Here is a 60,105-nt window from a genome sequence, read left to right on the forward strand (position 1 = left end):
CTAGGCGGTACCGTAGGAGGCGAGCTGCCGTTCGCCGCATGCTACAGTAGCGGGCTATCTAGGTGCGCACAGCATCCTCCGGTCCCCTCCTCCTCCCTCTCCCCCTTGTCAGGAACTCTACCTCACCAGTCTGAAGCAGCCACCCTGTCCGTAACAAGTCCGGACCTGTTACTAGGGGCTTCGTCCGGTTAAATTCCAGAACACATTATCCGGATGTTTGTATTCAGACACAGAGGTCTTACAGACAGAGTCCGGAACATTTCCGTTTTTCATGGCCTGTCTGAAGGGGGCTCTAGAGAGCTGGGGACGTAATACTCCCACGCTGATGACAGTCGTGGTCTTTGTACCAGCAGTCCTCATCAGTATGATTCATTTTCCCACAGCGACGGCCTTTATCACCTTTTTGTGCCAGCACCGCATTCACTTTAATGGAACCACTCAACTGCTGCACTTCACGTGTTGCTGTCTATGCTGACACAGCATAATCAACTGCTTTGCGAAAGGTGAGATCGTTTCCAGTCAAAAGACGCTTCTGCACAGTTTCACACTTTATCCACACACAAATCTGTCCCATAGAGCATCTTCCAGATACGCACCAAACTCGCAATGTTCTGACAATGACAACAAGGCTCTGACAGCACCACCACATACTGTGCAACCGTTTCTTCCTCCCCCTGATTCCTCTTGTTGAACCAGAACCTCTCAGCTATTACCAGCGGTTTGGGAGCAAAATGAGCTTGCATTACACCCACAATATCGTCATACTCCATTGCCCCAGGCTTGCTCGGAGCCACCAGATTACGCAGAAGACCTTATGTCTTGGGACCCAACACACTCAGCAGCACCGGGACTTGTTTCTCTGGCTGAATGTCATTAGCAAGGATGCAATGCTCAAAACGTTCAATATACGTCGCCCATTGCTCACCAGCATCATCAAAGGGGTCCATCTGCCCAATCATTCCAGCCATGATGTATCCTCTTTCCACAGCCCACACTGTCGCTTCTGACTCGTCAGAGAAAAAGCAGCTAGCCACTAGCTCCGATGCTAAGTCGCCACGCGATCGTCCGTTTTCCGTCCAAACTCGGCCACGCAGTCAGTACATGCTCAGTAGACGGCCAAGTCTCTCGGACGTCACAACTCGTCGCCAATTTATGTTATATTTCCACCGTAGTGTCAATACACTATTAGAATTTATACCGAGTCAGACTGCATACACGATAGCTTGGTTACCAGTTTTCTTCTCCTTATTATTGCAGAACACGGAAGTAACACACACACATAACTGGGCATAGTGCCCCCCCCCCCCCCCCCCCCCCCACACACACACACACACACACACACACACTGGCGATGACTTGCATAACACACAATAACTCTTGGTCCATACATAACAGTGGCCACCTCCCATTTTAGCTCAAAAACTTATTATTGGAGGCTTTGGAAACCCATTGTCCAATATTTATATGTCGTTGGGGTGGAACTGCAATTTATTTCACTTCCTTGTTGGCCTCAATTTCAGACCCGTGTGGGGGCTTGGTTTTGGTTTTTACATGTCCCGGCCTCTTGCTGCTGAAAACTTGTAGAAGAAGAAAATCATTTCTATAGCACCTCTCAAGATAAAAATCACGAGGCGCTTCACAAAAACAAGCTTGGGAAACATTTTCTAATAATATCATGATAATACTACCTCGTCAGACTATTAATGCGTTTGATCTGCAAAGATTAGGAATTTGGAATTATGCAGCTCACTGATGTGTGTTTTATAAAGTGCAGAACACTGAACTTATTGTGTTAAGTTATGATCAAATGGGCTCTGCCAGCAGTGTGATTATATCACTGAAACGGGAGTAGAGAATGATGGTCGTTACCCCCCCCCCCCCCCCTCCCCCCCACCACCACCATCCTGCAGATATTGCGTGTCTCGGTTGCTGCAGATTCTCATCAATTCACATCGATTCAAACTAAACCGGAAATGTTTAGAATTGTTGTATCCTTCAAAATAAAACAAAATATGTTCGTTTTCTGATTTGAATACATACGCAAATTTGAACACCCCCCCCCCCCCCCCCCCCCCCCCACAATGATCTGGATTACATTCATAATTTGTTCCATTTAACTTATGTGTTTTCGGTTACATAGCAACTTACAATTATCTCGATACAAAAATAAAAAGTTTTAGTCTGTCAATTCTTTATGATTATTTAGATAATTTACTTAAATGTGAAATATTTCACCTTTCACTTTCTGTACCGCTCGATGGGATCGTGGGATTTTGGTGCCGACTCGAGTTTCAGTTGTCGTTGGGTGAGAGATGGGGCGTGGCAGGGAAAACATTAACAGGTCGCCAGTGCATCAAAGGTGCAAAAATGATGGTCATAAATCCATAAATGATCCTAAACTTAAAACAATTTGCAACACAAATGAATGATTATTAAAATGAAAAAGGGTCAAAGTACTCAAATGATTTCAGTAAAAGCTGTTTTAAATAAAAGAGTCTTTGGCTGCCTTTTAAAGGAGACCAGACAGTCAGTGCTACAGAAAAATAAAGGAAGTTCATTCCAAAGTCGGGGTGCAACAGCTTAGAAAGGGTGATCACCTCGACTTTTATATCAGGTCTTTGGATCTTTGGAAGGTTCTGATTTGGTGGAGCTGAGGGCTCGATTTTGAGCACAAGGCTCTAACAGTTCAGTAATATAGGGAGCAGCTTGACCATGTAGAGCATTAAACGTTATAGTCAGGATTATAAAATGAACTCTAAAGTTAGGGGCTAACCAGTGAAGAGACATCAGAATAGGAGTGATGTGAGCTCTTCTGTTTGCTCCACTTACGTTCTGGGTCAATTGAATGCGGTCAACTGCTTTTCACATGTGAAAAGTGTGTTACAGTAATCTACATGGGAGGAGATAAAGGCTTGGCTGGATAACCATTTCAGGTTCATGTTTTGACACCAACATTTGCAGTTACGAGATATTTCTCAAATGATAAAAATTGTTTTGGACCAACATTTGTGAGTGGCCTTCAAGAGACAATAACAAATAAATTCCTCAAGATCTGATTTGACGGAAGATGGCCAATGTTTTGACTAATCAGAGGAGCCTTGCTCTCAGGGGCAATCAATGATCAGACATTCAGTCTTCTCAGAGTTTAACTGACGGAAGTTATATTCTGACTATCTAGTGTAGTGTTTCTCAACCCTGGTCCTCAGCACACCCCTGTCCTGCATGTTTTTTATGTCACCGTTTCCAACAGCATTGTTTCTCTGCTGCCACACACCTGACTTAAATGAATGCATGATTAACAGGCTTCTGCAGCACTTGATGTTATCCTAAGAACACAATGCAAATATGTGAACCAGGTGTGCTGTAGCAGAGACATGAACATGCAGGACAGGGGGGCACTGAGGACCAGGGTTGAGAAGCACTGATCTAGTGTTAGCTGACAGGAACTTTTGTAAACAACACACTTTGCAACTTTTATTTTGAAACTTCAAACGGAAGTCGCTTCTTCTTTGTACGCTAGCTTGGTCGTGCGGTGCTGCGGGGGTGCGTAGTCACAGAAAACGAGTAGAGAAGGACCCGCTAGCCCTCCGTCCGGTAACTGCAAATGTCACCGGACACCGACAGCGTACTCGGACGGGAAGAACCGGCAGCAGGGCAGCGACTCGGGAGGCTCCCCGGAAAGATGGCTGCTGTAAAAACAACGAGCTGCTTGGTCCTGTTGCGTCGTTAAACAACAAAGATACGACGCGACGTAACGGACGAACATCACTTAACCCAGGTCAGCAAAATACTGCAAAACACCTGAAGATAGATAGGTAGCGCACCAAGAGTGTGTATCTAATGTTAATTATATCTATGTTATTAAAAAAATAATTATATATATATTTATATATTTTTGCAACACACTTTGTATTTTGTTTTTTATATAGCACAATTAGTTTTCACCATTAAAATATATATATTGACAATAATTGAATCATTACATTTCCTGCTACTTGGATCTAGATAAACATTTTAACGTCCAAGTTTTTGTTAATCTTGTCTCATGTCATCACGCATAACTGCTAGGAGCCATCTGTTTGGTTCAACCTTTGCTCCCATCTCACCCAGTAACATTAATCAGTGTTTAAGGCACAAGAAAGCCTTGTAATTCTGCTGAGGCAGGGATAATTTTAGCTGTAAAAGTTATTAAAATATACATTTTACTCTGGCAGGGTTGGCACAGAACAGACTGGCTTATGCTGCAGTAGAATAAAGATTAAAATTTAAAATGCAATCCGACCTTGTGTTCAAATCGTCCGTGCAACATTTTAGGTCAAAAAGATCAATGGAGAACCACATGTTTTAACTAACTTTATTAGTGAAAATTGGGTATCACATAGAAACGAAGTAAAGCACAACAATACAAGCAAACAAACAAAGGGGCCAAAGAGATAAAACAGTGTTCAAAAGATAAGAATACAGAGCACAATCAGATATTACAAGGAATCGAGAGGGGGGAAATGTGTTATCAGTTGTACATGTCGTATTCTTCAAGTAGGTTCAAGTTCATATAGCTTTTAAATTTCCTGAGTTTTTAATAGAATCAGCATATTTTTAATTTCACAGATGAAGACAGGTAAAAAAGGATTGACATGGGTATATTTATATAATATTTAGCAAAAATAAAAATTTGGTTCAGTATGTAGATTCTATTACTCTCTTTGTCTTCAAAAAAATCCAAAAATAACATGTTTCAAACAGAAGGAGACATCAGGAAGAACCTTTAGCTGCAGAAGATCTAAGACATCAGACCAAAATTTTGAAGTATTTGTGCAGGTCCAGAATAGGCGAGTAATTGTTTCAGGATGATTGTTACAGAAAGAACAGCAGGTGTCAATGTCCTTTTTAAATCTTTGGGAAATAAAATGTTTAACAGGGTAACAGTTATGTAATATTTTAAAAGAAACTTCTCTAATTTTATTAGTTCAAATATATCTGTGGGGTAAAAGCCAAGTTTTATTCCATGGAATATTATTTATAGTCAGTGTTGGGAGTAATGGGGTACAAAAGTAATTAATTACTGTAATGCATTGCTTTTTGCTGTAATGTGGTAATGTAAGGCATTACAGGGAAAGAAAATGGTAATATTTACTCGGTACAATTGTCAGTAACGCGGTAATTACAACACATTTTTAAACCCAGAATCAAGATGTGTTCCTTAAAAATTCAAATTGCGGGAAACCCGAAGTAAGATCCAGTATCAGCATATATTACGTCATTTATGGACTCAGCTTTGCGGGCAGAGAGGACGCCGCGGTAACGGCTCAGCTCTGCACGCGGCCGCTGTAACAAATCGCTCCACTAAAACAAAATAATTCACTTGCGATCGTTCATATCAGCGCATATTCTCTGGTATTTTGTGCTTTTCTGACGTGCTTTGCCTCAGCTGAGTTCATAATCTGTGCCGCGGTGATTTGAACTCATTACTGCTGGAGCGCCGCGCATCTGAAGATCCCTTTGGCTGATGGTTAGAAAGTAGGAAGTCTAGGACACAGTTTTTTCTGGAAGACGGAGAAAACATGCAGCATGCAGGAAGGTTAGAGAGAGAAAGGGCAGGAAATTATTCAAATAAAATCAAGAAAAAAAGTAGGTAGATTTATCCCCAATACACATGTTTACCAGTGAAAAGCAATAATATATAAGCATTTAATATTTATACATGTGATAGAATCAGATCACCCCAGAAGTCAGTCCCACATCTAGGGCCGTATCAAGGCATTTGGGGACCAAGGCAAATATAGGCTTGGAGCCCCCACCACCTCACTCCCTGCTCAGTTAATCTAAGATGGCAGCGTGCTGAGAGTACAGTTTGTTGTTGCTTTTATGTAATAAACAATCATTTTAAAGCACTGTTATTATATCTGACTGTTTTTAACAGCAACCCTAGCTCAGACACCACATCACCTTCCACATATATGTCATGAGCTCACTGAGCGTCACATGACCAGATTCATATTGAAGTTGTTTTGGTGAAACTAACTTAAAGTAATGCAAAAGTAGTGTAATGCCTTACATTTTAAAATCAGTAATATTGTAATGTAATGACTTACTTTAAAATGAGGGTAACAAGTAATAAATAATGCATTACAGTTTTGAAGTCACTTGCCCATCACTGTTTATAGTAGAGTTCCAAAACAAAATAATATAGGGAGAGGAGATGGAAAGCTGTTGAAAAAGCCCTCTGATAGATTTATTGCATGATTTATTTGGAGAAAAGCAAATTTTACCATATTATATATAATTTTTTTTTGTTTTAATTTATTATTATTATTATTATTTTAATTGTAATTTTTTGTCCCTTAGATCCATTTAAAAATAATTCAAAATAAGAGACAGCAAAGTGTCCAACCTTCAAAACGATACTCACGTGTTATTAACAGATACTCTCTTGCCATCAATAATAGCAAAGGCTCCTCGGAAGCCTGCTCTTTTTCCATCTTTCCTCGCTCGCTCCACCGGGGGCCACAGTTTGTTCCTCGCTTCCTTCACGCTCTGAGATAGGTCTTCTAAAATCTGGATTTTCTTCTGCTTGAGCACAGCAGCATTTCAAGCATCCCTCCAGATTATGTCTCGGTGTGATCGAGAGATGAACTGTGCGATGACGCGACGAGAAGATTTATCTTTATCTGACCGTGGACCCAATCCGTGCACGATGTCAACAGACATAGGAAGCTTGTCTGCTATATCCGGGGAAACTTTACTGAAGAGGTCAATAATCAGCTGCTTCACATTCTCACCGCTGCGCTCCTCCACTCCAGCCACTCTGAGATTCCAGCTCCTTTTATATGTGTCAACTTCTTCAACCTTTTCATGGAGGATAGCATTCTCCTTTTCCGAAGCAGCAACTTTTAAGTCAATAATAGTTTCCACCTTTTCTGCTAGATTACTCAGATTTCCAGCCAAAGATTCCCTAGCATTAACCAGACTTTTAGCGGAAGCGCTGTTCTCTTTAACAGCTGACTCCACGTGCACCAATCTGCCAAGGCTTTCCTCTTGCATCTTTTCAATACGTAACATCACAGACATCATAGCTGGCGGAGCTTCGGGGGTTTTGAAATTTGGTTTTGACTTTTTAGCCGGACGGCTGTCTGGAGTTTCGGGGAGTGGAGTAAGAGCCGGTTCATTCTCCGAGAGAGACGGTTCCTAGCATTTTCTGGCATATGTGTGCCTCACATCCCAAATATCACCTCTGTCTTCCATTTTCAGCCACGAGGGAGCAAGCATGGGTCGACAGATTAGATTTTCACGTTGAAAAACAGAAAAAAAAGCACAAACGTAATATTTTATTTAACAAAATGAGTTGAATCCTTAAAGCTGTCAACTAAGTTGTTTTCTAGGACTCTTTGGAAAAACTTCAGTTAACCGTGTTCATCAAAAAGTAGTGGGTCAGCGGAGCTCCGAAATGAAGATGTTACACCGACGCCATTTTGGCCCGAGTTGAGAACCACATGTTCCGAGTAAAGATTGATATGCAAGCTTTTAAAAGCCCAGCATTAGAGCAGCAAAAGTTAATTTAAAGCTCTTCAAGCTGCATGAAGATATTTTTCTCTCTCTTTCAAAAAATAAAATAATAATAATAATAATAATCCAGTGAGTTGCTGAGTCTAATCTGATTTTCAGCTCTTTGCAGGACGGCAGATTTGTGAGTTCACTCATTCAGCAACACTGATGCATAAACGCTTAGTTTGGAGCCCTGTGGTTAAATGAAATTTAAAAACTCCATATTTCTTTACCTCTTAATAACTTCTTCCAGCTTTAAATTTTCTAAAAATAACATTTTTAAATTGAGATGCAGCAACCATGAGCACACCAAGCTGTAATCAGCATATGCATATCCAGTTAAACTGTCTTCTGTGTGATATCAACACGGCCATTTAACACTACCTTGTTCCAGCTCAACTAATTATTAGTAAAAAGTTTTTGCGTCATGTTCTTTTTGCACGTCTTTCGGGATTTTCACAGTCTTACAGAAAACTGACATTTTCAGTTGGATGAAACAGATCCTGCATCAACATCATTTTGTAAAATGCTCATCAGAAAGTACAACATCTACAGAAAATGTTTTACTTTTTTTTTCCTATTTCTCCATCTACAGAGGAGATGAGAGGAAACCTGAAACTATCAGCTTGTTTCTAATCAACAACAACACGTTACCGCATACACCATGGACTACAAGGTAACTTCTGCACTTGTTTGTAAAAAAAAAAGGTTATTTTTTGTGTTTGTTTTGTGTGTAAAATCTCAGGTAACTTCTGTTAAAAACGTGTAAAGAAGTGGGTGATTCTCACAGCCTGAATAACAGCTGCTGTAGGTAATGATTGTTTTATCGCTTTCTGTTGTGTGAATCACTCGGATTCAGCTGCGATCCACAGAAAGGAACGCCGCCAAACACCGGACATCTGTGTTACACAATCTCTGTGGTTGTGATGATAATGAATCCAGATAGTAGTGAAATAAAAGCACAAGTTTATGGGAGCAGCTTTGATGTTTGATGCCAACTCCGATTCGATTAACACGTATAAATGTTAGTTTAAAGAAAAAAGTACAAAGTAGATCCTCTACTTGTGTCAGAAAGATATGAGTTAAGCAACACAACATTTATTTTTCATATAGATTAGAAATGGTTTGGTGGATTGAGGGGGTCAGACCGGGGGTGTTTCTCAATGTCAAGGCGCCTGGCCTTGCGAGGCGATGTCTTGCGAGGCCAGGCGCCTTGCGTACGAGGTCGCTGTCCTTCCTTGGTCAAAGAAAACGGTTAAATGGAACAGACTTGCATCACCTGACTGTGGCTTCCACGGCGGTCACGTAACATCACGTGACACGGGAGATAACGTTATATTTTATACGCATTAGTTTCAACATAAATATATAACAAGCCTTTTACTTTTTAAATTGTGTATATGTTTATTAAATTAAATATATGAGAGTTACTACCCGCTAGCCACTGAAGCTGCAACTACTAAGCAACTAACCAACAATAGATAACTTCTTTGGATCTAAAAAAACCATTTTAAATTAGCTGACTTACTTTTAAACTTGAAAATTGTCCCCGAAGTAGCTGCCGGCTTCTGATCCACCGTCATTTTGAAATTATCGCAGTGTATTCTGGGGAATTGTTGACCAAGGCTAGGCTACAAGACACCTCCCGTGTATCCTTGCTCAGCTAGCTAAATAGCTAACAAACGGAGAACACACGCCTCGGTAGAAGATGAACATTGGAACACATCTTGGCGGCTCCCAATGACGTATCTCCTAGGCAACCGGAGCGGGGCCAAGACATCAAGGCAAGGTTCCTTGACATTGAGAAACGCCCTGGGTTGTCACCTAGCTCAGAATCAGGTCTTGCAGCCTTCTTCCTGTATTTGCCACTGGTAGCCCCGCCCCCAGACGATCTAACCAATCAGCAGACTGAACATTCTCACATGGTTTGTAGTGACAAGTTGTTTCTTTTGTAATTTCCTCTGAAAAACAAAACAAAATCTCACAAATAATTATATTATGCAGTTCATCTGAGCCAAGCTACAGGTGTGAAAATGCACTAAATACAGTCGTGTCGGAGTCGAATGACTTTCTACATTTATTAATGAATACTTTTTTACATTCTTATGCATAAAACTGACCTTGGTCAACACAAAACTGGACGTAACTCAGAAATTTAGCCGATAACTCTTGGATTCGACTCTGTTGGTTAGCCGAGTAGCTAGTGAACCATTCATCCATTATCTGAATTGCTTCAACCTCTCTAGGGTCGCAGGGATTTGGTGTCTCTCAGGCACCTGGAAAATGTCTCCAGTCCATCACAGGGACACACAGAGACAAATATCACACCTAGGGACAGCACAAAGCAGGGGTAGGCAACCATGGTCCTCTAGAGCTCCTGTCCAACATGTTTTAGTTGTTTCTCTGCTCCAACACACCTGTTCAGTAGCTTATGCAGAAGCCTGTTGTTGAGCTGTGTTGGAGCAGAGAAACAACTAAAACATGCTGGATATGAGCATCCACGACCAGGATTCTCCAAATAACAGAGTGAATTTTCTTTCTGTGGAGGGAAATGTCTGGAGAAAAGCCCCACATGCATGTGGAGAACATCCTAATGCCACGTACCAAGGCTGCTGCTGGGATTCGAACCAGCACCCTTCATGCTGTGAGGCAACAGTGCTACCAACTGAACCACTGAACAGACTTAAATGAAACTCCTAGAAAGAGATCACTGGCTGTTGCTCCACCTTGCTTTGCTTTTACTGTTTTGAAGACACATCCATAAATGTCTCTGGTGGCAGTCGCAGGGAAGAACGGTTCTGTTGTTAAACCCACATCGAGAGCTGGCCTCAGTCGGCTTTGCCTCTAATGTACCGTTTGATTGTCTCGTCTGTTCTTTGACTTCCTGTCTGTGTGTTTTCTCATGAGTTTTAAACCCTTCATTAGGCTCCATGCTGTAGTTCTTTTTTAAATCACAGAACAGTTTTGTTACCCGTTTTCCCTTTATTAGGCTCTCGTGCAGCATTCTAGATGCTTTGTGTCTGTGTTAATGAATGAGACTTTTCAACATGAATCCATATTAATGGAGTATTTGGGACATTTTTAGGTTGTAGGTGCACTTTTGTTAAATGAGACTAACTGTTTAATCTATTTTGAGTAAAAAAACTAATTTGTGTGATTTGACTTTTTTAAAACGTCTGTGCTGTCGGGCGTCACAAGAGCGGTCAAGCAGAGAAGCTGTTGGATATTTAAAGACGAGCTTTTCAGGTTACCCAATGGGCTGCTGGTTTCAGACCGATAGAGAGTCGTCTTTAAATTTCAGCGTTACGTTAAGGTAACTAAATCCGTCTCCAATCCGTGTCTCCGTGATGCTCCGGTGTCTTGCAGCTGTGTTAAGCCCGATTAGAGTTGTTGTTCGGTGATGAAGCGTGATTTCCTGTCAAACAGAAATGCTCTGGTGGGATTAGATTAAAATATGCTTCAGCTGAGCAGGTGTGCTGATTTGTTGCAGCGTTTCAGCAAACTCACTCAGATTAAAACACACACACACACTCACACTGCATCACAGTCCTGTCTTCCAGCCTCGCACTTCCTCTCTGCAGATTGTGTGTTCATGGGGAGAAGACAGACTGTTTTGGGACTTGTTTGGATCAGAAGTTGCTAATCTCATGCTTATATTATAAAACCGTCTGGTTTAAAGTCACCTTGAGACTTTTCACATTTTATCCAGACAAAAGCTGATATTAATGCTTTAATCATAACTCCAAGGCTCCAACTGGAGCTGATTATATGTCGGTGTCCTCTGAAGAGATAAAAACAGAAACGTGAGTGGTACCAGGGGACTCAGAGCCTCATCTTTATGCAGATATTGGCGTATTGGTAATGGAAACAGGGCTAATGATGGAGTGAGTGCCATCATTCCAGATCTGGACTAGAATCTGGTGATGAGCAGGTCAGGGTGAACAACAGTGGCCTAGAAGAGCCATCACTGCAAATATAGATGCTACATCAAATACAGGAGTCAACAAAAGCCTTTGAAACTTATGAAATGCTTTTAATTCGACCTCAGCAGAATTGCCACACGTTAACTGAGAACATCTAAACTCCAGGAAGACTCCAGCTGAGTTTCAAACCCACAACCATTTTGCTGCAAGGCGTTTGCATCAATCTGCATCACCACGGCGCCCAACAGCCAAGGCCAGATTATAATACGGACAAACTGGGCACAGGCCCAGAGGCCCACAGCCACAAGGGGGCCCACGTGAGCAGCATTCTTTTTTTTTTTTGTGCAGCAGTCTTAACACTGGAGAAAAATGTTGAAAAATAATTAAAATTGTGCCCACATTTTCTAAGTTAAACACATTTCTTTTAACAACGGTAGTTTCTGCATCTTTACTGTTCCCCTGATTAAGCCCCCCCCACCCCCGCACGCAACCGCCGCAAACTCACTGATGCGCCTGCAGCCTCTCAGAGTTCCTGCTGCTCTAAACATTGAAAGATTGACTTAATTTTCTGTTCCTCACTTCTGATTACCTTCAATGGTGTCTGTTTGTTGCAACCACCAGGTGCAAAAACTAACTTGTTTTTAATTTGACTATTTTTCTGTCCTGCCTGTTTATTATCTTCCTGCATCTCCTCTCAATCCTAAAGATAACTGTTACCTGTGTTCATATATATTCACCTTATGAGTTACCTTTGAACTGCAGTTCTAAAAGATCTACCGACCGCAAAAACAGCGGAGTGCGCGCCAGCCGCACCGGTGAGGTGATGCGCCCCGCTCCACAGCAGCGAAACACATCAGGCACAAATAAAAGACAGAAAACATGAAAGGAAATGAGCCGACATGAACAATCGCGTGTTAAATTAGTTTTTGAGGTGGCGACACCTAATTTGATCATGTTACCGTGGCCGTGCTCAGGACGCAGATGTCTGGAGCGCGTCAACAATCAGAGTTTTGCACTCTCAACTCAAGATAATCCCCAGAGAGTCCACATAGATAATGTAATATAAGTAGAACCAGGATTGTTTTCAGGCTAAAAATAGTCTGCAGTCCACCTTCCCTGATGTGTTTGTGGCCCTGTGGATTTTTCTAACTCTTCCAGTTGCAAATTGTGAAGGGGGACGATCATTTTCACAAATGGCAAGAATAAAAAATGAACTGAGAAGAACACAAACTCAACAGCGCCTCAGTGCTTTGATGACATTGCAAATGATTTTAATAATAGAAAGGCCAGAAAGCAGTTTTTCTGAAGGCAAGAGAGGAGACCAACAAGCCTAAGCACATTGTGGCCAGGGGCCCCTGCAATGATAATCCGGCCCTGCCAACAGCAACTCCGCAGATTGATAATTGTGGCGATGTAGAATCAGAAAATCATTGTGTGAGCTTCGACGGTGGTGTCCGATAGCGGTCGAAAGAACTACGAGTGAATACAAACAGCCTGCTCCTTCTGTTTAGGCAAAGTGGAAACAGCTGTTTCCTCCAGAGACTCGTTTCTCTTATCCTCTCGGCATTCAGTGCTCAGTTTTCAGTGTCTTTTCAGCAGGAAGTGCAGAAGGTCAAATCACAAAAAGACCTCGACTAAAAAGATGCATTTTACTTATTTGATCGGGAACAAAACCTTTTCTCTTTGGGATTTCAAAACTTGTTTGTCAAAGAGGTCCCTTACTCATATTTTTAATACATCTGCAGTGTCTAGTAGGAATGAATGCCTTGTAAGTCGTACTCTGGAGGAGAATGTGCGTGTTTCAGCATGGACGATTCGTCTGGAGGAGAAAGTACCATCAGATGACTGGATTGGATTAGGACAGACAGAAGGTCTTATTTCCTGATACACATCTCGCCTCGGGCTACAGCAACACGGCTCTACCACTGTCTCGGTTTGCTTGTTGATGTTTATCTCCACAAACACCACAAGCATGGAGGAGTTCTGCTATGTGGTGAAGATGCTAATTCTAACAGTTAGCTTCTACTAGCCGAGACGTTCTCTGCTGTTTTCTGGACGCTAAACCAACAACATCCTTCCCCGTCGTGAGTCAAGATGGGCGAGTCCATGAATGTTAGTAACAGTGTGACGTAGATCTGTCAGGATTTTCTAATCCTAGAGTTTCACCGTCTATTTTCTATCAGAAGCTAATGCAGGAGACTATAATTATGACAGATTATAATCATAAATAATTCAAACACGTTTTTCTGTGTTCCACAACCTTAAAGCAACAGTGTGTATTTTTCCTGGCAATAGGGGGCAGTAGATACATAAATCATTGCAAGCAAGCAGTATTTTTGTGTTGGAGTAAGACCTTACCAATGGATGCCCATTAGGGTCAAAAAGCCCTGGGGAGTGCAAACGTTAGCAAAATAACAAGCACATCAGACTCTCATCACTGACAAGTGAAGAGGTAAATGTGTAAAAAAAAACAACATTTAAGAATGATAAAGTTATGTAACTGTTTGTTACGAATCAGTAAATGCATTTTGTCCTTATGGGCTCCCGTAGAAGGAAACATGCCGTCTAATAGGGCGTAGATATAGACCCGCTCCCATGTATTTTAGACCAAATATTTATAGTTTTATGCTAAGAAGCTGCCAATATTTTCAACATCTGAGCATTTTCAACCACATTTTGATGGATGTTTCCAGAAATTAATGGTAAAAACTACACATTGTCTCTTTAAAAGAGCAATAAAATATCTGCTGGTATGAATGACTTTTTACAGGCTTGTTTCAACATTTTAAATGTTTTATTTATTTATATACGTATATATATATTTTTTTTATTATTTTTTATTTTTTTGTAGAATTTTTACTCTGCTAGTGGTGACGTCCATGATTTTATGTTATATTCTACTGAATTAGTCCTTTCAGTAGCCAATCGCTTTAAAAAAGTAAATGGTTTCTCTGTGAAAGATCTTTTTAAAATCTTTTGCTCTGATCATAAAGTTTTATTCATGATGTAGTTGTATACAATTTTTTAACAAAACATTAAAACATTTTTTTGGGGGGGGGGGGTGTAGCACACTAATGGGTCATTAGTTGCTTGAAAGTCTAAAGGCAGCCATAGTTCAAAGGTGTGGAACACTGAAAAACCTGGTTTTATTGATTATATCTGATTCTAACATGCCACTCTGAGTGTTTCATGCAGGCTGAACATGAAGATAGTCTCCTACACCTATCTCCTGCATTAGCCTCTGATAGAAAACAGATGGTGAAACTCTAGGATTAGAAAATCCTGACAGATCTATGTCACACTATCACTTAGCATTCATGGACTCACCCATCTTGACTCACGACGGGGAAGGCTGTTGTTGGTTTAGCGTCCAGGAAACAACGGAGAACATCTCTTTAAACAGAAGCTAACTGCTAGCATTAACAACTCAAACACTCAGCTGAAGCTCCTCCAGGTTTGTGATATTTGTGGAGATAAAACATCCATGTCTCTGAGCAAACAGGGTCAGTGGTAGTGTTGCTTTGCTTTTATCCAATCTCCAGCAAGATGTGAGGAAATAAGACTCCAAATCCTCCCGTTTGAAGCACATAAACATGTTGCAGACTGGTCCTGCTGGGCTACATGTTGTTGTTAATGTTTCTAATGCTATCACATTTTACACTCATTACTAGTTTTTCCATCAGTCCTTGGGTGTATTTTCATTGGTCGACTGCAGACTAAAGTCATATTTTCACTGACTTTTGGATGCTGAATTTGGTTGCTAAAGAGCTCCGTAATTTGTCGCTGGGCGGGTCATACTAGATGGCCAACGACCTGCACGCCATGCTTATGTTCACCGTTTTCTTTTAATGAATGCACATTGTGGCCCGGGCCGCACCAACACTCCCACCATTCCCACCTTCATGGGCTTTACCAGACTTTACCAGGCTTTTCCATCTGCTTGTGTTCTCACTGAATTTTGCTCTGACAGGGAAGTGATCCATCCAGTTTAGTCAAAGACCAGCCTAGGAAAGGCTGGAAGATTCATTATGCTTTTGCCAAGAACCAAAGGGGTAACCAAGGAAACTCTTCTTGAAGCCAAGCCTGAGAGAGAAAGGAGTTCATCAGGCGAAAGGGGCGAGTCAATTCCTTCTCTTTTTTAAATGCTGTTCACACACCCCAGCACCACTAATCAGCCTCTAAACCATCGTGTGTGTTCTTAATTTCAAGGAAAAAGGCCAAATGGAGAAAAACCTCACGTGTTGAAACGTTTTCATCATTTAGCAACAGTCCTTTATTAGTTGGGTATTTAGCAACAAACTCTTTTCAACTTTCATAAATGTTGGAGGAAACACCAAGTCTGGCTCCTCTCTTGGGTTTTGTTCACAAAAGTCAGTTAAGTTTTGTTGACATAACAGTAATCTCTTTCAGTCTCCGTTAGCTCAGCTGACACATCATTTCCTCATTTTCATACAGTAGATAGTGTTTTGCTGATTTTACACATAGATGGGGCTTTAAATAAATATTTCCCGACACATTCGATACATAGGCTTAGCCTCAAACGAGTATTGCCTTTTGTGTTGTCCATTTTATGGTTTTGTCCTCCGTTGGGCATCTTGCACCAAACTAGTTTTAGTTTTTCATTAATGTATCTGCCCCCCAGTTTTGGGTCAAAGACCAGTTAAATTTTGTTAGCGTAACAATAACCTCTCATTCTCCATTCGTTTAGCCAACATGTCAAACCTCTTGTATTTACCATTTGATTTTCATTCTTGATGATGTTATATTTACACATAGCTAGCATACAGAGGCTTTAAACCCCATTTCCTGTGAGGTTAGGAGGTATGAGACCTTCCTGTGGAAACAAAAAACCCACTTAAACCCAAAATAGATCATGCACGCCCCATTTGAGAAACCACACAATCCTGCATTAGTGCCAGGATCTATCTATCTGCCAGTTGTTGGTGTAAAAAGGCAGCTAATCAACCTAAACATGCATTTATATGTATTAGCTGGCTATGTAGTGCATATTTTTATTGGGTTTTCTTTTTCAGCTTTATTTCGTACCTCTGGTCTCTTTATTTAATTTTTTCTGTCTTGACAATACTTTTATCAGTAAGTTGCAGAGCATGACTGTTGCCAAGATAGCAGTCGATGGAATAAACATCACATTTATAAATGTTTAGAGTCGTTAAAGATAAATACTCCTTTGAAGTCCTCGCCAACAAAAAGGCGTTGAAGACATTACACTTTTGCATTTTATGTTTTGGGGCTATTACGGCTTTGATTTAATGTAAATTAATAATATTCTAATTGTAATAATATTAAGGTAATATTGCAATGTAATAATGTTACACCTTTTCCTCAAACATCTCCATATTCCTTAGAATTTTTGTGTTGTACTATTTCTTTTCTTGCTAAGTTCATAAAATGCTTCATGAAATGTTGGGACTTTAGAAATGCTCTACGAACGGTTGTTAAAGGGGACATATTCTACCTTTAATTAAACAACTTATAATAGTTTTATGGTTGATATAAAACATATTTATGAAGTTCTTTGTACTAAATTCCGCTCACAAAAAGTATTTTCAGCAGTTTATTCTGTTTCAATACCTTCCTGAATGAGCCATTTCAGGTCTCTGTCACTTTAAGAAAACAAGCTATTGCTGACCACACCCACCTATCCTCTGATTGGCTACTATCTGGTGATGAGCTTGATTATGCTGCGGGAAACCAGGGTAGAGCTGCTCCGTCAGCATTGACTGGTGAGAAGGGGATTTATGCTAATGTCCCTTATTGTGACCTCACAATAGGAGACATTTTCTAACGGCTCATAGAAGCATATGATTCCTGAAACCAAAATCTTACAGAAAACTGATGGATGATTTTTATTTATGTTTGCAGCAATTAAAGAGGCAGTAGAGACCCACATGGTTGTGCAAAAGGTGAGTAATCTCTTATGGAAAAGAGTGGACACAAGTTACAAAAATACAACTTTATTCATTGCAAAAAGAGAATAAAACATTGTAAATCCACAGCAAACATGTCACTACAAGTCATCCCCTTCAGAGGCACAACACCCTTAAAACATATAAACCTGCCCCCAATCTCGGGCTCCAACACACATATCGGTCCCTCCCTCCACCGTTAAACTAACTTCAGTCAGAAAATATACACATGCATCAAAAATCTGGTATTTAGAAGACACGTCAACACCCCGAGTGTCTGAGGTTCAAACGCTGTCCAATGCCTCAGGGATTAACTTGCAAGGATATCTACTGGATCCAACGGCTGGATCCAACTACTCCCAGCCCTGACCATCTAATGAAGGCCGCTAGTCTCGCCTTCTAGCACTTGAATGTTAACCACCTACTCTGCTATTGTCACTGTTGTCAGTCCTACACGACTGCTAATGACCCCACCTTCCCAAAACTGGGTGCAGTAATGACCGGTCCATCACTTACTCTCGGGTAGCTTTGCTGTCCTTTTATGATCATCAGCATCATCATGCCAAACAAGCATCAGCTGATGTCTCCACGCCCCCCAATCTGTCAAGCCCTGCCTCCCACTTTAGGGTGTTTATGTCCTTTTGTCATACAACCTTAACTCTGGGTGTGTCCCAATCCGGGGGCAGGATGCTTGTAAGGACGCAATTTGAGGTCGATGACATCACAGCGCAGCGACGAGTACTGTCCAAAATCCAAGAATACTCATTCTTGCATCCTCAAACGCGTCCTCGCTCCGCCCAAATTTCGAGGATGGGTCTGTTGTATCCTCACAGAACAAGGCTATCCAGCATGCTTTGCGTGCCGGCTGTGGATTTTCAACAGGAAGAGAAAATGGGGAGAGCAACAACGTTTTAAACGTAAGTTTGTTAAAAACTAGCGGTAGAAACCTAAAAAGCTTAAAGCGGTTCAGTTTATAGACATTTTTCTTTTGTATATTTGTTTTTAAATTACATTTTAGGCAGAAATCAGCCAGAACGAGTTTGTATCGCGGGTCCTGTAGTTATTCCCGTTTGTGTGTGTGTGTGTGTGTGTGTGTGTGTGTGTGTGTGTGTGTGCGTGCGTGCGTGTGTGTGTGTGTGTGTGTGTGTGTGTGTTTCTTTAGCAAATTAAGCTTCTTATCATTTGTTTTAGGGATGACAGAGCAAAGAAGCGTTTTTATTAAGCTTAGAGGTGAAGAGTGAAACTGTTTACACACAACCACAGAAGTTCTGCTGTGAAAAGTAGTTTTACATTCAGGGATTTACAAAGCTGACACGTTTTAATTAAGTAAAAAGTGTTTGTGTGAAGAATATAATTTTTATCTTCTCGTGGATAAATGTAAAATGTGTTTATTGCCTTTTTGTCACCTGTGGTCTGATTTTCTCTGTAGGACTGCAGGTGTCCTGGGTCAGGAGAGGCTTTACCTGGTGGTCCTCCTGGGAGAGAGGCCTTCTACTGTCATCATGTTAATGTTATTTAGCTGTTTGATATTTGAACACATTTATTAAAACAAATACTAACTGTTAACTCTTTCATTTTATCACCAGTTTTATTATTACAGATGCTTTTGAACATGTCACATTAACAGAAAATGAAAAGTTGGTAAGGAGACAAGATTATTTATAATACGTTACACTTATTTACAGATCAAAACCAGTATGGACCAGTTATGTAATACTCTGGTAGGGGGTGACTTGCTCTTTAAATAAAAACTACAGAGAATTTACATCTTTAAGACAGATCTAAGCATTATTAGGCTTAAGTTGAATAAACAAATGCACATTGAAATCACTTCATTTTATTAAAAGGCCTGTTTTTAAAACGTTTTACCCTTATTTGATGCAAAATAAGAAGTCCTGAGGTCCAATTTACACTTGAAAACATCCTACTGCATTCAACATTTATAATGCATTTGGTTTATATTAATTACCTACATGATAATACTCTGTAGAAATGTGTTGTGCACATTTAACAAGTTCATTCTGTAGCTTAAAACATACATGAAACCATCTAAAGTTAACATGTGAGTCCTGAAAGCTTCTAGAATAAACTAAATTACTTTACCTGAAAACGGTTGAGAACAAACGCTGCTGATGGACGTGAAGCTGCTGTAGCTCCTTAATATTCCTGCTCGATTTTCGCTAGCTTTAGCATATTTCCTTTGCGTGTAGCTGCCGCCACGGCTGTGACTTGGCCTACAGGTCACGGTAGAGGTGAAGGCTAGATTGTTCGAATTCAGAGCCGCTGGGTTCCGGTTTTAGCAGTCTAGCAAGGAGGACCCGTCCTCAAAAGCATCCTGCCCCTGGAGTCAGACACACCCTCTGACTCATGGAACCAGCGCTGCTAGCAGGAACAGGAGTTGTTTACTTGTGGACAACCCTGAAGCGTTCTGAAGGTCTATTTGAGCCTTGCTTTATATTAGGAGTCAGGATTGTGGTGGGTTCCTGCATCATATCGTGGAAGACCGGTAAGCCATTCATCCAAGTGCTTTCTGAATCAGATGTAACTAAAAAAGGTAAAGATTTTTGTTTTGAAGTTCATTCATTTAGGTTCAACTAAAGGCAAAATCTCACACGCCTTCAAAGTCAAATTCTGGAGAAAACTGTCCAAAATACCTTCACCAGAATCCAGACTCTCGTTGGATCTAAAGGAAGCGTTAGGACTGTTGGAAGGACTGTTATTTCTGCAGATCTACTAAAGAATGAGTGAATTTATTTTGTGTGGTGCCCAAATGCCTGCACCTGCCTAATTTAGTTTAAACAATGATTGCACACTTTCTGTAAATCCTATAAACTTCCTTTTACTCCTCAAAAATCACAATATGTGAAATTGTAACTGAAAAATGTTCTAGTTAAAAACACACCATTTATACAGGAAAACCATGAAGTCCCTGCTAAAAACCAAAAGAAACGTATGCTTGGGGGTCGGGTTTTTATGCAGAAATTTCCATCCGGCTGAAGACTTTTTAACATTTTTACCGCCTAACCGGAGAAGCTTCCAGTTAATCTCTGATCATGATTAATGACTTTATGTAAATATGTAAAATAAACACTTTAAACAAAACATCCTGTTTTACACATAATGTGGTCAAACGTGATCTCTAGTTTAGCCTCGGTGCGGCTTGGTTCTGTAGTGCCCGACGGACCCAACGTGAGCGTTGGTGAAGCGGGCCTTTGGGTTTTCTGAATCAAGTCCTCCCCCTCCTCCTTTCTGCTCATTCTTCCTGATTTCATCCTCCACCCGGGGCAGCGACCTCATTTCTTTTTTCAGCACCGTATCTCTTTGGTTTCTTTTCACAGGAAGTTGTCACTCATATCATTCGTATTTGAAGGGAAACTAAAACATAGATTTGTCAAAGATTTGATGGTTTTTTGTCTTTAAGGGGACACATTATGCACGTCTGACTCTTTTGCATCCGTTAGTGTTGACTTGTGGGTCTCCACTGCTTCTGTACGCGTTCCTGAAGTGAATAAAAGTATCCGTTTTCTGTTGGTGTTTGGCCAAGTCGTCCTTTTGTTTTTTTTACGCCAGTGATTTTCTTCGAGATTTGAAAATCAGGATTGATTTAGAGGAATTTTGTGAATCTGTTTTACATTTTCTACTGCTTTACTCTCTAAGCTTTGATCACGTCTGGTGGTTTGTCTTCAGATCCCCGCAGCGGCGATGGACAGGGTTAGCCTGCTGTGGCGTCTGAGGCGTCGTGCTCGCCGCGGAGCTGTTTGCCTCGCCTTCTTCTGCGTCTCCATGGCTCTGCTCTATGCCATCTGTGCTGAAAACAGCGTTCCCGTAACTGATGCCATCTTCGGCGTGCGAGCACGAACCCGGGCTCAACCTCGTGCACACTCGGTCATCAAGGTCTGTGGTCTGTCTCCGTCTGTGATGCTACCACAGCAGCTTTTGATGTGAAAACTTCACTCGATGTTCTTGTTACGGCTCCAGGTGCTTCGAGGTGGGGCTAAATCCATGTACATCGACCCTCAGAAGCTCCCAGGGGTCATTCCAGGTGACCCCCACCGACCGATCCCTGTCCTCTCCTCACAGAACCACACCCTGGCGGACCTGGGCCCTCCTTCAAAGCAAATGCGAGCGCGGGAGCCCTCTGGGTTTTTAGCTCACCTGCTGCCACGCCCCTTCAGACGAGCGCTAGAAAGCCTGTTCGGAGCCCAGCGGAAGGGGGAGCTGAGTGGCAGGAAGGACGTAGAGTTCTTTGGACCTCACGGGCTTTTGGGAGAAGTGTGGAATGAAGACATGTCCAGCAGCATGCTGGGAAGCAGAATGAAGAAGGTGGTGCAGAATTACCAGGTGAGACTTTCTGCCGCAACTTGAATGTGTCTCTTAACCGGACGTCTCGTTTAACCAGACCGGTGTTTCTCTGTTGGTCAGGCGATGAATAAGTATGGAGTAAAGGTGTCGGGACCTGGTGGCATCTCTGGCAGGCCGAAGCTGAGCGGTCCCGAGCTTCTCTGCCAACTAAAGGAAAAGGTGGAAGTCACAACTTTGACCTCTGACCTCCAGCCCTTCTCAGTGTTGCCCTGGGCCAGTCAGCTTCCATTAAAACAGCTGACCTCTGACCTCGGGCCGTACAGAAGCTGCGCCGTGGTCTCTTCAGCTGGGTCACTGCGCAACTCTGGACTGGGCAAAGAAATCGGTGAGATTTACCCGGATTATTGTTTTAATGGGATCTAATAGAGCAAATGTCGTCAGTGTGAAAGTCATTTCAGATGTTTAATCTGGGCCACCGCGACGCTCCGGTGGGACTTTTAAACGTAACGAGGTGACCCTCCTGGTTTTATTTTTTTCTGGTTCAGCTCTGGAAACGGAAACTTCTCTTGACTCATTCTGCTTATTTAAGGATTTGCCTGTTCTGGTTTTTTATGGGAACTGAAACATCACGAAGTTCCTCTAAAAATCCTTTTTTAACTGCAGATTCCCATGATGCAGTGCTGCGATTCAACGCCGCACTCACCAGCGGCTTTGAGAAAGACGTGGGCTCTAAAACCACCATCCGCCTAGTCAACTCACAGGTAAAACAGGTTTTTAAGATTCTTCAACTGATTTGCGACGGTGGCACAGGAGTTTAGTGCTCGCCCCGTAATCGGAAGGGTGCAGTTCGAGCCCCCACGTTGCCTGCTGGTGGTGGTCGGAGGGACCGGTGGCGCCAGTGCTCGGCAGCCTCGCCTCTGTCAGTGCGCCCCAGGGCAGCTGTGGCTACATTGTAGCTCATCCCCACCAGGGTGTGAATGTGTGTGTGAATGGGTGAATGACTGATTGTGTTGTAAAGCACCTTGGGGGGTTCCAGGGCTCTAGAAGGCGCTATATCAAATACAGGCCATTTACCATTTACGTTTACCCATTTAAGTCAGTTGCAGCCCAATTACAATTTAGTGAGACAAGGAAGTGAAATTTTACAGCATTTTTGTGTCATTATGTTAAAAAATCAGAGTTGAGAAAGAGCCGAGTTGCCTGGTTGCCATGGTAACACTGCTTTTCCCTGTGTCTTCCTGTGCACAGTTTATTTAGAAAAAGAAAAGCTGATTTCAAACAGTTTTATCTGATGCATTCCAAAAACCTGGACTACAAATCCCTAAATGATGATAAACAAATGGATAAAAGTCTGTTTCTGCACATTTTTATTTCTGCTCGCAAATGTCAAGATTTATTTCAGAGTTTAAACAGCAGGTGACTTAATGAAGAGTTTTCCTGTACTGTCTGAGACCACTGTCAAGTCAGTTTGAAGATAAAACATCCGTGCTAAACTCTCGACTCCAAGGCACCATTGCTTGGGATCCCTCTGCACCACGAAATCCAACTTCCAGCTCTACTCCTGACCAATTTTCATCTTGGTCAGAGGTTGTGGTACGTGGCCGTAGGAGAGCCCGTGTGGTTGATCCCAACTCCCCACCTGACCTCAGTCTTTCAAACCGCTTCCCTCCACTTGCTGAGGAACAAACAGTTGATTCCTCCAGGCCTCCTCTTCCCTCCCAACCATCTAATCCCATCCAGCAGGAAGGAGCCTGTAGTCCGGAAGAAGCAACCTCAGCAGTCTCTTCCCCCCCAGACCTTAACCTCTGTTGCCCGATCCAAAATACTAAAGGATGCTGTGCGTCGACACTCTGCTGGACCTCCTGCCCTGGCTCAGGTGAGCTCCTCCACGGCAAATCCTCCACCTCAAACCCTCCAGTTCCACGAAACCACAGGAACCCAACCCCAGAATCCTCCACACCTCCACGGGAACACAAATCAGGAGCCCTCTACACCTCGTCCACTGTTTTCACCTACCACTTTGCTGGTAGGTGATTCAATAATCAGGAATGTCAGCTTTTTTAACGTCATGACGAGATGTTTTCCATCAGCCACTATCTTTAATGTCCTATCTAATGTTGAATCTGTCCCTCACAACCTAAAATCAAAGAGATGTGTCATTAATCAGTCAGCGGTGGATGGATTTTCTAGATTATTTGACAGCAGCTCAGTTCAGGGTGAAGATCCCAGCTTGTTCATCCAGTCATTGGATAAACAACGTTGCAGTATCTTAGATAAAGTAGCTCCTGTTAAGCAGATCACTTTTTCTAGCAAGAGAAAAAGTCCCTGGGTTAATCAAAACATTTACAGTCTCAGAAGGACATGCCGCAGAGCCGAGAGAGGTTGGAAGTCAACTAGATTAGAAAGTCACGGGCTGTACTTTAAAGAACTGATAACATCCCTGAATGAGACGGTGAACATTTCCAGGGCCACTTGCTGTAAACAAAAATAACTCTAAAGTCCTGTTTGACACCATGAACCAGATTGTTTCACCTCACGTCCTTCTTATGCCACTTTACTCAAGGTCTGACTGCAACAACTTTCTAGCAGTCTTTGAGAATAAAATCAGAAATATCAGGGCAAGTTTTTCACCCCCATTTACTCCTGTGTGTCCTGTCACTGTGACCCGATTGATCATGCACCCTGGCTACTTGTACAAGGGGAATCTCTATTTGGGTGACTGGTTAGCGTGTGTGACTTTCACCCGGGAGTCTGGGGATTCGAATCCTGATTGGACCATTTTTTTTATACCCGCCACAGATCTCCCTGAAGAATTCTTTTTTTTTTTTTTTTTTTTTCTTACCGTGTCCTGTCTGGCTGTGAAGCAAACAGAATTGATGTCTGAATGCTGGTGACAAGCCTTACAGATTTACTCTCAGGTGGATCATCAAAGTGTCTGCTTTTAACGTCACGCCTGATGCTTAAAACTTTATTGTTATTGTTGTTGAATGTTTTGTAATTCCGACCAGACACGGAGACAGAGGTGAAAGAGAAAGGAAAAGAAAAGGTGGGGAGAGGGGGGGGGGGGGTCCACAAAAATAAACAATAATGAACAAGAGTCTGCTTCTAGACCTGCAGAAAAAGACAAAAAAAAAAGGGACACAACAACAATACAACAAGATCGAGCTCTCACTGCGTCAACTTGATGAAGAAATAGATAATCAACATTGCTTAACTGAAGAATCACGATAATAAATCACAGTGCATTAAGTGCCCACCATAGTCTTAAGACATGTGTTTAACGTGCCCAAGCCCATACTTTTGAGAGCACCATGTGAGCAACTGTGTGTGTACACGCGCTTGTTTATGTAAGGTTTCTCTATAGGAGCGTCCAACAGAGAGTGTGAGGGACCACAGATCCGCCCCCCAAAGATGCGTAGGAGACGGGGGGAGCTCCAAGTCCCAGAGATCCAGGCGCTGCCCCAGAACACAGGAACCCCAAGGAGACTGCAACCAGAAAGGCCCCCGTCCCCCTCGAGAGGTACAGAGGATCGCCCCGGGGGGCCACAACCAGCATCCGGCAGAGTCCCGGGAGATATCAGCGGCAAGCCCACAGGCCCGCCCGCAGCCTCCCACCCCCTAGCCGGCCGAGCCCGGGACCCAGGGGCGACCACCCCCGCCGGAGACCCAGCAGAGCCCAGGGACCCAGACCCCACCAGGCAGCCACCAGGATCTATCAGGCAGATGCCAAAATCTTAAACCCCCAGACCCGGTTGCCACGAACACTCAGGCAGACCAAGGCACAACCCCTCACACCAGGTGTGGCAGGGGGAGGGGGGACAAAGATCTATATCATCAAGAGAAGTTCCAGGAGAGGGGAGGAGTCAAAGGCCCCACCTGACATATACAGTCATACACAAACACAGTCACACACTCCCTCATGCTCACACATGCACATTCAACCCAAGACTTACAAAAATGCACGCCGGACACCCACTCATGCTCCCCATACACACCCTATTCACTCTGGTCCCGGTACTGCTGCACATGGGGTATAACCATCACCAGTTCCCAGAGTTTGACCATTTCTGCTGGGGTGCTGATGAGCAGGCTCCCCCGCCCAACGCTGAGCACAGCAACCCACCACCCCAGACCCCAACCAGACGGCCAGATCTCCCTCCTAGCCTCCAGCCCCAGGAAGCCAAGCAGCAACAGAGGTGGCTAAGACCCCTAGTCTCCCTCCGCCTGCTCCGATACAGTGTTGTGTGATCATGAGGTGTATTCCATGGCTGTGGTGAGCGGGCAGTGCGGGCATCATCTTGCCTATGCCAGCTGATGCCACCGCACCCTCCCTGAAGAATTCATAACATTGACGGCTTCAGCACCGCTGTGCCGCTCTGTGGATTTTCTCTTATTTGTTTTGCAAAAGCACTTCCTTTCATTTCTCCACCTCACCCACAGGTACCTCAACTTCTGCTTCTGTGAAATTGCGCTTCCTTGATCTGCCTTGATCTACGGTCGCCATGTCATGGGCGGAGCGCTGCAACAGCCGGCTTATGTATATGCATGAGATCCACAAGGCACTTTGCATTGACCATTTATGGCAGTAAGTGGGCGTGGTGAGGGCGGGATGTAACTAAAATGCAGCTGAGAAACATTCTCGTTAGTCTCCGATTTATGAAGCGGAGATTGCGTGCAGCTGTGCGTCCTCCATGTTTGATAGATCACAAACCTACTTGGCGTAGGTACTTTTTTTTTTGCTGAGCTTAAGTACGGTTTTAGTAAGGATTCTCCACAATGTTGGATAAACGAGGCCCCAGAAACTTCTAGAAGTTCCAAATACCGGATATAAAAGTGGAGGTGATCGCTCCTTCCAGACTGTTGACTCTGGAATGATCTTCCTTTATCCTTACGCAGCGTTGACTGTCTGGACACTTTTAAAAAACAGCTGAAGACCCTTTTATTTAAAGCTGCTTTTACCTAAACCTTTTATTTTCTTATTTTTAACTCAAATTTTTAATCTTTCATCTGTTAATGACTATTTTTTTTATGTTAATCTGATTCTGTTTTGAGATCATTTTGATTTTATGATGCTAATCTGTTTATGATTTTATGACTTTGTTTTATTTTGTTTTGATCTATGTGAAGCGCTTTGTGATTCTATGTCTGTGATGAGTGCTATACAAATAAAATGTACTTACTTACTCTATTCAACAACGACGGGGTTAACGGGGTTCACGTTCTACGGCCCCTTTAAGGCAACGAGTGTTCTTGTTTTCCAGGTGATGGCGTCTGACGACAATCACTTCTTGTCCAGTTCGCTGTACAGCTCAGGTGTCCTGGTGGCATGGGACCCCGCCCCCTTTTCCTCTGACCTCACTCAGGTGAAATCCACAACATAAGCACAACTCAGCCATTTCTTTTCCTTTAGTTTTGGTTTGCTAGAATCTGCTACTGCTCTATTATTGTCATGTCCGACTAAAGGCTCAACTACAGGAGAAACCTGCATTTGGGTTCAGGTTTAAAGTATGTAAATTCATCTGCAGTTTTTTACGTTGCATCAAGCCAGGAACTGACTGGGATGTAACCGTTGGCAGTAAAATGTGACTGATGTCTCATAACATTTCCTCTCGTTCCTTCAGTCATAAAGCCTCGTGCTCCAAACTCAAGTTCTCCTAAAATGCTGACAAACCCTTCCTAAGTTTCCTCATTTATTTAGTTCATTTGGTGTCAGAAAGAAGAGGCGGTTTGGGCGGGGTTGCAGACTCAGTTGTGTCACAGTTAAGCAACTTTGTGGCCAAACTGCAACATAAAAATTAGCTTTTGTTTAAATTTGTTCTTAATTACTTTGTAAAATAACGTTAGCCACAGCTAAGTGCAATTCCAAAGAAAAATGTGCATGCTTTTCCACAATTTTGTGTTTGCAACCGGTCTCCAACAGTTCCTACCTCAGTGACGCTCATGAAAACCAGGTCATGGTTCCTGCACACTGTTTTCCACACGTTCTGCGTATTTCCTGCAGTGGTACAACCGGACTGATTACCCCATCTTCACCCAGTACCAGAGGTACAGGAGGCTTCATCCGCAGCAGCCCTTCTACATCCTGCATCCTCGCTTCGAGTGGCAGGTCTGGCAGCGAATACAAGACAACATGGCTGAGCCCATCCAGAAGAACCCACCCTCTTCAGGCTTCCTTGGTATGAGAAACACCAGCTGTCTCACCACTTCCTGCTCATGCTCTTGTCTCCACATGTAAAAATAGGTTTCCGCTAGCTACAGATTTTAATGTGAGTAATGTTGACTCTGCTAAGATGTCTTAGGGGCTCGATACCCGGGAGGCGATAAAAGACCTCGATCAGCGAAATTCGTCGCTGTCGCTTTTATTACTTGACACACGGGTAGGGATGGGTACCTTTGATATTTGAATCGATTCGGTACTAATTCCCAGTACCTAGGAATCGATACCGGTACTTAACGGTACCAATTTTCAATACTTTTGAGTGTTTATTATTTTAATTCTCTTTTATAATTAAATATATATTTTTCTCAATATATAACAATATTTGATGAATATCACGTTAAATAACATTCAACTGTTTGAATTAACATCGTCCTTGTAGTTTTATAAGCTGATAATTAAACTGAAGCAAACATCTTTACTGTGAACTAAATTTACTGTGTAGCTGCATTCCTTTTGCCGTCTTTTTTCATTTGATTTTTCCAACTGGGAAGTTAGAATTTCCAAGGAGAAAGCGAACGCACCATTAGCTGATAACAACGGTGGCAATGGAAGCTAACATATCAAGCTAACGTTATCTTTAACAGTTTATTTAACTGCTGGAGCAGATTAAAACGATGATGCCTCACACTTAGATCGTTGCCACTGGTTTCATCTTCTCCCAGTCACCCGTTGCATTTAGTAAAGTGAAGCCAAACTTTAGAGCGCGTTCATGTTCTTCTAGTCGGAAATTCGGAGTTCCGAGGAGAAAGCGAATGCACCATTAGCGAAACGGAAGCTAACATATCAAGCTAACGTTATCTTAAACTTTTTATTTACCTACCGGAGCAGATTAAGATGAGGATGTCTCACTTAGATCGCTGTTGCTGGTTTCATCATCACCCAGTTACCCATCACATTTAGTGACGTGGACCCAAGCTTTAGCGTGCGTTCTTTCTACCATGCTGCTCTGTTTACAACTGGCTCGCAGCGAGCGACGACATAACGCTCTTGCGCATGCGCAGCTGTCTTGGCACATTCTCGTTATGAAGGACGGGTACCAAACGAGACACCGTTTGAAATGACGTGAATCGGTGCTCGGTCGGTACTATGGAATTCGGTCAGTACCTTAAAAAGTACCGAATTCGGTACCCATCCCTACACACGGGAGGTGACCCGCGGCAGCGGCAAAGCCGTCTACGCGTTCTGTTCCATGGCGAAATCGAATCTTCCGTTGTTTTGATTGGCTGTGTCAGGTTGGAGGGAATTAAGGTTATTTAAGTGGTTCAGAGTTAAAAAAGCGGTGGATATGATGTGTCACAAGGTGCTGCTAGAGTTATGTGAAATCGTACTTCTGATTTTACTATATTAAAAAAACCCGAGAATGGGTTCATCCCATATTACAAACCAGAGAAAGAAACGGAGAATACCATCATTTAATGAGGGACCTCAAGGACGCTCCTGATGTGTTCTTTCTGGCACCAACAATTTCCCTTTTGGGAACATCTCTGTATTCTTTGGTAGAAATATTGTACCGTTCTGGAAAATCCGTCACAGCAAGTATCAACTTCTCCTCCATGTTTGCTCGGAGATGCACGGAGCATCCTGTCCGCTCATTGGTCAGTGAATGAAACCTCCGTTGATTGGTCCTCGTCTGAGCGACAGCGATGAAAGTAAAAAAATATTTCAACTTTCTGGGATTGCGTCGCTGGGTCGCCTGTGCACGACATGTGCACGAGCGCAAAATTTCACACGCACGTTTTTCGCGTTTCGCTTAGTAGGAGGGAGACCCGCTATTATCGCTTTGTCGCGCATGTCTCATTGAAAATGAATGGAGGAGAGGCGATGTCGCCTCCCGTGTGTCGAGCCCATCACTGAAATGAAACACCAGCATCGGATCAACGGGAACAGGTAAAAGGGGTAATTTGGTTGTTTTTTATTACTGAGCTATGAAACCTGTTTATGTTCTGCTTTAAGTTGCTGTGAGAACTCAGGGAACAGGAGGCCAGATTCACGTTCAGCCTCAGTCTACCTGTCTACGACTGCAGAAAAAAAAAGTCCAGATTAACAACAGAGCAGCTGAAGGCCAGGATGTCAAACATCCACGTCCCATGTCATTAAGACACGAAGACCGAGGCGAAGAGCAAAACTAGGATACGACATTTGAGCTGAAGTTCGACTGAAGCTTAACAAACTGTGGACCTTTTCCACTACGGCGTGGCTCAACTTCACTCTTTGGGTGGTTTTCTGTTACAACTGAGAAACTGCTCCAGAGTCCTAAAAGTAACACAAGCTGTTCTGTGTGTGGCATGCAAACATGACACAATGCACCATGGCAGCAGTGGTTTTTGTCAGACTTCCAGAAGAAGAGACCTGGAAAAGGTCGTGGACATCAAGGTGCAACATTCTGGGTAGCCAGCACACAGTTGCTGAATTTGCCTCTTCGGCTGGCCCGGTGTCGGTAAAGGATCTGCTCGGGTGCAAAATCGGCTCGGGGTCCTTCGACTGCCGATGACGTCAAAGTACGGCAAACCCACTCGGACAAAATACACTATAAATCTATACCGTTGGAAAGAATTTAGCAGTTTCGTTGTTAAAATAATGTTTCTTAAGACGTAAGTTTGTGTTTATAACGGTATTTGTAAAATAAATCACTATATTGTATTCATTATGTTGAACTCCTCTTTGAGCACATCCCTTGAAGGATCATAGGTATTAGCAACTCCTGTGAAATTGTATTTGCAGGAAAGAAGTGTGTACTGTCTATTGAAGTATTTTGTGTTTAGAGTTTTTGACGTCTTGTCCATGCGTAGTTCAGGTACGCTCATAGCTGCTAGCCAAAACTCTGGAGTTAAAAGTTTTCTGGCTTTACTAAAATACCTGTCTGTACTTATTTGATTGATGGTAGTTTTACTTTCTATTAGACTCCAAATGTAATCATTTGGCACGTTTCTAATTCATAATTTGTAATAATGTAATCGGCAATATTAGCATTAGCATTCCTATGGGTTTTTCCATGTATATTAGCATTGCGCTAACCACTCGCTGCCAAATTGCAGCCTTTCCGATTAGAAAATCTCTTTTTGTCACATTGCAATTTAATTGCACATGCAGTTAATCGTTCAGCCCTAATATACATGCAGCTCTATGCTAAAAGTGTATTTTCAAAGAGGTAATGATGGATTTCTTTGTAAAAGTTGTCCATCTTTCCAACACAAAGATTTGCCTGGACCAACGTAACGTGATAACTTAACGTGATTACGTAATTCCGTAAGGTTCATGTTCAGCCAATCAACTACTTAGACGTCATCCGCAGTCGACGGACCCCGAGCCAATTTTGCACCCGAGCAGATCCTGTACCGACACCGGTATGCTTGGAACAACTTCACAACTTGTTTTAAAAAAGGGGGCAGTGACCTGGTACCTGTTACTAGTGGAAACACCTTGGAACTGGGCTGAAAAGAGTTGAGCTGTGCTGAGTAGGTACTGGTGGAAAAGGCCCACGTGATGCAAATGAAACTTTTTCATTACTGCAGTTGTAAGGGCGGCGATCTAGTTTAAACTGCAATTCAAAGCTGTGGGCCATCCGATCTGCACCTTTTGCTGAAGTCACTATCCAAATCTCATGGAGCAAAGCACAAGATCCTGGCTCCGAGTCTCTAAATGAGCTTCCTGTCTTGGGCGGCTGGACTCAGCCTAACTGGTCCTTTCTGCTGGATGCGTGAGCGGCGTGTAACGTAGTAAATGCATTTAACCACGAGCTCAGTGGCGTGTTCTCTCCAACCAAAAGCGTTCAAATCAAACTGGTTCAAGGTCAAGAAATCACTGGAGGATTGCAACCCAATGCATGATTTCAGCAGTTCATGCAATGACCAGCCAGGAGAAATCAATCAAATCAAATCAAAGATACTTTATCAATCCCAGAGGGAAATTAGAGTTAATTATTGCGTAATGCGCTTTGCGGACATTATGGGCATCCGGTGGAAAGGCCGGGTTAGATCTATTGGACTAGAGATGCTGCTTCTCATCAGGAGTCGGCAATGGCCACTGAAAGGATCAAATATCCTCTCAAGCCTAGGAATGCCATGGGATGTCTTGTTTCTCTTTAACCCAACCTTGGATAATTCGTCATTGGATTCATAACGTTAACTACCTCTTCCTGTACAGGCACCGTTTTGATGATGTCACTGTGCGAGGTGGTGCATGTCTACGAGTTCCTGCCGTCCCGTAGAAAGACCGAGCTCTGCCACTACTACCAGCGTTTCTACGACGCCGCCTGCACGCTCGGCGCGTACCACCCGCTGCTGTACGAGAAGAACCTGGTGAAGCGCATGAACCAGGGCTCCAACCGAGAAATCTACATCAGCGGGCGAGTCACGCTCCCTGGGTTCAGCACCATCAACTGCACCGCCGAAGGAGTGCCACACCACTGAACACACACACACACACACCGCACAAAGCCAAACTCTGCATGAAGAGCAGGGACAGATGCATGAAACTCTCACATTCACTGCCAAACCCAAAATAGGAATCTATAAATATTGTCACACTGGTCATGAACTCATTTATTGGACATCGCACGAGTCCAATCAGCCCCGCTGAGCCACAAAGCTGTTAGAAACCTGCTGTAGATATGTTAGACACGATACACACGTACACTTGTATAAGCTGTATTGTAAAAGTACACTTATACAAGCAGTGCATCTTTGTTTCCTCCTCATGATTATTTATAATTACTGCCAAACGTGGTGAGCTTTAGAGCCAAATCTAAAGAAGGGTGTGAAAAAGGCAGATTATTTTATTTATTTTAACAGATAAACAAATGTTTTGTTTGCTAAATCTTCAGGATTTACTCGGTTTTAGGTTTGAATTTGATTGTTAATTAAAAAAACAACCAGAAATTAAGTATGAAGTTATGTAGAGTTAAATCGAATTAACTCATAAATAAAATATGAGAAACAAAATATTTAAAGAGCAAGTCACCCCTACTAGATTCTTACTCAACTCTCACTTCCTGTTTGAAAAATGCAACAAATGCTGGTGCCTAGCAGGCCGAGAGGGCAGAGCCGCTAACAAATACACACACACACACAGGCTCACAACGACATTGTGACATCATATGGTACCAGCTAACGTTCTAGGGTACCTCTTAGCCAATAGCGATGGCAGATTTAAATTCAAATGCAGTGCAGAGTTTTTACATGACAACGGCACAACACTGACAGTTTTAGGTAGAAAATAAAAATTTTAACTAATGCACTAAAGTGCAAAACTATTGACTACACGTGTCTGCGGCACGATTAGACACGCATTTACGTAGTTTATCAGGAAAAAAAGGTGATTTTGGGGTGACTTTAAATCAATAATAGAGGAAATGTTTCCACTCTTTGAAGAACCTTTATTTTGAAAGGACATTTAGTCATTTCCTCTTCGACTTAACGTCCATCTGGTCCTACCAGAGACGTAAATCTATAAAACCTTTCATAAATCTGCAGAAGAGGATCAAAAAGAGCTCAGGATGGGAGCTAAAGCTGAAGATGTCGGATTATTTTCAGCAGCACACAAACTCAGACTCTCTAATCTCTAAATATCCAATAATATTTTTGAGTTTTAAATAAGCTGGAATAAAACCCAAAAGTCACAAAATGCTCTAAAATTTCACACATGCTTTAGCTTTAATGTCTGACCTATTTTTTTTTTCGATTGTGAATAATCATGCTGAGTGACGTGTGCAGAATTGAGTAAAATTTTATTGTCTTAAATGTGAAACAAAGATGTCCGTGACATAGCGTTAGTGTAGTTTAACGTCCCATGTTTGAAAGATTTTACCGTATTTTCCGGAGTATAAGTTGCACCAGCCATAAAATGTATAATGAAGAGGAAAAAAATATATAATATACAGTGTGGCAAAAAAGTATTTAGTCAGCCACCGATTGTGCAAGTTCTCCCACTTAAAATGATGACAGAGGTCAGTAATTTACATCATAGGTACACTTCAACTGTGAGAGACAGAATGTGAAAAAAAATCCATGAATTCACATGGCAGGATTTTTAAAGAATTTATTTGTAAATCAGGGTGGAAAATAAATATTTGGTCAATAACAAAAATTCAACTCAATACTTTGTAACATAACATTTGTTGGCAATAACAGAGGTCAAACGATTACTATAGGTCTTTACCAGGTTTGCACACACAGTAGCTGGTATTTTGGCCCATTCCTCCATGCAGATCTTCTCGAGAGCAGTGATGTTTTGGGGCTGTCGCCGAGCAACACGGACTTTCAACTCCCTCCACAGATTTTCTATGGGGTTGAGGTCTGGAGACTGGCTAGGCCACTCCAGGACTTTCAAATGCTTCTTACGGAGCCACTCCTTTGTTGCCCGGGCGGTGTGTTTGGGATCATTGTCGTGTTGGAAGACCCAGCCACGTTTCATCTTCAAAGCTCTCACTGATGGAAGGAGGTTTTTGCTCAGAATCTCACGATACATGGCTCCATTCATTCTGTCCTTAACATGGATCAGTCGTCCTGTCCCCTTAGCAGAAAAACAGCCCCAAAGCATGATGTTCCCACCCCCATGCTTCACAGTAGGTATGGTGTTCTTGGGATGCAACTCAGTATTCTTCTTTCTCCAAACACAACGAGTTGAGTTTATACCAAAAAGTTCTACTTTGGTTTCATCTGACCACATGACATTCTCCCAATCCTCTGCTGTATCATCCATGTGCTCTCTGGCAAACTTCAGACGGGCCTGGACATGCACTGGCTTCAGCAGCGGAACATGTCTGGCACTGCAGGATTTGATTCCCTGCCGTTGTAGTGTGTTACTGGTGGTGACCTTTGTTACTGTGGTCCCAGCTCTCTGCAGGTCATTCACCAGGTCCCCCGTGTGGTTCTGGGATTCTTGCTCACCGTTCTCATGATCATTTTGACCCCATGGGATGAGATCTTGCGTGGAGCCCCAGATCGAGGGAGATTATCAGTGGTCTTGTATGTCTTCCATTTTCTGATAATTGCTCCCACAGTTGATTTTTTCACACCAAGCTGCTTGCCTATTGTAGATTCACTCTTCCCAGTCTTGTGCAGGTCTACAATTATTTTCCTGGTGTCCTTTGAAAGCTCTTTGGTCTTGGCCATAGTGGAGTTTGGAGTCTGACTGTTTGAGGCTGTGGACAGGTGTCTTTTATACAGATAATGAGTTCAAACAGGTGCCATTAATACAGGTAATGAGTGGAGGACAGAAGAGCTTCTTAAAGACGACGTTACAGGTCTGTGAGAGCCAGAGATGTTCCTTGTTTGAAGTGACCAAATACGTATTTTCTACCCTGATTTATACATAAATTCTTTAAAAATCCTGCCATGTGAATTAACCCTTTGATGCATAATGGTCACTACAGTGGACAGGTACTCAAAATTGTTATTTATTTATTTTTGCTAATAATCACAGCTGTTGAAGACTTTTTTGCATGTGAGCCCCTCCATTTGGACGTCAGTAAGGCAATCCAACATATTTCATGTTCAGAATGCACGCTGTCCACTGAGGTGGACATGTAATAAAGTATTTGTAAATTAACAAAATGTCACAAAAAATATGTGTTGAAATTTGTTTCATTCACACCTAAAGATGAATGAAAAAAATTGTTTAAAAACTCATAGTTGAAGATCTCATAATTCATGCATCAGAGGGTTAATGGATTTTTTTTCACATTCTGTCTTTCACAGTTGAAGTGTACCTATGATGAAAATTACTGACCTCTGTCATCATTTTAAGTGGGAGAACTTGCACAATCGGTGGCTGGCTAAATACTTTTTTGCCCCACTGTGTGTATATATATATACGTCACTCTGGACTTTAAGTCAAGTCAAACATTTCACATTGCAAGACAAGTACCGGTAACAATAACAGAATAAACAACCAGCGCCACGGTCTCCAACAGAGAATGGCGGTGTTTCAAACCCTCCCAGTGGGCGGGGAGAGCTCATTCCTGGGCTGGAGCTGGCTCGCAGCAGCGCGGTATACATAATTTGGTATATAAGTCGCAGGACCAGCCAGACTATGAAAAAAGCTTATAGTCCGGAAAATACGGTAGTCTAAATTCAAAAAGTCTAAAGCTGCTAATCTGTCAGCATTTTTCTACATTATCAGCTAAAGCTGATATAACGCGATAATATTAACCCTTTAAGCGCCAAAGTCGCAGAATTGCAACAAGCAGCAATGTTGGATTTAATAAGCCACAGCAGCAGAAATGAGCCCTCATGCAGTTAATACGTTACACTGCGGGGTTGCAGACACCTGTAACTTCAACCCAAGCAGCATTTGTGGGTTTGTTACTATTCAACCTTTTTGAGTATTTAGAACTTGAACCCTGCCCACCAGTCGCAGAGCCGCAGGGCTTGTCAGAGCAGTCAGATGAGTGAGAGCGAGCGAGTGGTAGAAGAAAAAACACAATGCCGAGAGGAATGTTCAGTGCTGACGAAGCTCTTCGTCTAGTACTGGCAGATTCGGATTTGGAGGAAGAATATTTCCTGCCCGTGGCTTCAGCGCGCAGCAACAGAGAGTCCGTCAGCGACGATACTGTTACACAAGCAGCCCATCCAGCCCTTATCTTGTCCGATGTTCCGCGTCGGGCAAAGAGACGTGGCGGGGGGCTTGTACCAGGTCCGATCCCGTGATCCACCGTGCCAGGGGGGAGGGGGGATGTAGTGGCAGTGATCGGGCCGGTGAAAACTCCGCTGGTGATCAATTCAGCCCCTATCTATCTGTCTGTCGGTCGGTCGGTCTGTCGGGTCGGGTCGGGTCGGTAGGTCCCGGCCGGTCGAAATAAACCAAAGAAGGGATGAGTGAAATGTGTTCATGACACTGAAGCACCAAAAACAGTGTTCTTGATTGATACGCAGTAAACATAACAAAATACCAATAAAGTAATAAATATTATATATATATATATATATATATATATATATACATACATACATAGTTATATATGTCTACATTGGAATATGTATATATGTATCATAAACAATAACAACACTAAGAAAAAAAGACAAAAACAAAAAAACAACAAAAATCTGCAAATGCGATGCAATCCAATATGGCTGCTACCTGATTACATCATAATATGCAAATTATGTGAGTGAATTTGTTCCTATCACAAAATTTGGCTCATACTGAAGATTTTTCTCATTTACAATATTCCTCTATCTCTAACCAGATTTAAGCTACAAGCTTTTTAAATAGTGATGTAAAACATTCATATTTTACTGAAAGAACGATGGCGCCTAAAGGATTAATAATTATGTATTAGTGAAACCAGGTTGACGTGGGAAAGTTGTCCTTTTATGTTCCAAACTTTCCACAAATGAGACGAAACGGCCAAATCGGAGCAGGCGAGTCGCCAAGATCCCAGATGAAATGAATGTATAAATGCATTCGTATTTCTAATGATGATGTTTAACTTTGACCTTTTTAGTGTTATTTTGTTTTGATTGTTTGCTTTAGTATTAAGTGTCCAGCGGGACCGTTTGGTGGTTTCTGTTTGCAGGAGATAAGACACAGGTTCATACTCGGATAAGCTCAACTGCCGTCCCCACTTTCACTTTCCGCTGCCGCTACTCGGCTACATTTTAACTTCTTGTTTGATTTAGATTCGGAGCAGATTCACGGCCAGGAATGAGGTTTTTGGTGGTTTTTCTGGCTCCGCTTCAGTCCTGCTTCAGCAGCAGAAACCAGCCAGACTTCACGACGTGGAGTTTGTGGTCGAGTTTGCTACAAAACCTCATTCATGCCCCTAAATGAAGATTTAAGTTGCTATAAAAAAAACTTGAATGTAATAAGTGTGTGAGGCCCTGCCCCTTTTAAGTTTTGATTGGTCCCCTTTACCTGTCCACCGTAACGCATCTGAGCAGGAATCCACATTTAAATGCTAAAACAGGAATGTGAACTTGACTCCTGAGATGTTCGTTAAAATATGAGAAAAAAACTTCCTGCCAGTTAAAAACCATGACGACGCTGCTGGTGGACTTGTTTACATCGATCCTGAAGTCTACAAACAACCTGATTCCTGTTTCTCTCCTAAAACAAACACATGGACATCTGTTTGAGGCTGACATAACGCTAGCTTTAGCTTTAGCTCTATCAGCAGATTGGGTCCAACACCTCCCTACTCGAGAAGCTTAGGAACCAGGAGCTCAACCCTTCTGATTCTCTTTACTTGTTCCAGAATAATTTTCTTTATTTTCCAGCATTTCTTTAAAAGATCCAACTTTTAAGTCTTTCTTTTGTCTCCATGTTTTGTCGTTTCTATGAACTTTTGGGTGGAAGAGAGTAAATAAGGATGATGGCGAGGGAACAACACTTTTGAATTTCCCGTTTGTCTTCTGCAGGACCGTGCATGCTTGTTTCTTTGCTTCACAGCTTCTGAAACATGACCTGTTGTAGCTTTTTGTTGCTGCCTTTAGGAAACTGAAGCTTGAAAATGCCAGCCTATGCATGGGTGTATCATCACATAGAGACCAGCTTCGGGGGCTTTACAACTGATGCATGTAAAATCGTGTAGCAAAAGCAAGAATAACGTAGGACCAACCGTACCAGCGTGGTACCATGCATTCAAAGATGTTCCGTGTGCATGCAACAGGCACTAAGACGCAGAGGGTGCTGCTGTTTGCAGGCTGGACTTCTAAGTATTTAATATATATTGGGAAAACGCGCAAATCAGAAACTGAATCTAAGCTCAGAAAAATGCCGGTAAAAAGCTGATGTGTGGATGTAGATTCTCAATCATCCAGGAGGTGGCGCTCCTGAGAGTTAAAAAAAATATGACCGAACTACTTCTCCAATGTTTCACCTCTCATCCTAAAGGCTCATTCAGTCCTCATCCTGGGCTGTAAGTGGTGACAGAACACTTGTTTGGGTCTTCATCACTTCATAAACTCTCAAAGGTGAAGTTTGGATCCGATGTCCCAAGAAGAGACTGCACATCTGGAGAACCCGGTCCATGATCAGAACTTCAGAAGCTTTTGGATGAAAGATTATACTTTTAAGCAACGAGAGGAAAATTCCAGTTCTCTCTTTTTTATCCTGAAATCAGCTGATAGTGTAACTGCCATTTCCTCCAACAAAAGGACGTCCCACATCGTCCTTCTTTACAAAGTATCCTAGGTGGAGTAAATAAGGGATTCCCATTCTGCCATGAGTCGAGCGTATCTTGTGGATTTGAGAGAATTAATGTTGTTTTCATTCTCTCTCTCTCTCTCTCTCTCTCTCTCTCTCTCTCTCTCTCTCTCTAAATATTATAATTAATGAGCAAAGAAATAATCAGAATAAAAAAATATACATACGTTTCTGCTGCTCGCCATTTTAAAAAAGTTTTTATCTCCATTTTTTTTTGTGAACACAGCAACACAGGTGAATAAACCTAAAAAAATTATATTTTTAATTAATTTTGGGGTAACCTTTTAAATAACTGAAATTTCTATTTCTGAAATGTTTGTGTTTGTAAAATTTTAGTTCAATGTTTTGGATATGTACTGTTATTTTAATCAAAACGAATAAAGGCTCAATGCCGCACATCTACACAGGCTAAATTCTCCCAGAGTTACCACAAGGACCAATTTGGTGTGCCACCTCAAAAATGTCTTTGGCCCCATCTGGCCCCCCTATCAAAATTTTCTGGAGGCACCCCTGGATCAGAGGGCTTAAAGCGAGAACAGAATCTGAGCATGAAAACAACAACAATGCTCTCAAATCCACAAAATATGCTCTTAATTGAAGGCAGGGTATAAATGTGTTACATTATCCTTAAACTGAACTTTTTACTAACTCTTCAAAAGTAGCTGCTGCGCCTCTGAGGTGACCCTTGCATCTGATTGGCTCTTTCCTGGAAGCCTGCAGCAGGTCGGCACACGGGACTGTGAGCTTAATCAGCGTGTTTCTACGCTTGTTTTGAGTTTAGGATGAAACTTCTAAACTGTTGCAGCTGTACATTGTTTTCTCAAAGGAAGAATGTGAATAAATTAGCTGTAGCAACGGCAGCATCACCAGCTAAAGAGCAGCTCAGCAGCCACGTGTGCTGCTGTGTTCATTCAGTCGCTAAAACACTGACTTCTATGCCAGAAGAAAACGTTTCGTTGTAGCCCGTTTCTGAAAAGCTATGCTAACACTGATGCAAGCAAACACTGGATTAACTGATGCCGTCTCACTTCAGATCAATACTAAGCATTTTTCTTCCTATGCACTGCACTGTTCTAGATCAGCGTCTGTTCTTGTGAAGCCGTTTGGTTGTTTTCAGCTAACAGATGCACTTTTCCTTCTGCTTTGCCTTCATCCTCCAAGAGGATCGGTCTTTAAATGCAGACCTGAGCTGTTCATTTGTTTATTTATATGTAAATATTGTGTTTTCCTTATGTAAAGCATCAGCTGGCCTTGAAGGACTTTTTCACAGCAATGCACTCCATCCGTCCCTTTTGTTGCTGTTTCTATGATGTTTAATAGATGTAAAAAGTAATAAATTCATGAGAAACTTCTGAGCATGTTTGGCTTCAGTTTGTTGGACTAAATGAATTCAGATTCTTGTGTTTTAATAAACAGGAAACTCAGATTTACTGTATCTATGATTTCATTAATGCGGTAATGTCACAAAGCAATCATGTTTTCATAACATTAGAGAACATTCTGACCTGAATTTGTTCTGATGCTGAATATATATTTGTTTTTTATCCTCCCTGTCATGAAATAATGGATTAAAGATAATTATAGCTGACTTAATCAAATGTGTGCAAACAAAGCATTAAAACACCCTCAGAATAATCTTTTATCATACCTGTTGGGCTGCATTATCGTATATCTACATTCATCTGGTCATATTTCACTTCTGTTCCGGTTTTTATCAGTGACAAGTGTCGAAGAGCTTATGACCTTTCTGAGAGAAAATGAGCATATTTATGAGACGTGTTTAGCTGTGAGGGGGATTTAAAACTAACAAACTAGTGTAATTAATCTGGGTCCTGTCTGATGGGTTTAAAAAGGAAGCAAAAGAAAACAAAACTCCAGAAATAGTTAAAAAATAAAAAAAATCTTATAACCAAGTTCAAGCTGCAGAAAAATAACAGACCATTGTTGTTTGAAAAATGCAACAAACGCTGTTGCCTAGCAGACCGAAAGGGCAGAGCCACTAACAAATACTCACACAGGCTCACAACGACATTGTGACATCATATGGTACCAGCTAACAACGGCACAACACTGACAGTTTTAGGCAGAAAATTAAAAATGCACCAAAGTGCAGAACTATTGACTACATGTGTCTGCAGCACGATTAGACACGCATTCATATAGTTTATCAGAAAAAAAGTTGATTTGGGGGGTGACTTGCTCTTTAATTTGTAATGCATGTTTTACAGTCTCAAACTGCTAAACAACCATAAAAATCATAAAGCCTTCATAAAAAAACATGACATCAGCTACAAAGTCCTAAAACCATAAAGCAAGTAAAGTCAGAAAGATCTGGAAGAGAGGAGTGTCAGTGGCGCCCTCTAATGGGCAAGAAGTAAAATAGGTTTCAAGGATTAACAATAAACGTGTTAATTTAACGTAATTCCTGGTCCTGTCTGCTTTCACAGAAATAGTTTTTACATCCTCCTAATTTTCAGAAAAGCAGAAAGAAGTTTCAGTTTGAGTTAAAACAGAAAATTATAATTATAATATATCTTTTTGAGGATGCCTATTCACTGTAATTGTGCTTCCAGTTCTTTTTAACTTGTTGGTGCTGTATTGTGCTCTGCTGCTATGTTTTATGTTATTGTCTTTTCTGCAAATGTCTGCGTTTGTACGGTGACCTTGAGCGACAGAAAGGCGCCTTAAATCAAATGTATTATTATTGTTATTAGTTGTATAATGTTGTAAACCATAAAATAAATTAAAGACCAATTCAGGAAGAGAACTTGCTTTTTTTTTTGTTCATATTTTGTGCTTTAATCCAGACAAAGTCACTCAGATCGTGAGTAAAGGATGGTTTAAATGCTAAAAACAAATCTACTCTTTGTGAGTGAAACCAAAACTTAAGGAATGAAAACAGAAGGAAAAGGTGAACAGTCTACTGGGAGGTAAGCATGCCAAGAATTAAAAACACAAAAGAAATCTGATGCCTTAAAAGAAACTATAGGAGGACAACTAAAGGCACTGAGGGGTGGCACGGGTTACTAAACCAGCCAAAACCCACAGAACTTCAGATATTTAATGAGCTTATGTTGGAGCTGAAACCTGACAGCTGAGACTGTCCTCGTGCCTCAGGGCTGCATGCATTATTTACTCATCAACTGAGTAACATGATATCCGTCTCACCAATCAGTCAGTGAGACAGGCCAGGTGAGGGAGGAAAGAATAACACAGGTGTTTGTTCTCCACCAGAAAGTCCCTGAACAGGACATCAACGCTCGACACGTGATGTATTTACATGAACTTTTCTCCATACATGATCACTGCTGAGGCTGCAGCTGAACACATGCAGAGGGATGTGGGACTGATCTGAATCTATGTGAAATGACGCTGCTGGTTGTTGGGAGTCGGCTCGGCTGAGGTGCGGCATTTCAGGTGAGTAGAGAGAGGACGCGTTTAGACACAAACTAGCACCTGAACAGGTCAGAAACTCCACCTGAGAAAACCTCAGGTGAGTATTCCATTAAATACGGGTTTGCTTTCCCCATCTGTATGGAGGTAGTTTAGTAGCAAAAGAATGAAAAATTCTTAAAGAACTAATCCAGAATACAGAAAAGTTTTATATATTTAGAATTTTTTGCCATTTAATACAGTTTCTTCCTTAACCAACACTCCTTGTCCTAAACCATTTGAGAAAATTCTCCTTTTTCTTACCACAGACCTTTGAATCTCTGTTATAAAAGCAAATGTTATATTTTAGATCCGTTATCACTTTTTATTATTTCTCTGTAACATTTGAAAATAAAACTTTAACGCCAAAAGAGAACAACTGACATCAGCCGATCACAAGCCCAGCTGGTGAAAACATGACTAGTTCATTTAATTATTTGAATAATTTTTCCTTGGACGTTTTTCTGGTCGTACCTGTCTAGTCAAAATCCCAGAAGTCTCAAATGAAACCTGAGAAGGTAGAATCATCTATGATTGGTAGTAAATGTGTATTAATTAAACAAATCATGTAAGTGATGGGATGAAAGTAGATCCAGTTCTATGGGGTAAAACAAGTGCCAAAATATTAGAGAACAAATTTTAAACAAAAACAAATTTTATGGAAAATGAAAGTCAGGTTTTTACGAAAAATCTGCTGCAGATGAGAAGCCTTGTTTTTTTTAACCAATGTCCCTTTATAGCTCAGAAGGTTTCAGTGTGAACTCTAAAAGCCAGATAACGAAGCCTCTATGGTAAACTTGATATTTTGTCTGTGTCTTTATGTGCTTTTTACATTTTGAATAACCAAACATGATTTTTTTACACATATTTTGACTTAACTTTTTAGATTAGTTTTTCGTTCAGTTTTATAAATATAATATATATATATATATATATATATATATATATCCCTTACCTCACATTAGAGCATTTTTTTGTGCTGACACGTGTATTTTTGTGAATAACTTTGGCTATGTTAATGCAATTTATCTAATTTTTATGGAGGATGTGTATTTTGGAAGGAATTACAAAAAAAAGTTTGAAAAAATATTCAACCTACTTTATTAAAACGTGGAAATCATTTTGTACAGTTAAGCACATTGAAGCATTTTTTTGTGCCATTGACTTTCATGTAAATCATATATTTTTAATTAGCATAAATATTGGCATAATTTTAAAAAATTATGATTGTGCCCGTGTTTACAGTCTCATCACAAATGTAAGAAGCAGTTTTTACTGTTTTTCACTACATGGCATACTTTCTCCATATATAGCAGGGCAATGGCTGACCCAGCATTTAAACTGAATGGTTTAGCTGTATTTCTTTACCTCTGACTGCCCATTATAATACATATTTTGCAAAAAAATGGTTTGTGTGTTATTTAGAGATGCCATACAATAGTTTGCATGTGTGTGTTCTGAATTTTTGGTAATTGTGCTTTTTCAGTGTTCTTTCAAAAAATAAGCCTGACTGAATGTACAAAATTAGCTTATTCTGCAAAATAGCATTTTGACATGTGTTCCTTTGTGTGTGATTGTTCAGGCATGCGTGTATGTAGGTATCAAAGCACTTTACAGATCTTCAAAGGACAGATCTGTGATCATTATCTGGAGTGGTTGAGCAGGTGTGGGCCATGGGAGTGTAGGGGGGGGGGGGCACAGGTTCTCACACTCTGTTGACTTCATGAATATTCATCAAAGGCATGCTATATATCAAAAATCAAAGGATTTTCTGCTAAATTTCAGATACTCATTCACAATTTTACTTTTGCAAAATGTTATTTCAATAAGTACAAAGCATTTGCATGGATGAAAGCTAAGATGAAGGCTGAAAAACTTCAAAGGCATACATTTGTTTTTCAAAACAAATTCCTGCAGAATCGAATTTTGTTTACATTCAGTAGGGGCAGCTTACACAGGTGCACCAATTGACTAAAAGTACATATATGAGACTCAGATCAGGATTCATTTCTTTGAACCGCAACCATGAGAAGAAGATTCAATGTGAATAAAGCCCTGGAGGTGTTTCAGCAGCTTGAGGAAGAGGGAGAGTCAGCCTCATCCTCATCCACGGATGACAGCTCTTGTTCGGATGAAGAGGCTGAAGATCAGGCCTTTACCCCAGGGCCTGATTCAGGGGAAGAAATGGAAGAAGGTTCAGATGAGGAGGTGGTTGCTGCAGAGGAGAGATGGGACCATCCTTTGTGACAATCAAAGAGCGGGATCGCCTGGTCCCCGACACCCGACACCAGGATCCCCTTTCGGGCTCCAGACGTCCGCCATTGTGGGATCACCCGCCTCGCTGTCAGCTACATCCAAACTATTGAGGACAGCTTCGATTTTTTTTTAACTACAACAATCCTAGATGTAATAATAAAATACACCAATATAGAGGGAAGAAGAAAATATGACGATTGGACAGACGTTGACCGCGTGGAACTCCGGGCATTGTTTGGGTTGCTCATCCTCGCTGGTGTGCACCGTTCCCGTGGGGAATCATCTGCCAGCCTCTGGGGGGAGGAAACGAGGAGGCCGATATTCAGAGCCACGATGAGTTTGGGAAGGTTCCACATGCTGACTGCAACATTGCGCTTTGATGACCGCTTGACCAGGGCAGCCCGCCGGTTGGTGCAGCAGGACAAGCTCGCTCCCCTGCGGGAAGTGTGGGACCTCTGGGCGGCCCGGCTCCCTCTCGCCTACAACCCCGGTGAAGATGTCTGCGTTGATGAACAGCTCGTCGGATTCAGAGGTCGCTGCAACTTCAAGCAGTACATGCCCTCAAAACCGGCAAAATATGGCATCAAGCTGTGGGTGGTGTGCGATGTGGCCACTTCTTATGCCTGGGGGATTATTCCCTATCTGGGCAAGACGACTCGAGACGCCCCGGCAGAAAGGGGGCAAGGGAAGCGGGTGGTGCTGGAATTCACGGAGGGTCTGAGCGGCCGCACTGTCACCACGGACAATTTTTTCACCTCGCTGGTTCTTGGAGAGGAGCTGCTAAAAAAAAAAATCTGTCTTGTGGGAACAGTTAGGCGCAACAAGCCAGAGTTGCCCCCACAGCTGCTCCAGATGAAAAGCAGAGCGGTTCTGTCCTCCCTGTTCGGCTTCACCTCCACCGCCACCGCGGTGAGCTACATTCCAAAGCGCCGGCGGAACGTTCTGCTCCTCAGCACCAAACACCATCAGGTTCAGATCCAGGAGGGACCGCAGCAGAAGCCGACCGTAATCATCGATTACAACCGCTGCCAGTAGCGGTTTTAGGCACGGGCAGACAGGGCAGTTGCCCGGGGCGGCATTTTTTCATGACACAAAAGGGCGCACAAGCGCTGAGTAAAAAAAAAAAAAAAGGAAATCTGCGCCTCACCGAGGTTTTCTATTATCGGTTATATGACAGAGTCTGGATTGGAAACAGCAAGTTGGCGCCCCCTGCAGTTGCAGGCGCTCCTGCTGACTGAGAACGTTCACGTGCACCGTGTGTCTATGAAGAAGAGGAAGGGGAGGGGTGCGGCGGGGGAATTCACCTCTGCGTCTTTCCCAAATGAATGAGCGTGCAGGGGCTGAATCAACTGTATTAACATGGCTAAAGTCAATCACATCTTAACGTTCTTCCATATTTCATTCATAATATCATAAACACAGGCCTATCATTCTTTCAGGTTTCTCTGAATTGTGTGAAATGGCCGAATAAAAAAAGGAAAAACTAAACGATTTTGTGGTCACCCCCCCCATCAAGGTCAAATTGTTTAGTCCTGACTAAAGGAAACTTACTGAGTCAGGAGCCAAACAGAAGAGATGAACATAAAAAGGCTAAAACCACCAGGTGCCCCATTCAGGGGAAAAAAAAAAGAAAAAAGAGCAGAAAGATAAAGGTATGTAGCTCTTATGATGCATGTTTTCAATTTTTTGAACCAGTTAACTGGGATTTTAACGGTTAAATGTGGTCAACTAATTGCTAACAGAGCTAATAGGGCTGAAATATTGAAACGAATATTCAAATGGTTTGAAAAAAGTCCTTGAATCGTTTTTTACTGATTCAAACTAGGATTTGTTAAATGCTCGCTGCAGCCTGTGGCCTGCCTGAACAACAACACACACATGTTGATCATGTTCACATAATAATAAATAAAACAACTCTACAAGCAGAAGAAAACACCCCAGTCACCACTAACTATCCTGTTTATTTATTGCAGATGGCTGCACTGATTATTTTTTTTACATGATTTGTTCTGTAAAAGTTGGCTTTTTTGGTAGTCTACAGTTTTTTATGTCAGTTTAAATTACAATTTCAGGGGCAATTCTAAAATATTATGGATCATGAGATCTATTGGAGATCTACCCCAACTTTTGGACTGCTCTGCCAGTCACTGTGGCTCAAGCTGAGAGGAGCTTTTCAAAACTTGATCGAGTCATACCTGAGGTCATCTATGTTTCAGGGGCGGCTCACTAACCTGGCTCTGATTAGTATCAATCACTCAGTAGGGGAGCAGATTTCATGTGATGACATTATTGATGACGTTGCATCAAGGTTAGGTTTTAATTTTAGTTTGTGTTTTCTGTTCTAAGTGCAATGCTGTAGTGATTATCTTTAGTTTGTTATGTGTGAAATATTTGTGCTATTTAGAATATTTATTATCTATTATGTTCATATATTCTTAATATTTAGTTATTGTTTGTTTTTGTATATTTGATTCTATATATTTTGATACAGTATATAATGTATATTGCTTTACATTCTGACAACTTCATAGTAATTAATGTAAATATGTGCAACTTAGAAAAATGAATGTTCAATAGTCGTTCTAATAAACATGCCGGTTTGTAGAAAACATGCGTGTGTTCATGCAGGTGGGGTGGTGTTGTGGTTGGTGGGGGGGCGGTTGGGGGGGGGGGCGCTCAAAGGGGTCCTCGCCCGGGGAGTAATTCGATGTAGAACCGCCACTGACCGCTGCAAAGGGGCAGTTGACAACTTGGACAAGGTAATTTATTTATTTTATTTTGTTTTATTATAATTCACCAACCTAATTGCATATGTAATTTATTTATTCATTTATTTTTATTCCAGCTCGTTGCAACATACAGCTGCCGCCGCAAGACCAGACGTTGGCCCATGTCGCTCTTCTGCAACATGTTAGATGTGAGCGCCTACAATGCCCTGGTCCTGTGGCTGTCTGTGGAACCGGCCTGGAACCAACAGAAGAGGAGCATCCGTCGAAGGCTGTTCTTGCAGGAGCTTGGGACCTCCATGGTGAGACCAGCCCAGGCGAGGCGCACTCGCTTGCCGCGGTCCAGCAGCGCTGCAGCTCTGTTGGAGGTGCAGCAGCAAGTGGAGCCAGGTCCAGCCCAGGAGCAGACAAAGAAAAGATGCCACCTTTGCAGAGGGAAGAGGAGCGTGCATGCACGCTTTTACCATGCATGTGGACAGGCTGTGTGCAAGGAGCACTCAACAGTTGTGTGCTCAGCCTGCAGCTGTTAGCTCACTCCCCTCTGTGTTTCTCTCTCTTTCTCTCTCTCTCTCTCTCTCTCTCTCTCTCTCTCACACACACACACACACACACACACACACACACACACACACACACACACACACACACACACACACTTTTTCTTTGTTCGTGTGCTTTAATAAAGTGTTCAACTGGTCATCTTTGTAAGTGCATTTTTTTGTGCTCTAATGATTTTAACGTGAGTATTTTAGAAAATATGACATTACACAAAAACTACAAAGTGAGCAAAAAATATTTTTATGCCTATTTGTGACACTCCAAGGCTGTGACAACTTACCCACAAAAAAGGTAATCTGGACATAACACACAAAAAATGATTTGATTTTTTCATTTTTTGTACAGTTTTCAAACTTTGGGTTTTGCTAATAAACCTGGCAATAAAGGGGTTAAATCTGAGAAACACACACATATTTTATTATATTTTGTTAGGGCTGAAGCCAAGGATGAAATTCATGTAAAAAAATTGGGACTTATGAAATATTATATAATATTTCTATGGGAAGCTTTCTAAGTGCATTTTTTTGTGCTCTAATGACTTTAACGTGAGTATTTTAGAAAATATGACATTACACAAAAACTACAAAGTGAACAAAAAATATTTTTATGCCTATTTGTGACACTCCAAGGCTGTGACAACTTACCCACAAAAAAGGTAATCTGGACATAACACACAAAAAATGATTTGATTTTTTCATTTTTTGTACAGTTTTCAAACTTTGGGTTTTGCTAATAAACCTGGCAATAAAGGGGTTAAATCTGAGAAACACACACATATTTTATTATATTTTGTTAGGGCTGAAGCCAAGGATGAAATTCATGTAAAAAAATTGGGACTTATGAAATATTATATAATATTTCTATGGGAAGCTTTCTAAGTGCATTTTTTTGTGCTCTAATGACTTTAACGTGAGTATTTTAGAAAATGTGACATTACACAAAAACTACAAAGTGAGCAAAAAATATTTTTATGCCTATTTGTGACACTCCAAGGCTGTGACAACTTACCCACAAAAAAGGTAATCTGGACATAACACACAAAAAATGATTTGATTTTTTCATTTTTTGTACAGTTTTCAAACTTTGGGTTTTGCTAATAAACCTAGCAATGAAGGGGTTAAATCTGAGAAACACACACATATTTTATTATATTTTGTTAGGGCTGAAGCCAAGGATGAAATTCATGTAAAAAAATTGGGACTTATGAAATATTATATAATATTTCTATGGGAAGATTTCTAAGTGCATTTTTTTGTGCTCTAATGACTTTAACGTGAGTATTTTAGAAAATGTGACATTACACAAAAACTACAAAGTGAGCAAAAAATATTTTTATGCCTATTTGTGACACTCCAAGGCTGTGACAACTTACCCACAAAAAAGTTAATCTGGACAAAACACACAAAAAATGATTTGATTTTTTCATTTTTTGTACAGTTTTCAAACTTCGGGTTTTGCTAATAAACCTGGCAATGAAGGGGTTAAATCTGAGAAACACACACATATTTTATTATATTTTGTTAGGGCTGAAGCCAAGGATGAAATTCATGTAAAAAAATTGGGACTTATGAAATATTATATAATATTTCTAAAGGAAGCTTTCTAAGTGCATTTTTTTGTGCTCTAATGACTTTAACGTTAGAAAATTTAAACGTTGGGTAAGGGATATATATATATACATATATCATTATTGGATTGAGATTATAAATATTAGATGTTAAGTGTTATTAAAAATAAGATCATTCAAGATTAAACATTCAAAAATTTTAGGTGGAAATTGAAGCTTTGGAACTTGCTTTTGAAGGAGAAAAGAAAATGAAAAGTGCTTTAGAATTTTTGTAGCTGGAATGAATATTTGACAGATTATTTTCTAACTGCCATTTTTCAAACACTTCGTTCTTTTGTTTGTTTGGTTAAAAGCAAATTTTCAAATTCAAATCTTTTTTTCAATTTTAGTTTCAAATGTATATTTAAGGGTTGTTGTTGTATTTTTTTTTTTTTTTAGCAGGGCTTCACTTGAGTCCTGCAGGAGGTTTATTATTAACTTATTGTTTTGCTGGACCGGTCAGCTCCTGCTTTGTCAGCTGATGATCTTTACCGTAAAGGCTGTTTATATCAGAAAAAAGTGGACAAAAGGTTCAGAGAATGAATATGTAATGTAATCATCAGTTATTGTTAAATATTCAGGCATGTTGCTGTAAATTTGTACATGATCCTCCTTTTTTGTTGCTTCCTTGCAGGCGTGGACGATGAACTGGGGCTTCCTGGAGAACATCCTCAGTGGGGTGAACAAGTATTCCACTGTGATAGGACGCATCTGGCTCTCGGTGGTTTTCGTGTTCAGGATCCTGGTGTACGTTGCTGCTGCCGAGCAGGTGTGGAAGGATGAACAGAAGGATTTTATCTGCAACACAGAGCAACCCGGCTGTGAGAACGTCTGCTTTGACCACTTCTTCCCCATCTCTCAGGTGCGTCTGTGGGCCCTGCAGCTGATCATGGTGTCCACACCCTCACTGTTGGTGGCGCTGCATGTGGCCTACAGGGAGCACCGAGAGGCCAAACACAAGCGGAGACTCTACGAGGACAAAAAGAACATCGATGGAGGCCTTTTCTGCACCTACACCATCAGCCTGATCTGTAAGACTGGCTTTGAAGTGGGCTCCCTGCTGGCATTTTACTTCCTGTTTAATGGCTTTGACGTGCCCATTCTGCTGCAGTGCAGCCAGAGTCCCTGCCCCAACACAGTGGACTGTTACATCGCCCGAGCTACGGAGAAGAAAATCTTCCTCTACATCATGGGCTGCACCTCCATGCTGTGCATCGTTCTGAACATCGTGGAGTTCATGTACATCATGTGGATGCGGATTTGTAAATGCTTCAGTAAGCACTACGTCCCTGTGGAGGAGAAGCCCTACGTCCGCCGCCAGTCACGCCTTTCTCATGAAAACATTGTTTCATCTGAGTTGGCAGCAAACACAAAGGTCTGCAACACGGAGCCTAGAGCTGCGGGTGAGAAACCTGCCTGTCCGGTCTCAGAGGGCAGCGACCAATCAGGAGCTCCCGTCTCAAAGTGAAACCACAATTTGTTTTTTCCAGGAATTCGTTTGACTGCTTCATGGAAACATCCTGCAGAAAAACACATATGAGGACATTTTCAGAGTTATCCTGAAGATGCAATGTGGATAAATCATGAGGAAACTTCTGTTCACCAAAAAAGATGCAAACTTTAGTCAAATTAGCCTCTTTTTCATATTCAGCTTCCTGCTGTTGGCCTAAAAAAACCAGAACAATAACAGGTTTTCCAACTGTGAAGGGATAAAAATACAAGTTTTTATCTAAAGCTGTGTGTCTTTATTGTAGATGAACCATTCAGTGACTCCCACAGCATTTTATATTAAATGTAGTCTGGCCGTGAATGTGAACATTAGTTAGTAAATGGATGGTTCTGTTATAAAGTTATTTTGTTTTTAGTCCATCCATCCATCCATTGTCTAAACCCGCGTGTCCACGTAGGGTTGTGGGTTGGGCCGGTGTCTATCTCGAGTGGTCAATGGGCAATCAGGCGGGGTACGCCCTGGACAGAGAGCCGGTCCATCGCAGTTTGTTTTTAGTCAAAACACTGAAATATTCCCGACTGGCTGTGCGCTCCGCTGAACACAAAGTGTGTTAAATAAAAACTTTGCATAAATGGAGTTTATTTTTATGTGAAAGGAACATTAAAGAGCAAGTCACCCCCAAATCAACTTTTTTGTTTCCTGATAAACTATATAAACGCGTGTCTAATCGTGCTGCAGACACGTGTAGTCAATAGTTTAGCACTTCAGTGTATTTTAGTAAAAATTTTAATTTTCTGCCTAAAACTGTCAGTGTTGTGCCGTTGTCAGGTAAAAACTCTGCACTGCTTTTGAATTTAAATCTGCCATCGCTATTGGCTAAGAGGTACACTAGAATGTTAGCTGGTACCATTTGATGTCACAATGTCGTTGTGAGCCTGTGTGTGTGTGTGTGTGTAGGTGTGTGTGTGTGTGTGTGTGTGTGTGTGTGTGTGTGTGTGTGTGTGTGTGTGTGTGTGTGTGTGTGTGTGTGTGTATTTGTTAGCGGCTCTGCCCTCTCGGTCTGCTAGGCAACAGCATTTGTTGCATTTTTCAAACAGGAAGTGGGAGTTGAGTAAGAATCTAGTAGGGGGTGACTTGCTCTTTAAATAGAATCTGTTAGCTTTTGTTTTCTCCACCCATCAGTAACCCGTCTCTAATGCTTCTATTGTTTCTCATCCCATGTTTTGTTTTAGGAAATTAGGTTTGTAGATCTTTATAACCCTTCATTTAAAATGTCTACACACACACACACACACACACACACACACACACACACATTCATTCATTCACTCGCATTTAAGATAAATCTTCCTGTATGCAAAATTTAAAAGGAGATTAATGAATAAAAAACATAAAAACATTTGTATTTTTATATTTTATGAAAATACTTTTGTCTCGTTTGTTGATTTTTCTGTCTCCAGTATGATTATTTTATTTGTAAATAAAAATATTTGTATTGTGTATTGTATTATTTCACATAAATAAGTTCTCACCATTTAATTGTTCTGCAGCCTGTTGCTCCTCATCTCCTTTCAAGGTCCGATTTAAAGTTTAAAGATACCTGAATCATTGCAAGCAAGCATTATTTTTGTGTTCAAATAAGACTTCGCCAACAGATGGCCATTAGGGTCAAAAAACCCTGGGATTGCAACTTCCAGCAAAATGACACACATTAGACTCTCTTTCAACACTGGCAGTGAGTGAAGAGGTAAACAACAATGTTTATTATTGGTGAAAGTTTTGCAATCATTTGTTACAAATCAGTAAATGCATTTTGTCCTTACGGGCTTCTGCAGAGGACACATGACATCCAATATGGCGTCGCCCAGAGACTTAGACCTGCTTTCATGTAATTTAGAACAGATTTTTATGGTTGTAGGGAGCCTAAGTCTCCTCCCTTTCCGGTCGACTCATGGGTCCCTGAACGGGGCTAAAAACGCTACATGTTCTAATCCGCTTAGCCTTACCCCCTGGATCACACACATGTTGTACTCCAATTGAAATGAAAAGTAATGATGGGTGTTTTGACTACACCTGTCACGTACTTTGAGATTTATCAGCTTGTAAAAGTTTGTAATTAGCATGACTACACACCAGAAGTCGGCACGTCGCATACCGTATGTGACGCCATCACGTCATGTTTTATCTTGAGAGGTGCTATAGAAATAATATTTTCTTCTTCTTCTTCTACCACATAGTCTCCAAACCCGTAGCGTAGCTGCTACTTACCACATGACCATGCAGATTTATGGTGGTTCCTTCCTCCTGTGGGAAGTTTGCGGAACCTACAGACCTTGTCCCTCAGTTTTCTCTGTGTCTGGTTCGATGACGTCACTTTCGTGAAGCGCATTTCTAGTCCTGGACTTATTTTCACACAAAACCTAAAATAGCGTTTCCCCCGTTCAAAAATAAGTGCGTTCTTGGTATCAGAATGTGTCTTTAAAAATCATGGACATCATATGTGAAATCCGTGGCACAAAACAAGCAGAATTAGAAAATAGCTGTTTTTAGCCCCGTTGACTTGCATTCATTTTTTCGTTCTTCCGGGGACCCGTGGTGCGGAAGTAGATGAGCATGACTTAGGCTCCCTATAAGTTGTGAAACTGCCAATTGTTTCATCAAATGGGCATATTTAATTCATTTACAACAACATTTCAATGGATATTTCTAGAAATTAATGGTAAAAACTACACATTGTCACTTTAAAATAAAACAAACTTGTAGTCAGGGCCAGATTAACACTTTGTTGTACCCTGGGCAATAATAATAAAGGGCCCCATCATCACGACCCAAGGATCACCATATTATGTCACAAACAGAATATTTTACTGTAATATGCAGTAAATATACTCAATACTTGAATGCCTGACATCACGTAACCCGCTCAGAGTAACTTTTGACCCACTTCGTGTGGACTGACCAATGAGGAGAGGGTCTTAACTTGAGGCCCTCTCTTCATTGGTCAGTCTGCATGAGACTGACTCTCAACTGACGTTCAGAGTCATAGGCAGCGAAGCGTCTCTGCATCGCAAAAGCTCAGGTGGACAGTATGTTGAATACAGGGTGATCATATTTCCATTTCCAAAAAAGAGGACAGGGGATCTGTGCCTATGACGTCACACTATGGCAACGCCACACAACGCTGGGACCCATTTTTTTGTAAGAACTAAATTAATATCAGATTCTGCCAATAAAAGGGCTCTAAAACAATTCATATGTAAATATTTTGCATATTTATTGCAAAATCTCATTTTTCTGCTTTAGTGCTGCAACAAGGTTTTATTAATAATAAATTATTATACCTTTTGTTTTACTACAGCATCGGTAAGCTTCCTGTGCACGGATTATTAAGGATGCTTGTTTCAGCTGTGAGATTAGACGATAGGATCAATGAAAAGATAAGTTGTCACACACTCCATGGAAACTTTCAGAGAATCAACAAATAGTGGCTTTCAAATGATTGTGTTACTTTTAGCAAGTTTAGAAAAGCAGCAGATGAGACAGCATGTCTGATCATTTAGTTTTTCATCTGATAATATTAGAACATGTCAGTAATGTCTGAGGGGCTTTTATAAACACTGTATAACTAACACTACTGGAGAGGGCATGGATTACACAGAGGCTTCTGGGGAGCCCAGTTATGGCGGTGGGGGGGGGGTGTTCTGTTTTGCCTTGGCCTCCAAAATGTCTTGAAACGGCCCTGGCTGTGTGACTGATTTTGAAGGTGATCTGAATTGTATCAGATGTATAAATATTACATGTGTGTAACTTATTGTTTTATACAGGTAAAAATGTGTAGTGGAGATAAATCTATCTACATTTTACTTTGTTTTCTTATTTTTATTTTACTATTTCCTGTCCTGTCTGTCTCTCATCTTCCTGCATCTCCTCTAAACTCTCCAGAAAAACTGCTGCCTAGATTCTTACTTTTTTACCTCATCAGTTACTTTTGAGCAGATCAAAGGGATCTCCTGACCGCAAAGCGGAGAGCGCGTTTCGACAGGTGATGAGCTCCGCAGTAGCAGAGCGCTTCAGGCACAAATGAGACAGAAAGTAGAGAACATGTGCGGACATGAACGATCGTGTGTTTATTATAGTTTTTTGGTTGCGCCACTTTGAGAATGGACCGTGCGCTGGACGCAGCAGCCTGGAGCGCACCAACGAACAGTGCTCTGCCGCTCTCTGTGCTCTCTGCTCAAAAGAACCCCCGGTACGCTGACAGTCCATAAATGATGTAGAATAGGTAGAAAACATTTTTTTCCAGCTCCCCTGGATGTGTAGGATATACAACTCCCCCATAATTCGATCCCTGCTCCTGGATGAAAAGCCGGACATTTTCATCAATACAAGAACCCCCAGTCCGGACGCCCGGACAGAGAGTGAAAAGTGGACATGTCCGGGGAAAACAGGACGTACGGTCACCCTAGTTTAATATAAAGCGGGAGATTACAGATACAGTATTTTGCTCGTGACCTTGCTGCCCTGGGCCCTTTAGAGCTCGTGGGCCCTGGGCAATTGCCCAGTTGCCCGTATGGTTAATCCGGCCTTGGGTGTCTGTCTTCCTACAAATGTTTGGAAAAAAATAAATAAATAGGCTACTTTGTGAAGGAATTAGGACATAAAATATAATATATAATATTATTCAAGGATTACCAAAAATGCCAGGGGAAATGTGACAATATTCAATTTTTGTGATTTGTCCCACCATATGAACCACGTGACTGCAAGTCGACGAGTTCAAAGCGTGTCGCAACTCTCTACAGTTCTGACCCCACCACACACACACACACACACACACACACACACACACACACACACACACACACACACACACACACACACACACACACACACACACACAGATATAATCTAAAAGATGATCTCTATATTTCAACATTAAATCCTCCATGACATCCAGGATTAGTGCAATCAACAAGCTGAACTAAGGAGTTACTCCAGCATCAGGAAGATTTATTCTGGTAAATTGACGGTTGAATATTTTCCAGAGTTATATCAATAAATACACACGGCAGTAAAACTGTATTGGGACACATGATGGAGCTAAGACCAGCTGAGAACTCGTCAGCTTAGAGCTCCCAGTGGAGCACAGAAATGAAATATTTAAGAAAAGTAAACAAACTGTACCGATTTTGGTTCTGAAGATGAACAGAATCCTCCTCTGTGTCCAAATCGGGTCGGAGGTCTTCTGAGTCAAACGGTCTAAAACATTACAGCAGCCTGATCATCATTTAAATACGTAACCCATCACCTGTCTTCTAGTCCACGCTATCAGCATTATTTTAATTGGTGTGTGTGTGTGTGTGTGTGTGTGTGTGTGTGTGTGTGTGTGTGTGTGTGTGTGTGTGTGTGTGTGTGTGTGTGTGTGTGTGTGTGTGTGTGTGTGTGTTTTCCACTTCAAACACTGGTCTAACCAACCAGACCAGCGTGTCCAGTAACATTACACTTCATGTAGGCTAGGAACATTTCACCTGCTGTGGCCCGGCGGCTTCTGCTCCACATAAACTTTGAGCGTAATCAAATGTCTCTACAGGTGCTTTCTGAGCTGAAGAGGCTATTCTGCCTCAGACTGGATGCGTAATGCGTCTCCATATTAGAGACGGGAACACGCGCTGTTCAGCCAAAGTTTCATAATTTCATAAAAAGAAAATTTTTCCAAGTGACACATCCCTCAGAGAGACCGGGTTTCCAGACCGCTTCAGTGGGAGGAAATCATCGCATGCGCCGTGGTTCTGCACTGCGCTGCGAACCCCTCAGATCTTCAGCCCACTGTCCACCGTGGGCTCTCCGAGCCACGCTGAACACAGTGTCCAGTATAAAGCTCTGATGTTCTGATGGGAATCAAGTTACCTCTGCGATGTAGGTTAACGATTAAAATGTCAGCTCATCCATGCGCATCAGTGTGCGTCGGGGTAATTCTTTCAAAACAACCAACATCCTTGAGTTTATCCGTCAATATGTGGCAAGGCGGAGAAACGAGGGCCCGGGCGGGATTCGATCCCATACTCCCGGGTGAGAGTCATATGCTCTAACCAGTCAGCCAAAGGGACATCCTCTTGGCCAAGTAGCCAGGGCGCATTATCTATCGGGACACTGTGACAGGACACTCACACTGCCACACCTGATTATGAAACTTTGGCTGAATAGCACTTGTTCCTGTCTCCAATGTGGCGACGCATCCAGGAACCTGTCTGAGGAGAAGCCCAGAATCTGACATCCTCCAGCTCAGGAAGCGCATATGATTACGCACAAGCGTGACGCGTCAACCCGGTCTCACAGTAAGACCGGGTTGGACCTGTTCAGGTTTACGCAGACAATCTTTACATTTAGAATTGGCATACAGATGTAAAATTAATGCAGTAAAATATAAAGCATTTTATTTAAATATCCATTCATTATTTTACAAGCACAGAGAGCCGCATCAGATGGATGGAAGAGCCGCATGTGGCTCCAGAGCCGCGGATTGCCGACCCCTGTGCTAGCCTACTTTATTGTCCCCAGCAATTTTTAAACCCCACTCAAGTGTATGGTTATTGTCCCCAGCAATTCTGAAAACAAACTGACGCCCTTGTCTTAGCCAATAGAGCGCGAGGCCGCGCGCGCCGGGCTCTCCCGGCGAGAGACTACCCAGTTAAAAAAAAAAACGGTCAATTCTCTCTGATTGGGTGCGTTTATTTGTATTAAAACGTTTATTATTTCCCCCTTTAGTTCTGGGAGGTGATCAGTGACGAACATGGCATTGACCCAACTGGAACATACCACAGAGACAGCGACCTGCAGCTTGACAGGATTAATGTCTACTACAATGAAGCTTCAGGTTTGTGAAAATGAAGAGTTTAACATCAAGTGTGTGTGTATGAGTGTATTGACGTTTCTGTCTGCCGTGTAGGTGGCAAATATGTTCCTCGTGCTGTTCTTGTTGATCTGGAGCCAGGGACCATGGACTCCGTCAGGTCCGGACCTTTCGGACAAGTCTTCAGGCCTGACAACTTTGTTTATGGTGGGTAATTGACTTTTGGTATATTTTAATCACAAAGACTGTGTGGGAATTAAATCTGCTTTTTGGGTTTTCAGGTCAGAGTGGTGCTGGTAACAACTGGGCTAAAGGCCACTACACTGAAGGTGCAGAGCTGGTTGACTCGGTTCTGGATGTGGTCAGGAAAGAGGCTGAAAGCTGCGACTGCCTGCAGGGTTTCCAGCTCACCCATTCCCTCGGTGGTGGTACAGGCTCCGGTATGGGAACCCTGCTGATCAGTAAGATCCGTGAAGAATACCCAGATCGCATCATGAACACGTTCAGCGTGGTGCCTTCTCCCAAAGTCTCTGACACGGTAGTTGAGCCCTACAATGCCACTCTGTCGGTTCATCAGCTTGTAGAAAACACCGATGAGACCTTCTGCATTGACAATGAAGCCCTCTACGACATCTGCTTCCGCACACTTAAACTCACAACTCCCTCCTACGGTGACCTCAACCACCTGGTCTCTGCAACCATGAGTGGTGTGTGACCACCTGCCTGCGGTTTCCCGGACAGCTCAACGCTGACCTGCGGAAGCTGGCCGTCAACATGGTGCCATTTCCCCGTCTGCATTTCTTCATGCCTGGCTTTGCTCCCCTCACAAGCAGAGGCAGTCAGCAGTACCGGTCCCTCACTGTGCCAGAGCTCACCCAGCAGATGTTTGATGCCAAGAACATGATGGCGGCTTGTGACCCACGCCATGGGCGCTACCTGACGGTGGCTGCCATCTTCCGTGGCCGCATGTCCATGAAGGAGGTAGATGAGCAGATGCTGAACGTGCAGAACAAGAACAGCAGCTATTTTGTTGAATGGATCCCAAACAACGTCAAGACCGCCATCTGCGACATCCCTCCCAGAGGTCTCAAGATGGCCGCCACATTCATCGGCAACAGCACCGCCATTCAAGAGCTGTTCAAGCGCATCTCCGAGCAGTTCACTGCCATGTTCAGGCGCAAGGCTTTCCTCCACTGGTACACAGGAGAAGGTATGGATGAGATGGAGTTCACAGAGGCTGAGAGCAACATGAATGATCTGGTGTCTTGAGTACCAGCACCAGGATGCTACTGCTGAAGAGGAGGGAGAGTTTGAAGAGGAGGGAGAGGAGGACCTGGCCTGAATTTGCTGTTTTGAAGTTTAAATGTTTTTGTCGTACATTTCTGTTTTTCCAAGTTCTGACGTACGTGTTCCAGTTCTGATTTACTTTTCTATGGTGATGCTTCTCGTTACCGAGGCATACTGCTCAAATGTTCTTCATCGCTGTTCTTTGAAGCAATGTCATGTTCTGAGGTCGGAATAAAGTTCTTAAGGTGCATTGGTTGATCTTTAATGCTCACGTGCATTTACACCAGGGAAATATTTGGTTTTATGCTACACTGTAGATGGTCAACCTCTAAGCTACAGCTAAATCTAGTTCATCAGGAACACATTAAAGTCAGCCAAGTCTCTAAAAGCAGGACAGCTAATAAAACATTTCAGGTTCTTGACTATTTGAGTGACAAATTAAGCTTTTTAAATGAGCAGACTGATCAATGCCTGTTTTCTAGGGGAATTCAGCCCTGCATAAAACACCAGAGGAGCGTTCTGGTAGATGAAAGTGTTCCTGGTGCCTACAGGGTCATGTCTGGACTGGCACGTGACCGCTGAGGGCTGTAGGGGAGCTTCACAGCACTTGAGAGGGAAATTATTTTAGTGTAACTCAGAAACTTCCAGAGGGTGGGCCATTTAAATAACCCTATCCAAATGCATCCTCTACCTACAAACACTGACTTGTCTTCTAAAGCAACTTTCCAGTTGAAGTTTCATCTGGATCTCCTGTTATACAACAGTTTATAAATGTAGTTTAATTGGAATTTTTTTTGCTTTTTCAGACTCAAATCAAACCACTTAGTGGGTTTCACAAAAAAAAAAAAAAAAAAAAAAAAAAAAAAAAAAAAAACCTAAAT

At 42.0% G+C, this 60,105-nt stretch overlaps 3 protein-coding genes across 4 annotated transcripts; all 3 read left to right on the plus strand.

Moving 5' to 3' along the window:
* The first annotated feature begins 3,561 nt into the window (after positions 1-3,561).
* st6gal1 (ST6 beta-galactosamide alpha-2,6-sialyltranferase 1) lies at positions 3,562-32,444 on the plus strand. 2 transcript variants are annotated; one of them, XM_015957538.3, is made up of 10 exons: positions 3,562-3,778; positions 8,138-8,218; positions 17,349-17,389; positions 21,080-21,286; positions 21,371-21,733; positions 21,815-22,079; positions 22,358-22,455; positions 26,956-27,057; positions 27,696-27,870; positions 32,058-32,444. In XM_015957538.3, exons 3-10 carry the CDS (start codon positions 17,375-17,377, stop codon positions 32,321-32,323), a joined length of 1,491 nt encoding a protein of 496 aa, XP_015813024.3. In that variant the 5' UTR covers positions 3,562-3,778; positions 8,138-8,218; positions 17,349-17,374; the 3' UTR covers positions 32,324-32,444. The 2 variants fall into 2 exon arrangements, with proteins under 2 accessions (XP_015813024.3, XP_015813025.3); XM_015957539.3 differs by lacking the exon at positions 17,349-17,389.
* A 9,920-nt stretch (positions 32,445-42,364) lies between these two features.
* Positions 42,365-51,213, plus strand: gjb7 (gap junction protein beta 7). The gene is made up of 2 exons (XM_015957541.3): positions 42,365-42,476; positions 50,272-51,213. Exon 2 carries the CDS (start codon positions 50,281-50,283, stop codon positions 51,103-51,105), a length of 825 nt encoding a protein of 274 aa, XP_015813027.3. The 5' UTR covers positions 42,365-42,476; positions 50,272-50,280; the 3' UTR covers positions 51,106-51,213.
* Positions 51,214-57,858: 6,645 nt separating this feature from the next.
* Positions 57,859-59,294, plus strand: LOC107384330 (tubulin beta-1 chain). Its single transcript, XM_054749026.2, is given in 5 exon segments — positions 57,859-57,961; positions 58,034-58,144; positions 58,219-58,646; positions 58,649-59,203; positions 59,205-59,294. Coding segments are annotated over 4 exon segments (1,119 nt in total). The 5' UTR covers positions 57,859-57,961; positions 58,034-58,083; the 3' UTR covers positions 59,280-59,294.
* The last annotated feature ends 811 nt before the right edge of the window (positions 59,295-60,105 follow it).

This window comes from Nothobranchius furzeri, chromosome 10, assembly GCF_043380555.1.
Source record: "Nothobranchius furzeri strain GRZ-AD chromosome 10, NfurGRZ-RIMD1, whole genome shotgun sequence".
Classification (NCBI taxonomy): Eukaryota; Metazoa; Chordata; class Actinopteri; order Cyprinodontiformes; family Nothobranchiidae; genus Nothobranchius; species Nothobranchius furzeri.

What these genes read in the sequence shown, in the direction of transcription:
- st6gal1 (XM_015957538.3), top strand. An exon ending in AGGTGGTGCAGAATTACCAG is followed by an intron (nt 21,734 to 21,814) that starts GTGAGACTTTCT and finishes TCTGTTGGTCAG; the next exon opens with GCGATGAATAAGTATGGAGT. An exon ending in TGGACTGGGCAAAGAAATCG is followed by an intron (nt 22,080 to 22,357) that starts GTGAGATTTACC and finishes TTTTAACTGCAG; the next exon opens with ATTCCCATGATGCAGTGCTG.
- gjb7 (XM_015957541.3), top strand. Translation starts at nt 50,281, where the DNA reads ATGAACTGGGGCTTCCTGGAGAACATCCTCAGTGGGGTGAACAAGTAT.